Source organism: Bufo bufo, chromosome 4, assembly GCF_905171765.1.
Source record: "Bufo bufo chromosome 4, aBufBuf1.1, whole genome shotgun sequence".
NCBI classification, from domain to species: Eukaryota; Metazoa; Chordata; class Amphibia; order Anura; family Bufonidae; genus Bufo; species Bufo bufo.
Window position 1 is genome coordinate 634,441,193 of NC_053392.1, and position 65,890 is coordinate 634,507,082.

A 65,890-nucleotide genomic window follows, 5' to 3' on the forward strand; every position below is an offset into this window, starting at 1 on the left:
CCTCCCTTCTATATTATATAGATTCTGCACTGTCGCCATTCCAATCAAAAATTCCAATAAAATTTTCTCACAACTACAAAACGAAATTTCAAAATTTATATGGACAAATAAAAAACCCAGAATAAATTCAGAATAACTACCGACCTGTTTCTAACCTCCCCTTCATCTCTAACCTCCTGGAACGTCTCATCTACTCTCACTTAATAAGCTATCTCTCGGCAAACACTCTTCTTGACCCCTTACAATCTGCCTTTTGCCCTCTCCACTCTACAGAAACTGCCCTCACTAAAGTGTCTAACGATCTCCTAACAGCAAAAAGAAATGGTGACTATTCTCTACTGATTCTGCTGGATCTGCAGCGTTTGATACCGTAGACCATAAACTCCTCCTCACCATGCTCCACTCAATTGGCTTAAAGGACACTGCTCTTTCTCGGTTCTCTTCCTATCTCTCTGGCCGCTCCTTTAGTGTATTATTCGCTCTCTCTTCTTCTCCTCTTTCTCTTTATGTTGGCGTTCCTCAGGGCTCAGAACTAGGTCCTCTACTCTTCTCCCTCTATACAAACTGTGACAAACTGCCATTTGCCACTGGGCATTGTAGAAAACTTATGGCTAGCCTCCTGTCCTACGACTATGGCCCCGGGACATATTACCCTTCAAGAACAGTGTAACAGAACTACAGGGAGTGCAGAATTATTAGGCAAGTTGTATTTTTGAAGATTAATTTTATTATTGAACAACAACCATGTTCTCAATGAACCCAAAAAAACTCATTAATATCAAAGCTGAATATTTTTGGAAGTAGTTTTTAGTTTGTTTTTAGTTTGTTTTTAGTTTTAGCTATTTTAGGGGGATATCTGTGTGTGACGATGACTATTACTGTGCATAATTATTAGGCAACTTAACAAAAAACAAATATATACCCATTTCAATTATTTATTTTTACCAGTGAAACCAACATAACATCTCAACATTCACAAATATACATTTCTGACATTCAAAAACAAAACAAAAACAAATCAGTGACCAATATAGCCACCTTTCTTTGCAAGGACACTCAAAAGCCTGCCATCCATGGATTCTGTCAGTGTTTTGATCTGTTCACCATCAACATTGCGTGCAGCAGCAACCACAGCCTCCCAGACACTGTTCAGAGAGGTGTACTGTTTTCCCTCCTTGTAAATCTCACATTTGATGATGGACCACAGGTTCTCAATGGGGTTCAGATCAGGTGAACAAGGAGGCCATGTCATTAGATTTTCTTCTTTTATACCCTTTCTTGCCAGCCACGCTGTGGAGTACTTGGACGCGTGTGATGGAGCATTGTCCTGCATGAAAATCATGTTTTTCTTGAAGGATGCAGACTTCTTCCTGTACCACTGCTTGAAGAAGGTGTCTTCCAGAAACTGGCAGTAGGACTGGGAGTTGAGCTTGACTCCATCCTCGACCCGAAAAGGCCCCACAAGCTCATCTTTGATGATACCAGCCCAAACCAGTACTCCACCTCCACCTTGCTGGCGTCTGAGTCGGACTGGAGCTCTCTGCCCTTTACCAATCCAGCCACGGGCCCATCCATCTGGCCCATCAAGACTCACTCTCATTTCATCAGTCCATAAAACCTTAGAAAAATCAGTCTTGAGATATTTCTTGGCCCAGTCTTGACGTTTCAGCTTGTGTGTCTTGTTCAGTGGTGGTCGTCTTTCAGCCTTTCTTACCTTGGCCATGTCTCTGAGTATTGCACACCTTGTGCTTTTGGGCACTCCAGTGATGTTGCAGCTCTGAAATATGGCCAAACTGGTGGCAAGTGGCATCTTGGCAGCTGCACGCTTGACTTTTCTCAGTTCATGGGCAGTTATTTTGCGCCTTGGTTTTTCCACACGCTTCTTGCGACCCTGTTGACTATTTTGAATGAAACGCTTGATTGTTCGATGATCACGCTTCAGAAGCTTTGCAATTTTAAGAGTGCTGCATCCCTCTGCAAGATATCTCACTATTTTTGACTTTTCTGAGCCTGTCAAGTCCTTCTTTTGACCCATTTTGCCAAAGGAAAGGAAGTTGCCTAATAATTATGCACACCTGATATAGGGTGTTGATGTCATTAGACCACACCCCTTCTCATTACAGAGATGCACATCACCTAATATGCTTAATTGGTAGTAGGCTTTCAAGCCTATACAGCTTGAAGTAAGACAACATGCATAAAGAGGATGATGTGGTCAAAATACTCATTTGCCTAATAATTCTGCACTCCCTGTATGCCGCATGTCTGGACTGTTAATAGGACCGAACGCGGTTGGAATTTGTGACAGACCCATCTGTATGTATTAAAAAATGGCACCCAGATAGCTAATTTTATTGTATTTGTGTACTCTGAGCGGCATTCCCCTAATGATATGCCCTCAGACTTGAGCTATCTGGGAATAGGTTAAATGTCTGTGTTTGCTGTGAGGGTGTGACATTGTGTGTTTGGGTGGGGATTCCTGTCCTGTTGTTCCCACATGTGTATTGGTGATTTCCCTTTGTCCTGAGAGATAATTGAATTGCTCTTCGGGTGTCTCCAGGGCAGAGAGGAGGAAACCATGATGCATTGTGGGGATGTGTTGTGTCTGTGTATCCTGAGTGCTACGTATCTGTCCTGTGTCACAGTCTTCCTTCTGGTCCCCTAGGGGCGTGTACACCAGATGGGGACCTGCATAAATACGGGTGGGTAGCCCTCAATAAAGTGTTCATGTTCTTCTTGATCCCTCAAAACGTAGCCTTGTCTCGTTATTGGAGGGAATTGCTGTATCACGCTGGGGATTGCTATGCTCTGCATATTCCCTGGAGCTTTAATCTCTTTCTTCTTGTCCCTGATACCCTCTCCTGGAGGAGAGATCTTTCCCACACGGTCCTGAATGCTGGAGGTTCATTCAGGGTGGAAGGAAGACGGCGCGGCTCCAGTTAAGCTACGGCGGTTGTGGAGTCTTCGGTGGTTGTGGTGTCCAGTGCGGTGCTTGTGGTCCTCGGCGCAAGCTAGGAAGCGTCCATTAACTGAAGGGGTTCCGTTACATTGGTGGCAAGCGGTGGGATGGCTTACCTAGTGCGAGGAGCAGCATCCTGGGAACACCAAGCAAAACTGGAATATTGGTATAGTCACGTACGGGCCCCACCTAACAGAGGAACTTGTACCGAAAGTGAGGAGAGAACTGGCGGAGTATCTGCAGAAGGAAGCAGAATATCGGGCAGAGATAGCGAAGTATTCCGTCCCTGCGCCCCAGCAAAAGCGTGAGTTACAGGGGGCCGAAGGTGTCGTCCTTCCCCCCAGCGGCAGTGTGTACCCCAGGGGGCCGAAGGTGTCGTCCTTCCCCCTCAGCGGCAGTGTGAACCCCAGGGAGCTGAAGGTGTCGTCCTTCCTCCCCAGCGGTAGTGTGTGTTACAGGGAGCTGAAGGTGCCCTCCTTTCTCCCCAGCGGCAGTGTGTACCCCAGGGGGCCGAAGGTGTCGTCTTTCCCCCCCAGCGGCAGTGTGAACCCCAGGGAGCTGAACGTGTCGTCCTTCCTCCCCAGCGGCAGTGTGTGTTAGAGGGAGCTGAAAGTGCCCTCCTTCCTCCCCAGCGGCAGTGTGTACCCCAGGGGGCCGAAGGTGTCGTCCTCCCCCCCAGCAGCAGTGTGAACCCCAGGGAGCTGAAGGTGTCGTCCTTCCTCCCCAGCGGCAGTCTGTGTTACAGGGTGCTGAAGGTGCCCTCCTGCCTCCCCAGCGGCAGTGTGTACCCCAGGGAGCCGAAGGTGTCGTCCTTCCTCCCCAGCGGCAATGTGTGTTACAGGGAGCTGAAGGTGCCCTCCTTCCTCCCCAGCGGCAGTGTGTACCCCAGGGAGCTGAAGGTGTCGTCCTTCCCCCCCAGCGGCAGTGTGAACCCCAGGGAGCTGAAGGTGTCGTCCTTCCTCCCCAGTGGCAGTGTGAACCCCAGGGAGCTGACGGTGTCGTCCTTCCTCCCCAGCGGCAGTGTGTGTTACAGGGAGCTAAAGGTGCCCTCCTGCCTCCCCAGCGGCAGTGTGTACCCCAGGGAGCTGAAGGTGTCGTCCTTCCCCCCCAGCGGCAGTGTGAACCCCAGGGAGCTGAAGGTGTCGTCCTTCCTCCCCAGCGGCAGTGTGTGTTACAGGGAGCTGAAGGTGCCCTCCTTCCTCCCCAGCGGCAGTGTGAACCCCAGGGAGCTGAAGGTGTCGTCCTTCCTCCCCAGCGGCAGTGTGTACCCCAGGGGGCCGAAGGTGTCGTCCTTCCCCCCCAGCGGCAGTGTGAACCCCAGGGAGCTGACGGTGTCGTCCTTCATCCCCAGCGGCAGTGTGTGTTACAGGGAGCTAAAGGTTCCCTCCTGCCTCCCCAGCGGCAGTGTGTACCCCAGGGAGCTGAAGGTGTCGTCCTTCCCCCCCAGCGGCAGTGTGAACCCCAGGGAGCTGAAGGTGTCGTCCTTCCTCCCCAGCGGCAGTGTGTGTTACAGGGAGCTGAAGGTGCCCTCCTTCCTCCCCAGCGGCAGTGTGTACCCCAGGGGGCCGAAGGTGTTATCCTTCCCCCCCAGCGGCAGTGTGAACCCCAGGGAGCTGAAGGTGTCGTCCTTCCTCCCCAGTGGCAGTGTGTGTTACAGGGAGCTGAAGGTGCCCTCCTTCCTCCCCAGCGGCAGTGTGTACCCCAGGGGGCCGAAGATGTCGTCCTTCCCCCCCAAGGGCAGTGTGAACCCCAGGGAGCTGAAGGTGTCGTCCTTCCTCCCCAGCGGCAGGGTGTGTTACAGGGAGCTGAAGGTGCCCTCCTTCCTCACCAGCGGCAGTGTGTACCCCAGGGGGCCGAAGGTGTCGTCCTTCCCCCCCAGCGGCAGTGTGAACCCCAGGGAGCTGGAGGTGTCGTCGTTCCACCCCAGCGGCAGTGTGTGTTACAGGGAGCTGAAGGTGCCCTCCTTCCCCCCCAGCGGCAGTGTGTACCCCAGGGAGCTGAAGGTGTCGTCCTTCCTCTCCAGCGGCAGTGTGAACCCCAGGGAGCTGAAGGTGTCCTCCTTCCTCCCCAGCGGCAGTGTGTACCCCAGGGAGCTGAAGGTGTCGTCCTTCCTCCCCAGCGGCAGCCTGTGTTTCAGGGAGAGGAGCGAAGCACCCTCTCTCCCCAGCGGCAGCTTACCATAACAAGGGGAGACACCAATCACCCAGACGGCGCAGATGGGACCGTGGTCTCTGCGCCTGACCTACCGGGATGCTGGACAGCCTGTCCAGATCCCCCACTACCCTCACCAGGACAACAGGAGGAGGGGGTAAGTACAAATTCCCCTCCCCAGTTAACTCCTAACGTGGCCTCAGGGTTAACAGAGGTGATGTTAACCCCTACTGACTCCCATGTTCCTCTGGCTACTGAGCCGGACTATGGTCTCAGCACCCCAGCAGAAGAGCTGGCAGCTGGGCAGAGTGCAGTTGGCCTCTGCCCTCCCTCAAGTCCCCACAGCAAAATACCCAGGTGCAGTAACTGTTTCTTGTGGGTGGGTCACCCTTGTACCTGTTTGTTGTGGGTGGCTACTCGGGCATTTGGTTACTGTGGGTTGGTGGATCGACTAACGGAGGCACTGACCGACAGAAGGTCAGGTGCCTGGTTAGTCTTCCCCCCAAAGGGGAGATGTGTGACAAACTGCCATTTGCCACTGGGCATTGTAGAAAACTTATGGCTAGCCTCCTGCCCTACGACTATGGCCCCGGGACATATTACCCTTCAAGAACAGTGTAACAGAACTATGCCGCATGTCTGGACTGTTAATAGGACCGAACGCGGTTGGAATTTGTGACAGACCCATCCGTATGGATTAAAAAATGGCACCCAGATAGCTAATTTTATTGTATTTGTGTACTCTGAGCGGCATTCCCGTAATGATATGCCCTCAGACTTGAGCTATCTGGGAATATGTTAAATGTCTGTGTTTTCTGTGGGGGTGTGACATTGTGTGTTTGGGTGGTGATTCCTGTCCTGTTGTTCCCACATGTGTATTGGTGATTTCCCTTTGTCCTGAGAGATAATTGGATTACTCCTCGGGTGTCTCCAGGGCAGAGAGAAGGAAACCATGATGCAGTGTGGGGATGTGTTGTGTCTGTGTATCCTGAGTGCTACGTATCTGTCCTGTGTCACAGTCTTCCTTTTGGTCCCCTAGGGGCGTGTCCACCAGATGGGGACCTGCATAAATACGGGCGGGTAGCCCTCAATAAAGGGTTCATGTTTTTCTAACCCTTCAAAACGGAGCCTCATCTCGTTCTTGAGAGGGAAAATATGGGATCGTTACGCCGCTCTTCTTTTTACCGCTGAACCCGACTCTACCTCTGGAACGCGTGGATGAGGTTATACCAGCTGCCCTCGTACCCAGCAGCTTGCCAGGAAAAGGACGTCCCCAACGGCTGATACCCTCTCACTATCTGGGTAGCCGTTACACTCCTCTTCTGACACCCCTCCCCCTCCCCTGTAGGATAGCTCCTCCTCTAACACCCCTCCCCCTCCCCTGTAGGATAGCTCCTTCTGTAACACCCTGACCCCTCCCCTGTAGGATAGCCCCTCCTCTAACACCCCTCCCCCTCCCCTGTAGGACAGCTCCTTCTGTAACACCCTGACCCCTCCCCTGTAGGATAGCTCCTCCTCTAACACCCCTCCCCCTCCCCTGTAGGATAGCTCCTCCTCTGACACCCTGACCCCTCCCCTGTAGGATAGCTCCTCCTCTGACACCCTCACCCCTGCCCTGTAGGATAGCTCCTCCTCTAACACCCCTCCCCCTCCCCTGTAGGATAGCTCCTCCTCTAACACCCTGACCCCTCCCCATAGGATAGCTCCTCCTCTAACACCCTGACCCCTCCCTTGTAGGATAGCTCCTCCTCTAACACACTGACCTCTCCCCATTGGATAGCTCCTCCTCTGACACCCTGACCTGTAGGATAGCTCCTCTTCTGACACCCTGACCCCTCCCCTGTAGGATAGCTCCTCCTCTGACACCCTGACCCCTCCCCTGTAGGATAGCTCCTCCTCTGACACCCTCACCCCTCCCCTGTAGGATAGCTCCTCCTCTGACACCCTGACCCCTCCCCTGTAGGATAGCTCCTCCTTTAACACCCTGACCCCTCCACTGTAGGATAGCTCCTCCTCTAACACACTGATCCCTCCCTATAGGATAGCTCCTCCTCTGACACCCTGACCCCTCACCTGTAGGATAGCTCCTCCTCTGACACCCTGACCCCTACCCTGTAGGATAGCTCCTTCTGTAACACCCTGACCCCTCCCCTGTAGGATAGCTCCTCCTCTAACACCCTAACCCCTCCCCTGTAGGATAGCTCCTACTCTAACAAACTGACCCCTCCCCATAGGATAGCTCCTCCTCTAACACCCTGACCCCTCCCCTGTAGGATAGCTCCTCCTCTAACACCCTGACCCCTCCCCTGTAGGATAGCTCCTCCTCTAACACACTGACCCCTCCCCATAGGATAGCTCCTCTTCTAACACCCTGACCCCTCCCCTGTAGGATAGCTCCTCCTCTGACACCCTGAACCCTCCCCTGTAGGATAGCTCCTCCTCTAACACCCATCCCCCTCCCCTGTAGGATAGCTCCTTCTGTAACACCCTGACCCCTCCTCTGTAGAATAGCTCCTCCTCTGACACCCTGACCCCTGCCCTGTAGAATAGCTCCTCCTCTGACACCCTGACCACTCCCCTGTAGGATAGCTCCTCTAACACCCTGACCCCTCCTTTGTCGGATAGCTCCTCCTCTGACACCCTGACCACTCCCCTGTAGGATAGCTCCTCCTCTGACACCCATCCCCTCCCCTGTAGGATAGCTCCTCCTCTGACACCCTGAACCCTCCCCTGTAGGATAGCTCCTCCTCTGACACCCTGAACCCTCCCCTGTAGGATAGCTCCTCCTCTAACACCCCTCCCCCTCCCCTGTAGGATAGCTCCTCCTCTAACACCCTGACCCCTCCCCATAGGATAGCTCCTCCTCTAACACCCTGACCCCTCCCCTGTAGGATAGCTCCTCCTGAACTCTCCCCTGTAGGATAGCTCCTTCTGTAATACCCTGACCCCTCCCCTGTAGGATAGCTCCTTATCTGACACCCTGACCACTCCCCTGTAGGATAGCTCCTCCTCTGACACCCTGACCACTCCCCTGTAGGATAGCTCCTTCTCTGACACCCTGACCACTCCCCTGTAGGATAGCTCCTCCTCTGACACCCTGACCCCTCCCCTGTAGGATAGCTCCTCCTCTGACACCCTCACCCCTGCCCTGTAGGATAGCTCCTCCTCTAACACCCCTCCCCTGTAGGATAGCTCCTCCTCTAACACCCTGACCCCTCCCCATAGGATAGCTCCTCCTCTAACACCCTGACCCCTCCTCTGTAGGATAGCTCCTCCTGACCCCTCCCCTGTAGGATAGCTCCTTCTGTAATACCCTGACCCCTCCCCTGTAGGATAGCTCCTCCTCTGACACCCTGACCCCTCCCCTGTAGGATAGCTCCTCCTCTGACACCCTTCCCCCTCCACTGTAGGATAGCTCCTCCTCTGACACCCTGACCCCTCCCCTGTAGGATAGCTCCTCCTCTGACACCCTGACCACTCCCCTGTAGGATAGTTCCTCCTCTGACACCCTGACCCCTCCCCTGTAGGATAGCTCCTCCTCTGACACCCTGACCCCTCCCCTGTAGGATAGCTCCTCCTTTGACACCCTGACCCCTCCCCTGTAGGATAGCTCCTCCTATAACCCCTGACCACTCCCCTGTAGGATAGCTCCTCCTCTGACACCCTTCCCCCTCCACTGTAGGATAGCTCCTCCTCTGACACCCTGACCCCTCCCCATAGGATAGCTCCTCCTCTAACACCCTGACCCCTCCCCTGTAGGATAGCTCCTCCTCTGACACCCTGACCCCTCCCCATAGGATAGCTCCTCCTCTAACACCCCTCCCCCTCCCCTGTAGGATAGCTCCTCCTCTGACACCCTGACCCCTCCCCTGTAGGATAGTTCCTCCTCTGACACCCTGACCCCTCCCCTGTAGGATAGCTCCTCCTCTGACACCCTGACCCCTCCCCTGTAGGATAGCTCCTCCTTTGACACCCTGACCCCTCCCCTGTAGGATAGCTCCTCCTATAACCCCTGACCACTCCCCTGTAGGATAGCTCCTCCTCTGACACCCTTCCCCCTCCACTGTAGGATAGCTCCTCCTCTGACACCCTGAACCCTCCCCTGTAGGATAGCTCCTCCTCTGACACCCATCCCCCTCCCCTGTAGGATAGCTCCTCCTCTGACACCCATCCCCCTCCCCTGTAGGATAGCTCCTCCTCTGACACCCTGACCACTCCCCTGTAGGATAGCTCCTCCTCTGACACCCTCACCCCTGCCCTGTAGGATAGCTCCTCCTCTAACACCCCTCCCCTGTAGGATAGCTCCTCCTCTAACACCCTGACCCCTCCCCATAGGATAGCTCCTCCTCTAACACCCTGACCCCTCCTCTGTAGGATAGCTCCTCCTGACCCCTCCCCTGTAGGATAGCTCCTCCTCTAACACCCTGACCCCTCCTCTGTAGGATAGCTCCTCTTGACCCCTCCCCTGTAGGATAGCTCCTTCTGTAATACCCTGACCCCTCCCCTGTAGGATAGCTCCTTCTGTAATACCCTGACCCCTCCCCTGTAGGATAGCTCCTCCTCTGACACCCTGACCCCTCCCCTGTAGGATAGCTCCTTCTCTGACACCCTGACCACTCCCCTGTAGGATAGCTCCTCCTCTGACACCCTGACCCCTCCCCTGTAGGATAGCTCCTCCTCTGACACCCTGAACCCTCCCCTGTAGGATAGCTCCTCCTCTGACACCCTGACCCCTCCCCTGTAGGATAGCTCCTCCTCTGACACCCTGACCCCTCCCCTGTAGGATAGCTCCTCCTCTGACACCCTGGCCCCTCCCCTGTAGGATAGCTCCTCCTCTGACACTCTGACTCCTCCCCTGTAGGATAGCTCCTCCTATAACCCCTGACCCCGCCCCTGTAAAATAGCTCCTCCTCTAACCCACTGACTCCTCACCTGCAGAATAGCCCCTCCTCTATCAGCTCTCTGATATGTCTAATCCCACCCCTTTTGTCCGGGACTACTCCCCTTTCTGACCCCTCCCCCTGTATAACTCCTCCCCTGCCACGCTCCTTGTGACACCTGCTAACAGTTCAGCTTCTTTGCCTGGGCAGGATGAGGTGGGCGGGGCTGGATGTCACGTGATCGACTGACCCGGAAGACGAGAGTATGGCGTGGCACTGGGAGCTGAGCGGATGAGACCCGGTGATGTCGGGTGTCCGGGTAAGTCCCCGCCCCCCTAGGGATCTGACTGTGCACGGAGAGACGGAAGTAACGGGATGACAGTACCGGACGCCGCCGCCAGAGGTCAGTGTCCGGCCGCACCTGGCTCCTGCCTGCTGTTCACGGAGATGTCCACAAGAGGGCGCTCCACAAACATCAGCAAGGACAGTCACGTGACCTGTCACAACTCTGAAGTGACCTCATCGCCTGGCCTGTGATAACCCCTGTATGCAGTGATGTCATCGCCTGGCCTGTGATAACCCCTGTATGCAGTGATGTCATCGCCTGGCCTGTGATAACCCCTGTATGCAGTGATGTCATCGCCTGGCCTGTGATAACCCTTGTATGTAGTGATGTCATAGCCTGGCCTGTGATAACCCCTGTATGCAGTGATGTCATAGCCTGGCCTGTGATAACCCCTGTATGCAGTGATGTCCTCGCCTGGCCTGTGATAACCCCTGTATGCAGTGATGTCATCGCCTGGCCTGTGATAACCCCTGTATGCAGTGATGTCATCGCCTGGCCTGTGATGACCCCTGTATGCAGTGATGTCATTGCCTGGCCTGTGATAACCCCTGTATGTAGTGATGTCATCGCCTGGCCTGTGATGACCCCTGTATGCAGTGATGTCATCGCCTGGCCTGTGATAACCCCTGTATGCAGTGATGTCATCGCCTGGCCTGTGATGACCCCTGTATGCAGTGATGTCATTGCCTGGCCTGTGATAACCCCTGTATGTAGTGATGTCATAGCCTGGCCTGTGATAACCCCTGTATGTAGTGATGTCATCGCCTGGCCTGTGATAACCCCTGTATGCAGTGACCTCATCGCCTGGCCTGTGATGACCCCTGTATGCAGTGATGTCATTGCCTGGCCTGTGATAACCCCTGTATGTAGTAATGTCATAGCCTGTCCTGTGATAACCCCTGTATGTAGTGATGTCATCGCCTGGCCTGTGATAACCCCTGTATGTAGTGATGTCATCGCCTGGCCTGTGATAACCCCTGTATGTAGTGATGTCATCGCCTGGCCTGTGATAACCCCTGTATGTAGTGATGTCATCGCCTGGCCTGTGATAACCCCTGTATGTAGTGATGTCATCGCCTGGCCTGTGATGACCCCTGTATGCAGTGATGTCATCGCCTGGCCTGTGATAACTCCTGTATGTAGTGATGTCCTGGCCTGGCCTGTGATAACCCCTGTATGTAGTGATGTCATCGCCTGGCCTGTGATAACCCCTGTATGCAGTGATGTCCTCGCCTGGCCTGTGATGACCCCTGTATGCAGTGATGTCATTGCCTGGCCTGTGATAACCCCTGTATGTAGTGATGTCATAGCCTGGCCTGTGATAACCCCTGTATGTAGTGATGTCATCGCCTGGCCTGTGATAACCCCTGTATGCAGTGACCTCATCGCCTGGCCTGTGATGACCCCTGTATGCAGTGATGTCATTGCCTGGCCTGTGATAACCCCTGTATGTAGTGATGTCATAGCCTGTCCTGTGATAACCCCTGTATGTAGTGATGTCATCGCCTGGCCTGTGATAACCCCTGTATGTAGTGATGTCATCGCCTGGCCTGTGATAACCCCTGTATGTAGTGATGTCATCGCCTGGCCTGTGATAACCCCTGTATGTAGTGATGTCATCGCCTGGCCTGTGATGACCCCTGTATGCAGTGATGTCATCGCCTGGCCTGTGATAACTCCTGTATGTAGTGATGTCCTCGCCTGGCCTGTGATAACCCCTGTATGTAGTGATGTCATCGCCTGGCCTGTGATAACCCCTGTATGCAGTGATGTCATCGCCTGGCCTGTGATAACCCCTGTATGTAGTGATGTCATAGCCTGGCCTGTGATAACCCCTGTATGTAGTGATGTCCTCGTCTGGCCTGTGATGACCCCTGTATGCAGTGATGTCATCGCCTGGCCTGTGATGACCCCTGTATGCAGTGATGTCATCGCCTGGCCTGTGATAACCCCTGTATGTAGTGATGTCATCGCCTGGCTTGTGATAACCCCTGTATGCAGTGATGTCATCGCCTGGCCTGTGATAACCCCTGTATGTAGTGATGTCATCGCCTGGCCTGTGATAACCCCTGTATGCAGTGATGTCATCGCCTGGCCTGTGATAACCCCTGTATGTAGTGATGTCATCGCCTGGCCTGTGATAACCCCTGTATGTAGTGATGTCATCGCCTGGCCTGTGATAACCCCTGTATGCAGTGATGTCATCGCCTGGCCTGTGATAACCCCTGTATGCAGTGATGTCATCGCCTGGCCTGTGATAACCCTTGTATGTAGTGATGTCATCGCCTGGCCTGTGATAACCCCTGTATGTAGTGATGTCATCGCCTGGCCTGTGATAACCCCTGTATGCAGTGATGTCTTTGCCTGGCTTGTGATAACCCCTGTATGCAGTGATGTCATCGCCTGGCCTGTGATAACCCCTGTATGTAGTGATGTCATCGCCTGGCCTGTGATAACCCCTGTATGTATTGATGTCATCGCCTGGGCTGTGATAACCCCTGTATGCAGTGATGTCATCGCCTGGCCTGTGATAACCCCTGTATGCAGTGATGTCTTTGCCTGGCTTGTGATAACCCCTGTATGCAGTGATGTCATCGCCTGGCCTGTGATAACCCCTGTATGTAGTGATGTCATCGCCTGGCCTGTGATAACCCCTGTATGTAGTGATGTCATCGCCTGGCCTGTGATAACCCCTGTATGCAGTGATGTCATCGCCTGGCCTGTGATAACCCCTGTATGCAGTGATGTCTTTGCCTGGCCTGTGATAACCCCTGTATGTAGTGATGTCATCGCCTGGCCTGTGATAACCCCTGTATGCAGTGATGTCATCGCCTGGCCTGTGATAACCCCTGTATGTAGTGATGTCATTGCCTGGCCTGTGATAACCCCTGTATGCAGTGATGTCATCGCCTGGCCTGTGATAACCCCTGTATGTAGTGATGTCATAGCCTGGCCTGTGATAACCCCTGTATGTAGTGATGTCCTCGCCTGGCCTGTGATGACCCCTGTATGCAGTGATGTCATCGCCTGGCCTGTGATGACCCCTGTATGCAGTGATGTCATCGCCTGGCCTGTGATAACCCCTGTATGTAGTGATGTCATCGCCTGGCTTGTGATAACCCCTGTATGCAGTGATGTCATCGCCTGGCCTGTGATAACCCCTGTATGTAGTGATGTCATCGCCTGGCCTGTGATAACCCCTGTATGCAGTGATGTCATCGCCTGGCCTCTGATAACCCTTGTATGTAGTGATGTCATCGCCTGGCCTGTGATAACCCCTGTATGTAGTGATGTCATCGCCTGGCCTGTGATAACCCCTGTATGCAGTGATGTCATCGCCTGGCCTGTGATAACCCCTGTATGCAGTGATGTCATCGCCTGGCCTGTGATAACCCTTGTATGTAGTGATGTCATCGCCTGGCCTGTGATAACCCCTGTATGTAGTGATGTCATCGCCTGGCCTGTGATAACCCCTGTATGCAGTGATGTCTTTGCCTGGCTTGTGATAACCCCTGTATGCAGTGATGTCATCGCCTGGCCTGTGATAACCCCTGTATGTAGTGATGTCATCGCCTGGCCTGTGATAACCCCTGTATGTATTGATGTCATCGCCTGGCCTGTGATAACCCCTGTATGCAGTGATGTCATCGCCTGGCCTGTGATAACCCCTGTATGCAGTGATGTCTTTGCCTGGCTTGTGATAACCCCTGTATGCAGTGATGTCATCGCCTGGCCTGTGATAACCCCTGTATGTAGTGATGTCATCGCCTGGCCTGTGATAACCCCTGTATGCAGTGATGTCTTTGCCTGGCCTGTGATAACCCCTGTATGTAGTGATGTCATCGCCTGGCCTGTGATAACCCCTGTATGTAGTGATGTCATCGCCTGGCCTGTGATAACCCCTGTATGCAGTGATGTCATCGCCTGGCTTGTGATAACCCCTGTATGCAGTGATGTCATCCTCCTTTTCTCCTGTTCCACTTCCTAGTGTCGCCATGTCGGTGGGGGAGCGGAGGAACGGCAATCTGCTGGTCCAGCTGGGTCCGAAGCTGCAGGCCCAGCCCGAGGAGCTCCTGCGCCAGCGATGGAGTGCGGACGGTCATGTGGAGTATCTGATCCGCTGGGCGGTGCAGAACATGGAGGAGACAGGAGCCGGCAGCGGTGGAACCACCTCACAAGCGGAGAACAAGTCCTCCAACATCCTCATGTGGATGTCAGCTGAGGAAGTCTACAGCAACTGTCCCACCCTGCTGGGGAAGCGGAAGCCTGAGGGGCCCGGGGTCCCACAGGAGAAGACTTCCGGGGCCCCAGATGAAGGCGCTCTGCAGGAAATGACCGAGGACGTTCGGATGCTGGTACAGAGAGCGGCCCGTCAGATGTCGCCCAGCTGTGGTCCCGACTCGTCTATCCTCAACACCATCCACGTGCTGAGCGCTTACGCCAGTATCGGCTCGCTGGCCGGCGTCTTCAAGGAGACGGGAGCGCTGGACCTGCTGATGAAGATGCTCTGCAACCCAGAGAAGCAGATCCGCAAAAACGCCGGCAAGATGCTGCGCGCGCTGGCGTCTCATGATGCAGGTGGGGGCGGCTGCGCAGTGCATGGTGGCACATCCGTGGGGCTCGGGCACGCCATGACGGGCAGTTGTGTGTGTTTTGCAGGAAGTCGCGCCCACGTCTTGTTGTCCCTCAGTCAGCAGGACGGCATTGAGCAACACATGGATTTCGAGTCGCGCTTTACACTGCTGCAGCTCTTTGCCGAGACCACCAGCTCGGAGGAACATTGCATCTCTTTTGATGGCATCCACCTACCACAGGTAAGTTATGGGTAGTCCTTACCATGTGATACTATGGGTCTGGAAGTGAGGAGCCCACAGCTGCCTCTACGAATGAGAGGAGGCTGCAGATGTCCTCTACGGGGGAGGAGTGGAGGCTGTAGATGTCCTCCACGGGGGAGGAGTGGAGGCTGTAGATGTCCTCCGGGAGGTGGAGAGAGGAGGCTGTAGATGTCCTCCACGGGGGAGGAGCGGAGGCTGCAGATGTCGTCCTCCGGGAGGTGAGGAGCGGAGGCTGCAGATGTCCTCCGGGAGGTGAGGAGCAGAGGCCGCAGGTGTCCTCCGGGAGGTGAGCAGCGGAGGCCGCAGGTGTCCTCCGGGAGGTGAGCAGCGGAGGCCGCAGGTGTCCTCCGGGAGGTGAGGAGTGGAGGCTGCAGATGTCCTCCACGGGGGAGGAGTGGAGGCTGTAGATGTCCTCCGGGAGGTGAGGAGCGGAGGCTGCAGGTGTCCTCTGGGAGGTGAGGAGCGGAAACTGCAGGTGTCCTCCGGGAGGTGAGGAGCGGAGGCTGCAGGTGTCCTCCGGGAGGTGAGGAGCGGAGGCTGCAGGTGTCCTCCAGGAGGTGAGGAGCGGAGGCGGTAGATGTCCTTCCGCGGGTGAGGAGTGGAGGCTGTAGATGTCCTCCACGGGGGAGGAGTGGAGGCTGTAGATGTCCTCCACGGGGGAGGAGTGGAGGCTGTAGATGTCCTCCACGGGGGAGGAGTGGAGGCTGTAGATGTCCTCCACGGGGGAGGAGCGGAGGCTGTAGATGTCCTCCACAGGGGAGGAGCGGAGGCTGCAGGTGTCCTCCGGGAGGTGAGGAGCGGAGGCTGCAGGTGTCCTCCAGGAGGTGAGGAGCGGAGGCGGTAGATGTCCTTCCGCGGGTGAGGAGTGGAGGCTGTAGATGTCCTCCACGGGGGAGGAGTGGAGGCTGTAGATGTCCTCCACGGGGGAGGAGTGGAGGCTGTAGATGTCCTCCACGGGGGAGGAGTGGAGGCTGTAGATGTCCTCCACGGGGGAGGAGCGGAGGCTGTAGATGTCCTCCACAGGGGAGGAGCGGAGGCTGTAGATGTCCTCCGGGAGGTGAGGAGCGGAGGCTGTAGATGTCCTCCACGGGGGAGGAGCGGAGGCTGTAGATGTCCTCCACGGGGGAGGAGCGGAGGCTGTAGATGTCCTCCACGGGGGAGGAACGGAGGCTGTAGATGTCCTCCACGGGGGAGGAGCGGAGGCTGTAGATGTCCTCCACGGGGGAGGAGCAGAGGCTGTAGATGTCCTCCACGGGGGAGGAGCGGAGGCTGTAGATGTCCTCCACGGGGGAGGAGCGGAGGCTGTAGATGTCCTCCACGGGGGAGGAGCGGAGGCTGTAGATGTCCTCCACGGGGGAGGAGCGGAGGCTGTAGATGTCCTCCACGGGGGAGGAGCGGAGGCTGTAGATGTCCTCCACGGGGGAGGAGCGGAGGCTGTAGATGTCCTCCACGGGGGAGGAGCGGAGGCTGTAGATGTCCTCCACGGGGGAGGAGCGGAGGCTGTAGATGTCCTCCACGGGGGAGGAGCGGAGGCTGTAGATGTCCTCCACGGGGGAGGAGCGGAGGCTGTAGATGTCCTCCACGGGGGAGGAGCGGAGGCTGTAGATGTCCTCCACGGGGGAGGAGCGGAGGCTGTAGATGTCCTCCACGGGGGAGGAGCGGAGGCTGCAGATGTCCTCCGGAAGGTGAGGAGCGGAGGCTGCAGATGTCCCCCGGGAGGTGAGGAGCGGAGGCTGCAGATGTCCTTTGGGAGGTGGAAAGAGGAGGCCGCAGTCCCCTGGGAGGTGAGGAGCGGAGGCTGCAGGTGTCCTCCGGGAGGTGAGGAGAGGAGGCTGCAGATGTCCTCCGGGAGGTGAGGAGCAGAGGCTGCAGATGTCCTCCACGGGGGAGGAGCGGAGGCTGTAGATGTCCTCCACGGGGGAGGAGCGGAGGCTGTAGATGTCCTCCACGGGGGAGGAGCGGAGGCTGTAGATGTCCTCCACGGGGGAGGAGCGGAGGCTGCAGATGTCCTCCGGAGGGTGAGGAGCGGAGGCTGCAGATGTCCTCCGGGAGGTGAGGAGCGGAGGCTGCAGATGTCCTCCACGGGGGAGGATCGGAGGCTGCAGATGTCCTCCGGGAGGTGAGGAGCGGAGGCTGCAGATGTCCTCCGGGAGGTGAGGAGCGGAGGCTGCAGATGTCCTCCGGGAGGTGAGGAGCGGAGGCTGCAGATGTCCTCCGGGAGGTGAGGAGCGGAGGCTGCAGATGTCCCCCGGGAGGTGAGGAGCGGAGGCTGCAGATGTCCTCCGGGAGGTGGAAAGAGGAGGCCGCAGTCCCCTGGGAGGTGAGGAGCGGAGGCTGCAGGTGTCCTCTGGGAGGTGAGGAGCGGAGGCTGCAGGTGTCCTCTGGGAGGTGAGTAGCGGAGGTTGCAGATGTCCCCCGGGAGGTGAGGAGCGGAGGCCGCAGACGTCCTCCGGGAGGTGAGGAGCGGAGGCCGCAGACGTCCTCCGGGAGGTGAGGAGCGGAGGCCGCAGGTGTCCTCCGGGAGGTGAGGAGCGGAGGCCGCAGACGTCCTCCGGGAGGTGAGGAGCGGAGGCCGCAGATGTCCTCCGGGAGGTGAGGACCCCGGTTTTCCGGTAGAGATCTAGTAGAAGCCCCCCAATGTTCCTCTGGTCTTCTCTTTGTCAGATTCCGGGGAAGCAGCTGTTCTCGCTGGTGAAGCGTTACCTGTGTGTGACATCACTGCTGGACCAACTGAGCAGCGACCGGCCGGACCAGAACCAGGGCACCCGCCTCCAGCGCCAGTTTGACTTCTGCATGGCCATGGGCAGCCTCATCTGTGAGCTGGTGCGGGTCATGGGCTGGAGGATGGACAGGCAGCAGTTCTGGGCGCGGCGTCCTCCGAGGTGCAGCGCATGCGCGGATGTCTCCAGCACAGGTTGTCGCCCAGCTTTCCCAGGAAGGAGCGGTGAATAACTCCTATCTGCTGGGACCCGGGGACCTCATAGTGATTTTTTTCCCCCTGCAGAGACCCAGGAGTTATGGGTGGTGGACCCTGCGCTGGGAGGTGAGAGCCTCTCGCAGGGTGACTGGTGGGAACTTCTCTTCCTAATCCGACAACTGGACCATGAGAACCAAGAGAAAATGCTGGAGGTTGTCAGACAGAATGTGGAGACGCAGGTGAGCTGTGACAGGCAGAGCTACCTGAGGACCTCCTGCCATCCCCTCATTCTTCTCCCTCTGCTGCAGGATCCTCTCGCTCTCCTCCAGGTGTCGGTGCCTCCCAGTGCAGCGCAGGAGGTGGTGCGGCGCCTCAGTCAGCACTGTCGGGGCCAACACCTGTGTGACCTGCAGAACTTACACCTCTACATCTGCTCCTGTTCAACCCCAGCACCTCAGAAGTCCTGGCCCGGTCCTGAAGATGTGGAGATAAGGTCCCAGAGACCACCAGAGGCAGGAGATGGAAAGTCCGACCTCCAGATCCTGAACATCCTGCTCCTGCTGGAAGGACTACAACTCTCAGCCACTGAGGAGGACCCGGCGGGTGAGAGTCCACAAAATGTTACCGGTACATCGATTAGTAGAATGGAGGCCTCTCCCAAACTGATCCAACCACGAGGGGCAGAGGTCCAATGTCAGTGTATGAAGGAGCAGAGCTCCACGCCTCGTAGTGTATGATGGAGCAGAGCTCCATGCCTCGTAGTGTATGAAGGAGCAGAGCTCCACACCTCATAGTGTATGAAGGAGCAGAGCTCCACGCCTCGTAGTGTATGAAGGAGCAGAGCTCCACGCCTCGTAGTGTATGAAGGAGCAGAGCTCCACGCCTCAGTGTATGAAGGAGCAGAGCTCCACGCCTCGTAGTGTATGATGGAGCAGAGCTCCATGCCTCGTAGTGTATGAAGGAGCAGAGCTCCACGCCTCGTAGTGTATGATGGTGCAGAGCTCCACGCCTCGTAGTGTATGAAGGAGCAGAGCTCCACGCCTCGTAGTGTATGATGGTGCAGAGCTCCACGCCTCGTAGTGTATGAAGGAGCAGAGCTCCACGCCTCGTAGTGTATGAAGGAGCAGAGCTCCACGCCTCGTAGTGTATGATGGAGCAGAGCTCCATGCCTCGTAGTGTATGATGGAGCAGAGCTCCACGCCTCGTAGTGTATGATGGAGCAGAGCTCCATGCCTCGTAGTGTATGAAGGAGCAGAGCTCCACGCCTCGTAGTGTATGATGGAGCAGAGCTCCACGCCTCGTAGTGTATGAAGGAGCAGAGCTCCACGCCTCGTAGTGTATGAAGGAGCAGAGCTCCACGCCTCGTAGTGTATGAAGGAGCAGAGCTCCACGCCTCGTAGTGTATGATGGTGCAGAGCTCCACGCGTCGTAGTGTATGAAGGAGCAGAGCTCCACGCCTCATAGTGTATGATGGCGCAGAGCTCCACGCCTCGTAGTGTATGATGGCGCAGAGCTCCACGCCTCGTAGTGTATGATGGCGCAGAGCTCCACGCTTCGTAGTGTATGATGGCGCAGAGCTCCACGCCTCGTAGTGTATGATGGAGCAGAACTCCACGCCTCGTAATGTTGGTGTATGATGGTGCAGAGCTCCACGCCTCGTAGTGTATGATGGAACAGAGCTCCACGCCTCGTAGTGTATGATGGAGCAGAGCTCCACGCGTCGTAGTGTATGAAGGAGCAGAGCTCCACGCCTCATAGTGTATGATGGCGCAGAGCTCCACGCCTCGTAGTGTATGATGGCGCAGAGCTCCACGCCTCGTAGTGTATGATGGCGCAGAGCTCCACGCCTCGTAGTGTATGATGGCGCAGAGCTCCACGCTTCGTAGTGTATGATGGCGCAGAGCTCCACGCCTCGTAGTGTATGATGGAGCAGAGCTCCACGCCTCGTAATGTTGGTGTATGATGGTGCAGAGCTCCACGCCTCATAGTGTATGATGGAACAGAGCTCCACGCCTCGTAGTGTATGATGGAGCAGAGCTCCACGCCTCGTAGTGTATGATGGAGCAGAGCAGAGCTCCACGCCTCGTAGTGTATGAAGGAGCAGAGCTCCACGCCTCGTAGTGTATGAAGGAGCAGAGCTCCACGCCTCGTAGTGTATGATGGCGTAGAGCTCCACACCTCGTAGTGTTGGTGTATGATGGCACTGCACCTTACGTAGTGTATGATGGCGCAGAGCTCCACGCCTCGTAGTGTATGATGGCGCAGAGCTCCACGCCTCGTAGTGTTAGTGTATGATGGCGCAGAGATCCACGCCTCGTAGTGTTGGTGTATGATGGTGCAGAGCTCCACGCCTCGTAGTGTATGATGGCGCAGAGCTCCACGCCTCATTGTGTTGGTGTATGATGGCGTAGAGCTCCACGCTTGGTAATGTTGGTGTATGATGGCGTAGAGCTCCACACCTCGTAGTGTTGGTGTATGATGGCACTGCACCTTGCGTAGTGTATGATGGCGTAGAGCTCCACGCCTCGTAGTGTCGGTGTATGATGGCGCAGAGCTCCACGCCTCGTAGTGTCGGTGTATGAAGGAGCAGAGCTCCTCGCCTCATTGTGTTGGTGTATGATGGCGCAGAGCTCCACGCCTCGTAGTGTTGGTGTATGATGGTGCAGATCTCCACGTCTCGTAGTGTTGGTGTATGATGGCGTAGAGCTCCACGCCTCATAGTGTTGGTGTATGATGGCGCAGAGCTCCACACCTCGTAGTGTTGGTGTATTATGGTGCAGAGCTCCACGCCTCGTAGTGTTGGTGTATGATGGCGTAGAGCTCCACGCCTCGTATGGTTGGTGTATGATGGTGCAGAGCTCCACGCCTCGTAGTGTATGATGGTGTAGAGCTCCACACCTCGTAGTGTTGGTGTATTATGGTGCAGAGCTCCACGCCTCGTAGTGTTGGTGTATGATGGCGTAGAGCTCCACGCCTCGTATGGTTGGTGTATGATGGTGCAGAGCTCCACGCCTCGTAGTGTATGATGGTGTAGAGCTCCACGCCTCGTAGTGTTGGTGTATGATGGTGCAGAGCTCCACGCCTCGTAATGTTGGTGTATGATGGCGTAGAGCTCCACGCCTCGTAGTGTTGGTGTATGATGGTGCAGAGCTCCACGCCTCGTAGTGTTGGTGTATGATGGTGCAGAGCTCCACGCCTCGTAGTGTATGATGGTGTAGAGCTCCACGCCTCGTAGTGTTGGTGTATGATGGTGCAGAGCTCCACGCCTCGTAATGTTGGTGTATGATGGCGTAGATCTCCACGCCTCGTAGTGTTGGTGTATGATGGTGCAGAGCTCCACGCCTCGTAGTGTATGATGGCGCACAGCTCCACGCCTCATTGTGTTGGTGTATGATGGTGCAGAGCTCCACGCCTCGTAATGTTGGTGTATGATGGCGTAGAGCTCCACGCCTCGTAGTGTTGGTGTATGATGGCGTAGAGCTCCACGCCTCATGGTGTATGATGGCACTGCACCTTGCGTAGTGTATGAGCTTGCTTCCCCAGTTTTATTCCGGGGGTATAAGGGGCGGCAGCCATTCTGAGCCTCCCCGTTGCAGCGTCATGTGACTGACCTTTGATATAACGTGGGGCCTTGTCCTGTTTAGGAGCCAGCAGTGAGGAGAAGATGGAGGTGAGGAGGTCTCTGGAGAGCTGCCGGTCACTGGTGCTGAACCTCCAACGGGGGAGGCGTGGTGACGGGGAGAGCAGGAGCTCCTTCGGAGAGTCCACGCTACGGTATGGACACGGTGGTCAGGTGATGTCCTCGTTACTGGGGGCGTGGTTACACAGTGATTATCAGCCAATGAAAGCCTCAGAAGTATCTATAGGATGATGAGGATTATTTTACTTGCCTTCAGTGAGAAGATGGTGAAGATGTTGGTTGAGCTGTTGATGTCTCAGATGAAGGAGAAGCTTGTGGTGGTGACGAGTCTGCAGCTCACCTACCTGCTCATGTCCAAGTATGACTGGCGGGTGCTGTTTGCCACGGAGGGAGGGGTGCGGGCGGTGCTGGGCTGTATGCAGGAGCACCAGTCCTCGCTTGCCATCCAGCACATTGGTCTGGCGGTGAGTACCTGCCCTTCCTGCCTCCCTGGCGGTGTGCGGCCTCCACCCTGTAATCTGCGCTCCTTCCTTGGCAGGTCCTGAAGGTGCTGACCGGGGTGGGAAGCTGTGACCTGCGAGGAAGCTCCCGCCGCTACAACCTGAATCCGGGGGACGCTCAGGTGATGAAGGAAATCTTCTCCAGCATCGGATCGGCTGCCAGCGGGAGCTCCACCAGCCTCCTGAGGGCCATCCCCGAGGCCATCAGCAAGCTGCAGAGCACAGAGGGGTAAGGCTCCAGAGCAGCGGCGCCATCCGCCCTGCAGCCGCCGCTCTCACATCACCGCCTTCTACCTTTCAGGTGCTTGACCTCCGTGTACAACGGGCTGCTGGTCATCCGGATGCTGACCGACAACCATGAAGCTCTGTCTGAGCAGCTGTCCGGGGGCGAGCTGTCCGACATCCTCCACAGCGTCACCGGAGACAGCAACTCCACCTTCAGCAGCCTGGATGTCTCCATGCAGAAACGGCTCCAGGACCTGATAAAGAGCAGTCAGGAGAAGAGCGGCACCGAGGCCAAAGGTACCTCCACCATGACGTCCCTGCCGCACCCTGCTCTTCTGTGCTTCCTTCTGCTCTTCTGTGCCTCCTTCTGCTCATCACCCCTCCTGTGCTTCCTTCTGCTCATCACCCCTCCTGTGCTTCCTCCTGCTCATCACCCCTCCTGTGCCTCCTTCTGCTCATCACCCCTCCTGTGCCTCCTTCTGCTCATCACCCCTCCTGTGCTTCCTTCTGCTCATCACCCCTCCTGTGCTTCCTCCTGCTCATCACCCCTCCTGTGCCTCCTTCTGCTCATCACCCCTCCTGTGCCTCCTTCTGCTCATCACCCCTCCTGTGCCTCCTTCTGCTCATCACCCCTCCTGTGCCTCCTTCTGCTCATCACCCCTCCTGTGCTTCCTTCTGCTCATCACCCCCTCCTGTGCTTCCTTCTGCTCATCACCCCCTCCCGTGCTTCCTCCTGCTCATCACCCCTCCTGTGCCTCCTCCTGCTCATCACCCCTCCTGTGCTTCCTTCTGCTCATCACCCCTCCTGTGCTTCCTTCTGCTCATCACCCCCTCCCGTGCTTCCTCCTGCTCATCACCCCTCCTGTGCCTCCTCCTGCTCATCACCCCTCCTGTGCCTCCTTCTGCTCATCACCCCTCCTGTGCTTCCTTCTACTCATCACCCCTCCTGTGCCTCCTTCTGCTCATCACCCCTCCTGTGCCTCCTCCTGCTCATCACCCCTCCTGTGCTTCCTTCTGCTCATCACCCCTCCTGTGCTTCCTTCTGCTCATCACCCCTCCTGTGCTTCCTTCTGCTCATCACCCCTCCTGTGCTTCCTTCTGCTCATCACCCCTCCTGTGCCTCCTCCTGCTCATCACCCCTCCTGTGCTTCCTCCTGCTCATCACCCCTCCTGTGCTTCCTTCTGCTCATCACCCCTCCTGTGCTTCCTTCTGCTCATCACCCCTCCTGTGCTTCCTTCTGCTCATCACCCCTCCTGTGCCTCCTTCTGCTCATCACCCCTCCTGTGCCTCCTCCTGCTCATCACCCCTCCTGTGCTTCCTTCTGCTCATCACCCCTCCTGTGCCTCCTCCTGCTCATCACCCCTCCTGTGCTTCCTTCTGCAGATCACCCCCTCCTGTGCTTCCTTCTGCTCATCACCCCTCCTGTGCCTCCTCCTGCTCATCACCAATCCTGTGCTTCCTTCTACTCATCACCCCTCCTGTGCCTCCTTCTGCTCATCACCCCTCCTGTGCCTCCTCCTGCTCATCTCCCCTCCTGTGCTTCCTTCTGCTCATCACCCCTCCTGTGCCTCCTCCTGCTCATCACCCCTCCTGTGCCTCCTCCTGCTCATCACCCCTCCTGTGCTTCCTTCTGCTCATCACCCCTCCTGTGCTTCCTTCTGCTCATCACCCCTCCTGTGCTTCCTCCTGCTCATCACCCCTCCTGTGCCTCCTTCTGCTCATCACCCCTCCTGTGCTTCCTTCTGCTCATCACCCCCTCCCGTGCTTCCTCCTGCTCATCACCCCCTCCCGTGCTTCCTCCTGCTCATCACCCCCTCCCGTTCTTCCTCCTGCTCATCACCCCTCCTGTGCTTCCTTCTGCTCATCACCCCTCCTGTGCTTCCTTCTGCTCATCACCCCCTCCCGTGCTTCCTCCTGCTCATCACCCCTCCTGTGCCTCCTTCTGCTCATCACCCCTCCTGTGCCTCCTTCTGCTCATCACCCCTCCTGTGCCTCCTTCTGCTCATCACCCCTCCTGTGCCTCCTTCTGCTCATCACCCCTCCTGTGCCTCCTTCTGCTCATCACCACTCCTGTGCCTCCTTCTGCTCATCACCCCTCCTGTGCTTCCTTCTACTCATCACCCCTCCTGTGCCTCCTTCTGCTCATCACCCCTCCTGTGCTTCCTTCTGCTCATCACCCCCTCCTGTGCTTCCCCTCCTGTGCTTCCTGCTCATCACCCCCTCCTGTGCTTCCTCCTGCTCATCACCCCTCCTGTGCCTCCTCCTGCTCATCCCCCCTTTTCTCTGCTTCCTTCTACTCATCACCCCTCCTGTGCCTCCTTCTACTCATCACCCCTCCTGTGCCTCCTTCTGCTCATCACCCCTCCTGTGCCTCCTCCTGCTCATCAGCACCCCTCCAGTGCCTCCTCCTGCTCATCACCCCTCCTGTGCCTCCTCCTGCTCATCACCCCTTCTCTGCTTCCTCCTGCTCATCATCCCTCCTGTGCCTCCTCTGGCTCATCATCCCCGACTGTGCCTCCTCTGGCTCATCATCCCCGACTGTGCTTCCTTCTGCTCATCACCCCCTCCTGTGCCTCCTCCTGCTCATCACCCCTCCTGTGCTTCCTTCTGCTCATCACCCCTCCTGTGCCTCCTCCTGCTCATCACCCCTCCTGTGCCTCCTCCTGCTCATCACCCCTCCTGTGCCTCCTCCTGCTCATCACCCCTCCTGTGCCTCCTCCTGCTCATCACCCCTCCTGTGCCTCCTCCTGCTCATCACCCCTCCTGTGCTTCCTTCTGCTCATCACCCCCTCCTGTGCTTCCTTCTGCTCATCACCCCTCCTGTGCCTCCTCCTGCTCATCACCCCTCCTGTGCTTCCTTCTGCTCATCACCTCTCCTGTGCCTCCTGCTCATCACCCCTCCTGTGCTTCCTTCTGCTCATCACCCCTCCTGTGCCTCCTTCTGCTCATCACCCCTCCTGTGCCTCCTTCTGCTCATCACCCCTCCTGTGCCTCCTCCTGCTCATCACCCCTCCTGTGCTTTCTTCTGCTCATCACCCCTCCTGTGCCTCCTCTGGCTCATCACCCCTCCTGTGCCTCCTCTGGCTCATCATCCCCTCCTGTGCTTCCTCCTGCTCATCACCCCTCCTGTGCCTCCTCTGGCTCATCATTCCCTCCTGTGCCTCCTCTGGCTCATCTCCCCCTCCTGTGCCTCCTCCTGCTCATCTGTAGTGCTGAGCGGCAGGGGCTATGTTTGAATTTGCAATATTCCACGAATATTTTGGTGAATATTCGTCATATATTCGTGAATTCGAGATTATTTTCTTGATTGCGAGAAATCGGCAGTATAATATGCGTGTAATGCGTGCACAATACCGGCGTGGGTCACTGTTCTTTATTTTCCAAGCTGCCAGAAGTTTCCTGAGACTGGAGACAATGGTCGGCACGGCAGAACGTTACAATAGGTTTTGTGGGGTTTCGCTGGTCGATAGGATAAGCGGGCGCAGGTCTCAAAACGTCAGTGTTTATTCACACTTGAGGCGATTGCACAGAACAGCAGTAACTCCGCAGTCTTGGTGTTAATTCACACACAATGGAAAGTTCATATAACACAAGTCACCTTGCTGGCAGTTCTGCCTCCAGTAGTCCAGGCTTTAGGGGGTCTGTTCCCCCTGCACATGGGTCTCTGCCCTCCAGCACGGCACAAAGCCTCAGATCCCAAAAACAGAGACATCTCTGCTGAGCCCAGCTGCCTATTTAAGGACAGCCAGGTGCTGCCAAAACCCGGACCGGCACTTAGGCTAGGTCTACATGACAGGGCACAACTACACTGCAACATTTGTTGCACAACAATTTTTATAATGATAGTCTATGGTGTCGCACTGCGACATGTGAAATTCTGTGACTGCGACGCAACAGTCGCAGGAAAATCCATCTTGCAGCATGTCGCAGTGCGACACCATAGACTACCATTATAAAAAATGTTGCACGACAAATGTCGTTGTGTAGACCTAGCCTTAAACTCCGGTCCGGTATTTGACCTCACCTGGCTGGAAACCAGCCCAGCTGCAGATGCTGTCCGCATCCTTTGCGGCCCCATTGAAGTGAATGGGTCCGCATCCGAACCGCCAAAACTGCGCCTTGGATGCGGATCAAAACAACGGCCGTGTGCATGTAGCCTTATATATATATATCAGCTAACTAACCCTAACTAACTGTCTGTAATATATATATATATATCAGCTAACTAACCCTAACTATCTGTATTATATATATATATATATCAGCTAACTAACCCTAACTATCTGTATTATATATATATATATATATCTCAGCTAACTAACCCTAACTAACTATCTGTATTATATATATATATCAGCTGACTAACCCTAACTATCTGTATTATATATATATATATCTCAGCTAACTAACCCTAACTAACTATCTGTATTATATATATATATCAGCTAACTAACCCTAACTATCTGTATTATATATATATATATCAGCTAACTAACCCTAACTATCTGTATTATATATATATATATATATCAGCTAACTAACCCTAACTAACTATCTGTATTATATATATATATCAGCTAACTAACCCTAACTATCTGTATTATATATATATATATCAGCTAACTAACCCTAACGATCTGTAATATATATATATATATCAGCTAACTAACCCTAACTATCTGTATTATATATATATATATCAGCTAACTAACCCTAACTGACTGTCTAATGTAATGACACAGGGAAGCCCAGAGCTCCGCAATGTCACCGCTCTCTCTCAGATCTGCAGCATACTGCATACAAGGGCTGCTGGGAGGTTCTTATATAGTAAGGGGGAGGGGCAGCTTTCCTATTGGTTGCTAGGGATGTTGCTAAGCTCTGACAATACATTGCAGCCTTCTCATTGGCCCACAAGCAGGAAGGGAGGTTACTGATGAAAATAATATCTAGAATGTTTGCGATTATTAATATATATCACTATAGTCTACATCTTCACGAATTTTCGAAGTGCCGATATTCGCTATTCGAGTATTCGCGCCCAACACTATTCATCACCCCTCCTGGGCCTTCTCGCTCTGCTTCTCTCTCCCTCCTGGGCCTCCTCGCTCTGCTCCTCTCTCCCTCCTGGGCCTCCTCGCTCTGCTCCTCTCTCCCTCCTGGGCCTCCTCGCTCTGCTCCTCTCTCCCTCCTGGGCCTCCTCCGGCTCATCACCCCCTCCTGTGCCTCCTCGCTCTGCTCCTCTCTCCCTCCTGTGCCTCCTCGCTCTGCTCCTCTCTCCCTCCTGTGCCTCCTCGCTCTGCTCCTCTCTCCCTCCTGGGCCTCCTCGCTCTGCTCCTCTCTCCCTCCTGGGCCTCCTCGCTCTGCTCCTCTCTCCCTCCTGGGCCTTCTCGCTCTGCTCCTCTCTCCCTCCTGTTCCTCCTCGCTCTGCTCCTCTCTCCCTCCTGGGCCTCCTCGCTCTGCTCCTCTCTCCCTCCTGGGCCTCCTCCGGCTCATCACCCCCTCCTGTGCCTCCTCGCTCTGCTCCTCTCTCCCTCCTGTGCCTCCTCGCTCTGCTCCTCTCTCCCTCCTGTGCCTCCTCGCTCTGCTCCTCTCTCCCTCCTGTGCCTCCTCGCTCTGCTCCTCTCTCCCTCCTGTGCCTCCTCGCTCTGCTCCTCTCTCCCTCCTGGGCCTCCTCGCTCTGCTCCTCTCTCCCTCCTGGGCCTCCTCGCTCTGCTCCTCTCTCCCTCCTGGGCCTTCTCGCTCTGCTCCTCTCTCCCTCCTGTTCCTCCTCGCTCTGCTCCTCTCTCCCTCCTGGGCCTCCTCGCTCTGCTCCTCTCTCCCTCCTGGGCCTCCTCGCTCTGCTCCTCTCTCCCTCCTGGGCCTCCTCGCTCTGCTCCTCTCTCCCTCCTGGGCCTCCTCCGGCTCATCACCCCTCTCCCTCCTGTGCCTCCTCGCTCTGCTCCTCTCTCCCTCCTGTGCCTCCTCGCTCTGCTCCTCTCTCCCTCCTGGGCCTCCTCGCTCTGCTCCTCTCTCCCTCCTGGGCCTCCTCGCTCTGCTTCTCTCTCCCTCCTGGGCCACCTCGCTCTGCTCCTCTCTCCCTCCTGGGCCTCCTCGCTCTGCTCCTCTCTCCCTCCTGGGCCTCCTCGCTCTGCTCCTCTCTCCCTCCTGGGCCTCCTCCGGCTCATCACCCCCTCCTGTGCCTCCTCGCTCTGCTCCTCTCTCCCTCCTGTGCCTCCTCGCTCTGCTCCTCTCTCTCTCCTGTGCCTCCTCGCTCTGCTCCTCTCTCCCTCCTGTGCCTCCTCGCTCTGCTCCTCTCTCCCTCCTGGGCCTCCTCGCTCTGCTCCTCTCTCCCTCCTGGGCCTTCTCGCTCTGCTCCTCTCTCCCTCCTGGGCCTCCTCGCTCTGCTCCTCTCTCCCTCCTGGGCCTCCTCGCTCTGCTCCTCTCTCCCTCCTGTGCCTCCTCGCTCTGCTCCTCTCTCCCTCCTGTGCCTCCTCGCTCTGCTCCTCTCTCCCTCCTGTGCCTCCTCGCTCTGCTCCTCTCTCCCTCCTGTGCCTCCTCGCTCTGCTCCTCTCTCCCTCCTGTGCCTCCTCGCTCTGCTCCTCTCTCCCTCCTGTGCCTCCTCGCTCTGCTCCTCTCTCCCTCCTGTGCCTCCTCGCTCTGCTCCTCTCTCCCTCCTGGGCCTCCTCGCTCTGCTCCTCTCTCCCTCCTGGGCCTCCTCGCTCTGCTCCTCTCTCCCTCCTGTGCCTCCTCGCTCTGCTCCTCTCTCCCTCCTGTGCCTCCTCGCTCTGCTCCTCTCTCCCTCCTGTGCCTCCTCGCTCTGCTCCTCTCTCCCTCCTGTGCCTCCTCGCTCTGCTCCTCTCTCCCTCCTGGGCCTCCTCGCTCTGCTCCTCTCTCCCTCCTGGGCCTCCTCGCTCTGCTCCTCTCTCCCTCCTGTGCCTCCTCGCTCTGCTCCTCTCTCCCTCCTGTGCCTCCTCGCTCTGCTCCTCTCTCCCTCCTGTGCCTCCTCGCTCTGCTCCTCTCTCCCTCCTGTGCCTCCTCGCTCTGCTCCTCTCTCCCTCCTGTGCCTCCTCGCTCTGCTCCTCTCTCCCTCCTGTGCCTCCTCGCTCTGCTCCTCTCTCCCTCCTGTGCCTCCTCGCTCTGCTCCTCTCTCCCTCCTGGGCCTCCTCGCTCTGCTCCTCTCTCCCTCCTGGGCCTTCTCGCTCTGCTCCTCTCTCCCTCCTGGGCCTTCTCGCTCTGCTCCTCTCTCCCTCCTGGGCCTCCTCGCTCTGCTCCTCTCTCCCTCCTGGGCCTCCTCGCTCTGCTCCTCTCTCCCTCCTGGGCCTCCTCGCTCTGCTCCTCTCTCCCTCCTGGGCCTCCTCGCTCTGCTCCTCTCTCCCTCCTGGGCCTCCTCCGGCTTGTGCCTCCTCTCTCCCTCCTGGGCCTCCTCGCTCTGCTCCTCTCTCCCTCCTGGGCGTCCTCGCTCTGCTCCTCTCTCCCTCCTGGGCGTCCTCGCTCTGCTCCTCTCTCCCTCCTGGGCCTCCTCGCTCTGCTCCTCTCTCCCTCCTGGGCCTCCTCGCTCTGCTCCTCTCTCCCTCCTGGGCCTCCTCGCTCTGCTCCTCTCTCCCTCCTGGGCCTCCTCGCTCTGCTCCTCTCTCCCTCCTGTGCCTCCCTCTGGATGAGGCTCTGTTATGTTGGTGACTCTCTGATGCCTCTTTCAGAGGTGGCCCCGGCTCTGCAGGACATGGACGTGGCGTCGTTGCTCAGCGGTCTGCAGGACGTGCGGCTGTGCCGGGAGCTGCTGCCGTCTCTGGAGCGCTGTGTCTGTGGTGACACCTCTGCGCTGCCGTGTGATGTCTCCCAGCTCCTCACAGACCCCGACTTCTTCCTGCAGCTTCTCTCCAGCCTGGAGCAGCTCCGCAGCGAGAAGCATCTCCAGCTCTGTGTCTACAGGTGCGGGCCCCGAGGTTGGAGGGGAGCCAGGGGCCCGAGCCAGGGTCCTCAGCTCTGGATGTGACTGGAGAATGAGACAGCGTTCTAGTGGATGCAGCTCTGGATGTGAGTGGAGAATGAGACAGCGTTCTAGTGGATGCAGCTCTGGATGTGAGTGGAGAATGAGACAGCGTTCTAGTGGATGCAGCTCTGGATGTGAGTGGAGAATGAGACAGCGTTCTAGTGGATGCAGCTCTGGATGGGAGTGGAGAATGAGACAGCGTTCTAGTGGATGCAGCTCTGGATGTGAGTGGAGAATGAGACAGCGTTCTAGTGGATGCAGCTCTGGATGTGAGTGGAGAATGAGACAGCGTTCTAGTGGATGCAGCTCTGGATGTGAGTGGAGAATGAGACAGCGTTCTAGTGGATGCAGCTCTGGATGTGAGTGGAGAATGAAACAGCGTTATAGTGGATGCAGCTCTGGATGTGAGTGGAGAATGAGACAGCATTCTAGTGGATGCAGCTCTGGATGTGAGTGGAGAATGAGACAGCGTTCTAGTGGATGCAGCTCTGGATGTGAGTGGAGAATGAGACAGCGTTCTAGTGGATGCAGCTCTGGATGTGAGTGGAGAATGAAACAGCGTTATAGTGGATGCAGCTCTGGATGTGAGTGGAGAATGAGACAGCGTTCTAGTGGATGCAGCTCTGGATGTGAGTGGAGAATGAGACAGCGTTCTAGTGGATGCAGCTCTGGATGTGAGTGGAGAATGAGACAGCGTTCTAGTGGATGCAGCTCTGGATGTGAGTGGAGAATGAGACAGCGTTCTAATGGATGCAGCTCTGGATGTGAGTGGAGAATGAGACAGCGTTCTAGTGGATGCAGCTCTGGATGTGAGTGGAGAATGAGACAGCGTTCTAGTGGATGCAGCTCTGGATGTGAGTGGAGAATGAGACAGCGTTCTAGTGGATGCAGCTCTGGATGTGAGTGGAGAATGAGACAGCGTTATAGTGGATGCAGCTCTGGATGTGAGTGGAGAATGAGACAGCGTTACAGTGGATGGAGCTCTGGACGTTACTGGAGAATGAGACAGCGTTCTAGTGGATGCAGCTCTGGATGTGAGTGGAGAATGAGACAGCGTTACAGTGGATGGAGCTCTGGATGTGAGAGGAGAATGAGACAGCGTTCTAGTGGATGCAGCTCTGGATGTGAGTGGAGAATGAGACAGCGTTCTAGTGGATGCAGCTCTGGATGTGAGTGGAGAATGAGACAGCGTTATAGTGGATGCAGCTCTGGATGTGAGTGGAGAATGAGACAGCGTTCTAGTGGTGCAGCTCTGGATGTGAGTGGAGAATGAGACAGCGTTCTAGTGGATGCAGCTCTGGATGTGACTGGAGAATGAGACAGCGTTGTAGTGGATGCAGCTCTGGATGTGAGACGAGAATGAGACAGCGTTGTAGTGGATGCAGCTCTGGATGTGACTGGAGAATGATAGAAGAGCAGTGACGCTTGTGCAGGGATGATGAGAGTTGTGGTAGTGATGCCTCTGGCTCTTCTTCAGGATCCTGAATAAATGCCTGTCCTACTACCAGGAGGACGCCCTCCCCTGGCATCGCAGCATTGAGCCCTGCCTGACCTCCCTCGTCAGCACCACCAGCGACCATGAGGTGAGTGGAGGGGGTCGGGATGGGGGGTGATTTCTGACTCTCCAGTCACCGTCCTCTGTCTGCAGGTCGTCCAGGAGGTCGTCAGCTTCCTGCACCGCCTGGCGTCCATTAATAAAGACTGTGCCGTGGTCATGTGCCGGCTCGGGGCAAAGGAGATGCTGAGTAAAGTGTTGGAGAAGCAGAGCGCCACCGTCCTGCAGGCGGCTGAACTGCGAGACCTCCTGAGTGACTGCGAGAAGTACACCAGCCTCTACCAGAAGATGGCCACCAGCATCCTGGCAGGGTGCATCCAGGTAAGTGCCCCCACTGCCTCCACTTCTGTACTCCAGTCACATCCAGAGCTGCACTCCACATTGTATAGTGTGGGGGTCCTGGCCTCGGTGAGCTAGCTCCGAACCCTCCTCTTACCTAGAATCATCTACCGCCGCACCCCTGCGTATTCCCCTGAACGGGCTGCGCTAAACCACAAGAAACCGAATGTGATTATAGCCTTTGTGCTGGGAGACAACAGATCACGAGAGGCCACGCCCTCAGAATCCCCCCGCCACAGAATCCCCCCCGAGAAGTCTCCGCGGAGGAGGAGCGGCACTGAGCGGACGTAATCATCCGAGGTTCAGGGGACTGCGGAGGCACCGCCGGATCTCACAGAGTGCGCCAAATACAGAGCGCTCCTCGCCAGCAGCCTGTGCGCAAGATCTGCCCGAGCGCTTCCAAAATGTGATGTCCTCCCGGATCTGACCGCGGTCACCGTACAGGCCACTCCTGGAATGAATCCTACCCGTAATATTGTCGGAAGACGTGACCGCTTTATTATATAGCAGTGGAGCCGAGCGTCCGGAGAGTCTTCAGATGTGACTGGAGTAGAGGAGCTGATGCAGCTCTGGAGGTGACTGGAGTGCTGGTATCTGCCTGTTATAATGCTGAGATGTTTGTCTTCTCTGTCAGATGGTTCTGGGGCAGATTGAGGAGCATCGGCGCTGCCAGCAGCAGATCAGCATCCCCTTCTTTGATGTCTTCTTGAGAAACCTCTGTCAGGGTGAGTGTGGGGGCGTGTCCCTTCCCTCTCTGTGGAGCGCTCTTTGTCGGGGACCACCTCTCTGTGGAGCGCTCTTTGTCGGGGACCACCCCTCTGTGGAGCGCTCTTTGTCGGGGACCACCCCTCTGTGGAGCGCTCTTTGGCTCGGCCCACCCCTCTGTGGAGCGCTCGTTGGCTGGGCCCACTCCTCTGTGGAGCGCTCGTTGGCTGGGCCCACCCCTCTGTGGAGCGCTCGTTGGCTGGGCCCACTCCTCTGTGAAGCGCTCGTTGGCTGGGCCCACCCCTCTGTGGAGCGCTCGTTGGCTGGGCCCACTCCTCTGTGGAGCGCTCGTTGGCTGGGCCCACTCCTCTGTGGAGCGCTCGTTGGCTGGGCCCACTCCTCTGTGAAGCGCTCTTTGGCGGGGACCACCCCTCTACTGCACAGTACGGGTAGCAGATGGGCCCATCCTCTGCGTCCCCCCTTCACCGTCCCCATAGACAGACATGAACAGGGCCAAACACCGAGACCTCTCCTCAGTATATGGTGGCCCTCGGGGTGCACTCCTTATATCGGTGATGAGGGCGGGGCCCTCCCGCTTCTAATGGGGGCGATCCTCATGTCTCCGCAGGCTCCAGCGTGGAAGTGAAAGAAGACAAATGCTGGGAGAAGATGGAAGTTTCCTCCAACCCGCATCGCGCCAACAAACTGACTGACGGGAACGCCAAGACCTACTGGGAATCGAGCGGCAGCACCGGATCCCATTATATCAACATCTTCATGCACCTGGGCGTGGTGATCCGGTGAGGAATCTAGCGCATGGCGAGGAGGCGGAGCCCGGCAGATCTGGTGTATAATAAGTTTGTGCCCCCTGCAGGCAGCTGGTGCTGATGGTGGCCAGTGAGGACTCCAGTTACATGCCGGCCCGAGTGCTCGTAATGGGCGGAGAGAGCGCGTCCAGTGTCAGCACCGAGCTCAACGCGGTCAGTCCTGACGTCAGCAGACAAGATGGCGGCTCCTACACTGCGGCGGGGGTTATATAATGTACACTGCGGGGGGGGTATATAATGTACACTGCGGGGGGGGGTATATAATGTACACTGCGGGGGGGGTTATATAATGTACACTGCGGGGGGGGGTTATATAATGTACACTGCGGGGGGGGGTTATATAATGTACACTGCCGGGGGGGTATATAATGTACACTGCGGGGGGGGTTATATAATGTACACTGCGGGGGGGGGGGGGGTTATATAATGTACAGTGCGGGGGGGGACAGGGTTATATAATGTACAGTGCGGGGGGGGGTTATATAATGTACAGTGTGGGGGGGACAGGGTTATATAATGTACAGTGCGGGGGGGGTTATATAATGTACAGTGTGGGGGGGACAGGGTTATATAATGTACAGTGCGGGGGGGGACAGGGTTATATAATGTACAGTGCGGGGGGGGGGTTATATAATGTACAGTGCGGGGGGGACAGGGTTATATAATGTACAGTGCGGGGGGGGACAGGGTTATATAATGTGCGGGGGGGGGGACAGGGTTATATAATGTACAGTGCGGGGGGGGACAGGGTTATATAATGTACAGTGCGGGGGGGGGTTATATAATGTACAGTGCGGGGGGGACAGGGTTATATAATGTACACTGCGGGGGGACAGGGTTATATAATGTACAGTGCGGGGGGGACAGGGTTATATAATGTACACTGCGGGGGGGACGGGTTATATAATGTACACTGCGGGGGGGGGTTATATAATGTACACTGCGGGGGGGGGTTATATAATGTACACTGCGGGGGGGGGTTATATAATGTACACTGCGGGGGGGGGTTATATAATGTACACTGCGGGGGGGTTATATAACGTACACTGCGGGGGGGGTTATATAACGTACACTGCGGGGGGGGTTATATAACGTACACTGCGGGGGGGGGGTTATATAACGTACACTGCGGGGGGGTTATATAACGTACACTGCGGGGGGGTTATATAACGTACACTGCGGGGGGGGTTATATAATGTACACTGCGGGGGGGGTTATATAACGTACACTGCGGGGGGGGTTATATAACGTACACTGCGGGGGGGGGTTATATAATGTACACTGCGGGGGGGGGTTATATAATGTACACTGCGGGGGGGGGGGGTTATATAACGTACACTGCGGGGGGGGTTATATAACGTACACTGCGGGGGGGTTATATAACGTACACTGCGGGGGGGGGTTATATAACGTACACTGCGGGGGGGGTTATATAATGTACACTGCGGGGGGGGGTTATATAATGTACACTGCGGGGGGGGGGTTATATAATGTACACTGCGGGGGGGGGGGTTATATAACGTACACTGGGGGGGGGGGTGTATAATGTACACTGCGGGGGGGGTGTATAATGTACACTGCGGGGGGGTTATATAATGTACACTGCGGGGGGGGTTATATAACGTACACTGCGGGGGGGTTATATAACGTACACTGCGGGGGGGGTTATATAATGTACACTGCGGGGGGGTTATATAACGTACACTGCGGGGGGGACAGGGTTATATAACGTACACTGCGGGGGGGACAGGGTTATATAATGTACACTGCGGGGGGGTTATATAATGTACACTGCGGGGGGGGTTATATAACGTACACTGCGGGGGGGACAGGGTTATATAATGTACACTGCGGGGGGGGTTATATAACGTACACTGCGGGGGGGGGTTATATAACGTACACTGCGGGGGGGGTTATATAACGTACACTGCGGGGGGGTTATATAATGTACAGTGTGGGGGGGGCAGGGTTATATAACGTACACTGCGGGGGGGGTTATATAATGTACAGTGTGGGGGAGGCAGGGTTATATAATGTACACTGCGGGGGGGACAGGGTTATATAACGTACACTGCGGGGGGGACAGGGTTATATAATGTACACTGCGGGGGGGGTTATATAACGTACACTGCGGGGGGGGTTATATAACGTACACTGCGGGGGGGGTTATATAACGTACACTGCGGGGGGGTTATATAACGTACACTGCGGGGGGGGTTATATAACGTACACTGCGGGGGGGGTTATATAACGTACACTGCGGGGGGGGGTTATATAACGTACACTGCGGGGGGGTTATATAATGCGGGGGGTACTGTCGGCAGAGTCCATATTGCCTTATTTTGGGGGTCACTCGTCCTCAGGTGAACATCTCTGGCTCCGCCTCCCGCGTCGTGCTCCTGGAGAACGCCACCCGTTTCTGGCCGGTGGTTCAGGTGAAGATTAAGCGGTGTCAGCAGGTAATGCGCTGGTGTCAGGTGAGCGCGCTGCCCTGTCAGCCGGCCGCGGTCATGCAGCGTTGTGTCCCCGCAGGGCGGTATTGACACGCGGGTGCGCGGTCTGGAGGTCCTGGGGCCGAAGCCGACCTTGTGGCCGGTGTTTAAGGAGCAGCTGTGCCGGAGGACCTTCCTCTTCTACACCAGCCGGGCGCACAGCTGGGGGCAGGAGATCCGCCAGAAGAAGGAGCGCTTACTGCAGCTGTTCAGCAGGTAGCGGTGCGAGGGGCCACGCTCACCTCTGGGGGCCCGCTTCTCCTCCCCACTCTCTGATTGGCCGTCTTGTTGCAGGTTGAACCGCGCCTTGTCACACGAGCAGGAGTTTGCGGATCGGTTCCTGGCGGACGATGAGGCTGCTCTGGCCCTGGGCCGCACCTGTTGGGAGGCGCTGATATCCCCCCTGGTGAGGAGCATCACCACCTCAGGTACAGGACCTTCCGGGCCCCCCGGGTGCTGCCCCCCCGCTGGTCAGGACCCTCCCCTCTCATCCTGCTTTCTTTCAGACCCCGGCGGAGTGAGCCCCTTCAGCTGGCTTCTTACCCGCTACCTGGAGAACATTCAGGGGGCTCGACGACCCAAGACCCCAACTTCAGTCTTCAACTCCCGGGTCCGCAGGCTGACCCACCTCCTGGTGCATGTGGACACCAATCCCCAGGACACCGCCGCACTGAAGGCCCCCAGTAAGACCAGTGAGTATCCCTGCGAGGTGGGTCTCTGTATGGGGTGGGGGTGGGGTTTCTGAGGTGGGGGGTGGGGTCTCTGAGGTGGGGCAGGCTGTCTATATGGGGTGGGGTCGGGGTCTCTGGGGTGGGGGTGGGGTTTATGAGGTGGGGGGTGGGGTCTCTGAGGTGGGGCGGGCTGTCTGGGGTTGAGGCGGGGTCTCTGAGGTGGGGCGGGGTCTCTGAGGTGGGGCTGGCTGTCTATATGGGATGGGGGCGGGGTCTCTGAGGTGGGGCGGTCTGTCTGGGGTGGGGGCGGGGTCTCTGAGGTGGGGCAGACTGTCTGGGATTGAGGCGGGGTCTCTGAGGTGGGGCGGGGTGTCTGTATGGGGTGGGGTCTCTGAGGTGGGGCGGGCTGTATGGCGTGGGGGCGGGGTCTCTGAGGTGGGGCGGTCTGTCTGGGGTGGGGGCGGGGTCTCTGAGGTGGGGCAGACTGTCTGGGATTGAGGCGGGGTCTCTGAGGTGGGGCGGGGTGTCTGTATGGGGGGGGTCTCTGAGGTGGGGCGGTCTGTCTGGGGTGGGGGCGGGGTCTCTGGGGTGGGGTCTCTGAGGTGGGGGCGGGGTCTCTGAGGTGGGGCGGTCTGTCTGGGGTTGAGGCGGGGTCTCTGAGGTGGGTCGGAGTCTCTGAGGTGGGTCGGTCTGTCTGAGGTGGGGCGGGGTCTCTGAGGTGGGGCGGTCTGTCTGGGGTTGAGGCGGGGTCTCTGAGGTGGGGGCGGGGTCTCTGAGGTGGGGCGCGGTCTCTGAGGTGGGGTGGGGTCTCTGAGGTGGGGCGGTCTGTCTGGGGTGGGGGCGGGGTCTCTGAGGTGGGGCGGTCTGTCTGGGGTTGAGGCGGGGTCTCTGAGGAGGGGCGGACTATCTGGGGTGGGGGCGGGTTCTCTGAGGTGGGGCGGGGTGTCTGTATGGGGTGGGGTCTCTGAGGTTGGGCGGTCTGTCTTGGGTTGAGGCGGGGTCTCTGGGGTGGGGGCGGGTTCTCTGAGGTGGGGCGGGGTGTCTGTATGGGGTGGGGTCTCTGAGGTGGGGCGGTCTGTCTGGGGTTGAGGCGGGGTCTCTGAGGTTGGGCGGTCTGTCTGGGGTTGAGGCGGGGTCTCTGAGGTGGGGCGGGGTGTCTGTATGGGGTGGGGTCTCTGAGGTGGGGCGGTCTGTCTGAGTTTGGGCGGTCTGTCTGGGGTTGAGGCGGGGTCTCTGAGTTTGGGCGGTCTGTCTGGGGTTGAGGCGGGGTCTCTGAGTTTGGGCGGTCTGTCTGGGGTTGAGGCGGGGTGTCTGGGGTGGGGTCTCTGAGGTGGGGCGGGGTGTCTGTATGGGGTGGGGTCTCTGAGGTGGGGCGGGGTGTCTGTATGGGGTGGAGTCTCTGAGGTGGGGCGGGGTGTCTGTATGGGGTGGGGTCTCTGGGGTTGAGGCGGGGTCTCTGAGGTGGGACGGGGTCTCTGAGGTGGGGCGGGGTGTCTGTATGGGGTGGGGTCTCTGAGGTGGGGCGGGGTGTCTGTATGGGGTGGGGTGTCTGTATGGGGTGGGGTCTCTGAGGTTGGGCGGTCTGTCTGGGGTTGAGGCGGGGTCTCTGAGGTTGGGCGGTCTGTCTGGGGTTGAGGCGGGGTCTCTGGGGTGGGGGCGGGGTCTCTGAGGTGGGGCGGGGTGTCTGTATGGGGTGGGGTCTCTGAGGTGGGGCGGTCTGTCTGGGGTTGAGGCGGGGTCTCTGGGGTGGGGGCGCGGTCTCTGAGGTGGGGCGGGGTGTCTGTATGGGGTGGGGTCTCTGAGGTGGGGCGGTCTGTCTGGGGTTGAGGCGGGGTCTCTGGGGTTGAGGTGGGGTCTCTGAGGTGGGGGCGGGGTCTCTGAGGTGGGGCGGGGTGTCTGTATGGGGTGGGGTCTCTGAGGTGGGGCGGTCTGTCTGGGGTTGAGGCGGGGTCTCTGGGGTTGAGGTGGGGTCTCTGAGGTGGGGGCGGACTCTCTGAGGTGGGGGCGCGGTCTCTGAGGTGGGGGCGCGGTCTCTGAGGTGGGGCGGGGTGTCTGTATGGGGTGGGGTCTCTGAGGTGGGGCGGTCTGTCTGGGGTTGAGGCGGGGTCTCTGAGGTTGGGCGGTCTGTCTGGGGTTGAGGCGGGGTCTCTGGGGTGGGGGCGGGGTCTCTGAGGTGGGGCGGGGTGTCTGTATGGGGTGGGGTCTCTGGCCTGACACTTGCTTCTCTCCTCAGATGGGAAGAGCCGGGACCCCCCCACTTCCCCCGTGAGACCCTTTGGTTCTGAGTGGAGCAGTATGGCAGGGATCGCTCAGTGCTGGCAGGGAGTGGTCCGGAACCAGGTGCAGCGCTTCCTGGAGATGTCCTGGAATGATGTGGATCTGGTCTCCCGCTTCTGCTCCATGTACCGGGCCCTCAGATGCGCCATGGATGAGATGTTTGGACGACAGACGCGGTTCTTACTGTCTCTGCGCCAGGGCTTCTGTGAGGGACTGTTACAGCTGTCATTCCTGACCGCGCTGCACGTGAGTCTGTCCCCGTGTCTGTCCCTCCTCGGATCTCCGCTCCCTGGGGCGGCTCCAGCAGTGTCTGTGGTGTGGCCCCTCTAGTGTCGGCGGCGTGGCCCCGTCTTCCTGTCTGGGGATGTTGTATCTGTGTTGTATGTTGCAGGTGACGGAGCAGTTCGCTCGCTATATAGATCGGCTGATAACTGCGATTCGTGCGGACTCCTCGGATCTCCGGTCCCTGGAGCAGCTCCAGCAGTTCCTGGACTTTGTCCTTTTCTTGTCTGATCTGGAATTGGCCAATTCTTTTGAGCATTTTTACAGGTCAGAAAATTCTTTTGTTTCCCACAATGCTGCTGTTTCCTGTGATGCTCTGTGCTGCTGTGTTCAGGCCCTGGGTTCCCATTCTGCTTTGTGTTGCAGGCATTATCTGGCGGACCGGCTCCTGTCCCTTGGACCTTGCTGGTTGGAGAACTCAGTGGTCGATCACATTGGCATTTGTTTCCCAAACCGTTTCCCCCAACAAATGCTGAAGAACCTGGAGGAGGCGAAAGATCTGCAAAGAGAGGAGCATCTGTACCGGCTGCAGGAGCGTGATAGAGCGGTCTTATCTGAGGAGGAGGACGACAATGAGGAGGAGATGGTGAGGACATGGGGAGGAGGAGGACAATGAAGAGAAGATGATGAGGAGGAGAAGAGGGAGGAGGTGATGATGAGGACATGGGGAGAAGGAGGACAATGAGGAGAAGGTGATGAGGACATGGGGAGAAGCAGGACAATGAGATGGAGATGGTGAGAAGAAGAGGGAGAAGGTAATGATGAGGACATGGGGAGAAGAAGGACAATGAGATGGTGAGAAGGAGGAGGAGGACAATGAGATGGTGATGGTGAGTAGGAGGGGAGGAGGTGATGATGAGGACATGGGGAGGAGGTAGTGAGGAGAAGGAGAACAATGATATAGAGATGGTGAGGAGAAGGAGGTGATGATGAGGACAATAAGATAGAGATGGTGAGGAGGAGGAGGACAATTAGATGGAGATGGTGAGGAGGAGGAGGTGATGAGGAGAACATGGGGATAGGAGGTGATCAGAAGGATATGGATGGTAGGAGGTGATGAGGAGGACATGGGGAGGAGGAGATAGCAAGGAGAAGGAGAACAATGAGTTGGAGATAGTGAGGATAAGGGGGAAGAGTAGGAGGTGATGAGGAGGAGAATATAGGGGGTAGGAGGTAGTGAGGAGGAGGACAATGAGATGGTGAAGGGAAGGGGGAGGAGGAGGTGATTAGTAGAACATGGGGGTAGGAGGTGATGAGGAGGATGTGGAAGGTAGGAGATGATGATGTGGACATGGGGAGGATGAGGTAGTAAGGAGAGGAGAGGGACAGTGAGGAGAAGGAGGCCATAATGAGGAGGATGTGGGGGGCGGAGGTAGTGAGAAGAAGGACATGAGCAGAAGGCAGAAGGTGATGAGGATGCCCTGGGGGGGGGGGGGGGGATGATGAGGAGGACATAGGGAGGAAAAGATGGTGACAGGAAGGGGATGAGAAATACGAAGTAAGAAGATGGGGGAAGACATTGGGAGGATAAGGTGGTGAGGAGGAGGAGGACAGTGAGGAGGAGATGGGTAGAAATGAGGGGGAGATGGTGAGGAGAAGAGGAAGGAAGATGACAATGAGGAGGTGACGAGGAGATGGGGAGGATGTGGCGAGAAGAGGGAGAAGATGGTGAGGAGGAGATGGTGGTGTGCTTGGCGAATAGGAGGAGGACATGGTGAGGAGGAGATTTTGAGAAATGGGAAGACTTGCGAGGAGGAGATGGTGGAACGTGTGCAGCGAGCCGCAGTGAGGAGGGTAGGAATGATGGTTGTGGTCCTGAGAGGGGTAGTAGTACTCGCAGTTTCTGGTGGCTGTCCCCACTTTAGTGCTTCCTAGGACAGTGCAGTGACTGGAGTGCACACCCTTTCTTCCCTCGGGGCACACCCTGGTATTGGGGCTTCTGCCTGGTGATAGTTGGGGTGCCCCTGATGGTGAGCAGTTGTCAGGGTGCAGGGGCCGGCAGATGGATGGTGGAGACCATAACCAGGCCTATTGGTGGTAATGAATAAAATCTTTCTTTGCTGAACCGATGTTGGGAGTAGTAGTACATATAGCAGCAAAAGGGACGTTCCAAAGTATATCACAGTGTAGTGTTTCTCCCATTAGCGATGAATAGGCAGCAACAATGATGGAGGTAGTAGTGCTCCCTGACTCACCCTCTCTAAAGATACTTAATAGTCTCTCCTAATAACCACAGGCATGCAATTATGTTCTTATTAACCCTTTCTGTATTTTTTTGGGCGGAGGTGTGCAGATCGTAGACACAGATGACTAGTCAGTCTCAGGGTTTGATGGGCCCTGGATTCAATCATCCTTCTACAGCAGCAGAGTCTCTTATGCCGTAAACGGGCGATTCCTTACTGACGTCATCTTGCACCTTCTATAAAGTCTGGTCTCTTTCCTTCAGGGGTTCTCTGGTAGCAGAGTTGTAGCAGCTGTAATCTCGGAGACAGAGGTTCTCTGGACTTGGGCCTGGTCTCCAGGAACTGTGACGCACATCTTTTCTGTAGCTCTGCTCTGACTAAGCTCTCTAACCTGGGGACAGACTTAGTCCATCACCCTGGTAATCTAACTAGTCTGCCAGTATAAACTATCTGTTGCCCATACATTGCTGCTAGGATCACACAGTGCAGAAGTGAGCGCTTCAACCACAGAGCACAACAATAAATTAACCTTTTTGTCAATAATGAACCCTTTGCAGTAGTCTTATGGGGTACTGCACATGGTGAGGAAGAGATGGTCAGGGAGTAGAGGTGGTGGAGGCTGTGGTGAAGAGCAGGAGAAGGCGAAGAAGATGGTGAGGTCTGTGATGCAGTTTGGTGTCCTCTCCTCCAGAGCTGTGCTCTATGATCAGAGGCTTCATGTATTATGGTGGCTTCTTCCCCCTCACTGTATCCTCTGTGTCTCCAGGTGATGGAGGAGATCTCAGTGCTGCAGTGTAATGTCCTCTCCTCCAGAGCTGTGCTCTGTGATCAGAGGCTTCATGTATTATGGAGGCTTCTTCCTCCTCACTGTATCCTCTGTGTCTCCAGGTGATGGAGGAGAGCTCAGTGCTGCAGTTTGGTGTCCTCTCCTCCAGAGCTGTGCTCTGTGATCAGAGGCTTCATGTATTATGGTGGCTTCTTCCTCCTCACTGTATCCTCTGTGTCTCCAGGTGATGGAGGAGATCTCTGTGCTGCAGTTTGGTGTCCTCTCCTCCAGAGCTGTACTCTATGATCAGAGGCTTCATGTATTATGGAGGCTTCTTCCTCCTCACTGTATCCTCTGTGTCTCCAGGTGATGGAGGAGATCTCTGTGCTGCAGTTTGATCATAGAGTACAGCTCTGGAGGAGAGGACACCAAACTGCAGCACAGAGATCTCCTCCATCACCTGGAGACACAGAGGATACAGTGAGGGGGAAGAAGCCTCCATAATACATGAAGCCTCTGATCATAGAGTACAGCTCTGGAGGAGAGGACACCAGAGGCTTCATGTATTATGGAGGCTTCTTCCTCCTCACTGTATCCTCTGTGTCTCCAGGTGATGGAGGAGATCTCAGTGCTGCAGTGTGGTTTCCTCTCCTCCAGAGCTGTGCTCTGTGATCAGAGGCTTCATGTATTATGGTGGCTTCTTCCCCCTCACTGTATCCTCTGTGTCTCCAGGTGATGGAGGAGATCTCTGTGCTGCAGTTTGGTGTCCTCTCCTCCAGAGCTGTGCTCTGTGATCAGAGGCTTCATGTATTATGGTGGCTTCCTCCTCCTCACTGTATCCTCTGTGTCTCCAGGTGATGGAGGAGATCTCTGTGCTGCAGTTTGGTGTCCTCTCCTCCAGAGCTGTGCTCTGTGATCAGAGGCTTCATGTATTATGGTGGCTTCTTCCTCCTCACTGTATCCTCTGTGTCTCCAGGTGATGGAGGAGATCTCTGTGCTGCAGTTTGGTGTCCTCTCCTCCAGAGCTGTGCTCTGTGATCAGAGGCTTCATGTATTATGGTGGCTTCCTCCTCCTCACTGTATCCTCTGTGTCTCCAGGTGATGGAGGAGATCTCTGTGCTCCAGGACGAGGGTGTGGAGGATGCTGAGGTTCAGATCTCGGTGCTTTCTCCTCGATGCTGGTCTGTATCCCCTGTCTGCTACCTGGACGATCCATCCAAGTACCTCCCAGAGGCCCTCGGCATCCCTCTGCAGCACTTCAGCGACTTCTATACAAAGAGTAAGGGCCCCCGATATGTCTCCAGCTCAGAGGTGTCGTCGGTGTGTGTGCTGAACATCTTGTGTGCTCTCCTCAGGTCAGGTCGCTCTGGGCTCGGACCTCACTCAGTCTCGCCGGCTGCAGTGGACTTGGTTGGGGAGCGCTGAGGTACAATATGGAGACCTGACGCTCCGAGTCTCCACCCTCCAGATGTTCATCCTACTGCTCTTCAACCAGCACAAGGTGAGATGTTGGTCCCATTAGGGTCATGTGAAATCATATGTCCATATCATCGGATCCTCCTAGTCACCTGGATCCCTGGTCTGTATGACATTTTTATATGAAGTGAGGGTGTTGCTGGTATGTCCTGTGTTGTCTCATCTGTGGTTAGGACCTCTCCATGGAGGACATAGAGCAGCAGACAGGGACATCTGGATCTCTCCTCAAGACTGCAGTAGATTTCCTGACCTGCGATACTGGAATCCTCTCCCATCATAAGAACGCAGGTGAGAATCAGATTTGTGAGGTGATGCCAGTGAATGGATTACTATTGTCTCAGACATTTGCATTGGTTTGCATTCAGTGACCGATAACATGTTAGTAATTAGCACGAGTCCCGTGTGGTGACGCCCCTTTACAATGTTATCTGGTCCCGGTTTCAGGGCGTCTCTACGTGAATGAGGCCCTGTATGACTTGGGCTCTCGGATGGCTCTGGATTTCTCCACCAGATGGAATGACAACAGGATTTCAGAGGAAATGATCTGCATTCTACAAGAGAGAAGAGCTTCCCTGTTACGTGTGTTGGAGCAGGTCATGAAGGAAGAGCGTGAGATCCATGTGGACCGTCTGATCTACAGGGTAGGTGAAGTGTAGGACAGCGCAGACCGTCCGGAACTGATCGTGTTATGGACTGCTGACTGCATGAGAAAGCAGGGCCACTGCTGCAACTAGAGCCATCACAGAAACGAGGGCCACACACAGAGAGCCCCCCCAAGTGACGAGGGCCACACACAGAGAGCCCCCCCAAGTGACGAGGGCCACACACAGAGAGCCCCTCAAGAGACGAGGGCTACAGATACAGACTGAGATCCACCAAGAGATGAGGGCCACACACTGTGGGCTCCCCAAGAGACGAGAGCCACACACTGAGGGGCCCCCCAAGAGAGGAGGGCCTCAGAGAGTCCCCCAAGAGATGAGGGCCACACACCGAGGACCCCCCAAGAGATGAGGGCCACACACCGAGGACCCGCCCCAAGAGACTAGGGCCACACACAGAGAGCTCCTCAAGAGGCGAGGGCTACAGACTGAGATGCCCCAAGAGATGAGGGCCACACACTGAGGGCCCCCCAAGAGACGAGAGCCACAAAGCGAGAGCGCCCCAAGAGATGAGGGCCTCAGAGAGTCCCCCAAGAGACGATGGCTACAGAATGAGATGCCCCAGGAGATGAGGGCCATACACTGAGGGCCCCCAAAGAGACGAGGGCCACCCCAAGAGATGAGGGCCACACACCAAGGGCCCCCTAGAGATGAGGGCTACACCAGAGGGCCTCCTAAGAGACGAGCCCCCCCCCCCCCCCCCAAGAGACTAGAGCTACACACCGAGAAGCCCCCAAGAGGCGAGGGCTACAGAATGAGATGCCCCAGGAGATGAGGGCCATACACTGAGGGCCCCCAAAGAGATGAGGGCTACACACCGAGGGCCCCCTAGAGATGAGGGCTACACCAGAGGGCCTCCTAAGAGACTAGCCCCCCCCCCCCCCAAGAGACAAGAGCTACACACCGAGAAGCCCCCAAGAGACGAGGGCTACAGACCGAGGGTCACCACACGCTTGTCTGTATTTCAGGTTATTGATGTGTTCCAGAGAGAAATGTCCTCTGTGCTGCCCACTCGCTGTGGCATCCCTGATGTGCTCTCTTGTATAATGCGCCAGCTGGATCGTGGTGTTATTCATAGGAAACCAAGCAATCCATTACTTCTGTGCTATAAGGTGGAGGCTCCATCCCCTGTGATACTTTGCCCTTTGCCTTCCAATTCAGAAACCATTACCCCAATCCCACCCCAAGTATCAGAATTCTGCAGAGTGCGAAGAATCAGCAGCAACATCGGGCCGGTCCCAGAGCAGCGTCCAACATTCAGCACATTCAAGTCTATGGCCTAACGGGACGGAGATCAGACGCTTCAGCTCGTTCCAGGCTGCGTCCCGTTCTTTTGCATGTTCTGGACCCTTCCCGCCTATCTGACATCTGTTCCTGATCGGTGAATGGGTACATGGAAGGATGACCTCTAACTTTAGTCCATGCTCTTCTGGTTTCCCCCTTCATTTGATGCTGGTTCTGGTTGCAGATGGTGGTGGCTTTAAGGTTATGGTTGAAGCAGTTAAGCCCAGATGAGTCGAGTGCATTATGTAGAGGAAGAAGTTGATGACTGCTCTGATCCTAGGAACTGAAGCTAGGGTCAGATCTAGAGCCTCCACCACACGCAGTACGAGGCCATCTTATCTGGAGATCTTCACTCGCTCATTACTCTAACCGGATTCTCAGCTTTACTAAAGGAACAGGTAAAAATTTTAAGGACAGGCCTTCAAAACTGTACCGAACAGGATGAGGCGGGGACAGGATGATCTGTATGATGTGATGTGTGAACGGTAACTGGTGACTCTGGTACGGGTCGTGCATCCTCTGTGCCTTCTGCAACATTGTCGATTCAGACACAACATATGGGTCAGTATTGTGGGGATTCGCTCTGGAAGGCAGGGTGAGCGGACGCCGTACAGAGGCAAGAACAAGGTTGTAAAGCAAAGTTCAGTGTTTATTCACACATAGGAAAAAAAAAAAAAAAACAAGCCAAAAGTAACAGTGTTCAGTTTTGGTGCCTGTTCACACCACACAAAGTCCACAGTGCACAAAGCCTTCACCTGGTCAGCAGTTTTCCGCCCGCAGCCCGCAGCAGGCTTTAGAGGCCTGTTTCCCCAGCATGCGGCTCTCACAAATAGATGGCCTCAGTGTCTCAGGGCACAGACTCCACAGCTTCTCTGTCATGGAGGATAATCCACACCCGCTCAACGTGCTGGCTGGGTTTTTATATCCCAGCCAAAACCCGGTCTGGAACCGTGTGGAACAGCCACACACCCTGCTCTTTGGCTGCTCCCAATAAGAACCGGCCCGGATCGGCTTTACAGCCATGCTAACAGCTGAAGTGTCGGACTGCAACTGAAAAACAGACACTTCAGGGAAAAACCTGGTTCTTACCTCACTGAGGCCAGGAACCTCGGTGACACGTACCTTCCGTCAACGACGGACCCTTGTTCCTTCTTACAGTATGTTCCGGCTCTACTGACAGAAATGCGAGGAGATACGTGTAGGATACAGACCCACAAGTTGCCATGTCCAGACATATAGGTCAGTGAGGCGCTGCAGCCATGTGGACCTGGCCTCATTGTTAGATGCTGTTCCCTTTGTTTTTATGGGGAGTTCCTTTTTGTCTGATCTGTTTCCAAGGATCACCTTGGTTTTGTTGGAGACGGTGGAGAAAACCTCCATCCATATCTGAATAAAGAATTCCCCTCACAAGGGATGGAATCGTTTCTATGGGGCATTGTCGATGGCGGATACTCATATTGGGACCAGGGTTTGGGGGCGTCTACTTTTTACCTGGGTTACTGTTTTATTGTTGGGAGTTCAGTGGTTGAGGCAGAGAGGTCACCAGACGATGGCTTCCGTGTCTGGGACACTGGGCCGCAGGCTCTGCTCTCGATAGTTTGGAGACTTGTGTGCGGACAACAACCGGCGTTACACGGGGAGATAACACAGCAGATACCAGCAGGACGTGGACAACAGCCGGCATTACACGGGGAGGTCACACAGCAGATACCAGCAGGACGTGGACAACAGCCGGCATTACACGGGGAGGTCACACAGCAGACCCCAGCAGGACGTGGACAACACCCGGCATTACACAGGGAGGTCACACAGCAGGACGTGGACAACACCCGGCATTACACAGGGAAATCACACAGCAGACCCCAGCAGGACGTGGACAACACACGGCATTACACAGGGAGGTCACACAGCAGATCCCAGCAGGACAGGGACAACAGCCGGCATTACACAAGGAGGTCACACAGCAGATCCCAGCAGGACGTGGACAACAGCCGGCATTACACGGGGAGGTCACACAGCAGACCCCAGCAGGACGTGGACAACAGCCGGCATTACACGGGGAGGTCACACAGCAGATCCCAGCAGGACGCGGACAACACCCGGCATTACACAGGGAAATCACACAGCAGACCCCAGCAGGACGCGGACAACACCCGACATTACACAAGGAGGTCACACAGCAGATACCAGCAGGACGCGGATAATACCCGGCATTACACAGGGAGGTCACACAGCAGACCCCAGCAGGACGCGGACAACACCCGGCATTACACGGGGAGATCACACAGCAGATCCCAGCAGGACGTGGAGAACACCCGACATTACACAAGGAGGTCACACAGCAGGACGCGGACAACACCCGGCATTACACGGGGAGATCACACAGCAGATCCCAGCAGGACGTGGAGAACACCCGACATTACACAAGGAGGTCACACAGCAGGACGCGGACAACACCCGGCATTACACAGGGAGGTCACACAGCAGATCCCAGCAGGACGCGGACGACAGCCGGCGTTACACAGGGAGGTCACACAGCAGGACGCGGACAACACCCGGCATTACACGGGGAGATCACACAGCAGATCCCAGCAGGACAGGGACAACACCCGGCATTACACAGGGAGGTCACACAGCAGGACGTGGACAACACCCGGCATTACACAGGGAGGTCACACAGCAGACCCCAGCAGGACGCGGATAATACCCGGTGTTACACGGGGAGGTCACACAGCAGATCCCAGCAGGACGCGGACAACACCCGGCATTACACAGGGAGGTCACACAGCAGACCCCAGCAGGATGCGGACAATACCCGGCATTACACAGGGAGGTCACACAGCAGACCCCAGCAGGACGTGGACAACACCCGGCGTTACACGGTGAGGTCACACAGCAGACCCCAGCAGGATGTGGACAATACCCGGCATTACACAGGGAGGTCACACAGCAGATCCCAGCATGACGCGGACAACACCCAGCTTCACACAGCAGATCCCAGCAGGACGTGGACAACACCCGGCATTACGCGGTGAGGTCACACAGCAGGACGCGGACAACACCCGGCATTACACAGGGAGGTCACACAGCAAATCCCAGCAGGACACGGACAACACCCGGCGTTACACGGGGAGGTCACACAGCAGGACGCGGACAACACCCGGCATTACACAGGGAGGTCACACAGCAGATCCCAGCAGGATGTGGACAACACCCGGCATTACACAGGGAGGTCACACAGCAGGACGCGGACAACACCCGGCATTACACAGGGAGGTCACACAGCAGATCCCAGTAGGACACGGACAACATCCGGAGTTACAGGAGGTCACACAGCAGATCTCAGAAGGATGAGGACAACACCCGGCGTTACACAGGGAGATCACACAGCAGACCCCACCAGCACGAGGACAACACCCGGCGTTACACGGGGAGGTCACACAGCAGATCCCAGCAGGACACGGACAATATCCAGCGTTACACGGGGAGGTCACACAGCAGATCCCAGCAGGAAGCAGACAATACCCAGCATTACATGAGGTCACACAGCAGATCCCAGTAGGACACGGACAACATCCGGAGTTACAGGAGGTCACACAGCAGATCTCAGAAGGATGAGGACAACACCCGGCGTTACACAGGGAGATCACACAGCAGACCCCAGCACGAGGACAACACCCGGCGTTACACGGGGAGGTCACACAGCAGATCCCAGCAGGACACGGACAAGATCCAGCGTTACACGAGGAGGTCACACAGCAGATCCCAGCAGGACAGGGACAAGATCCAGCGTTAGACGGGGAGGTCACACAGGTGCACAATACTGCTAACCAGCCACTTACACACTAACCATGGTTGGGGTGGATACTTCTCTTCTATTAGCTTAGGAAGGAGCCATGACCCCGAGACTCTACTATGGAGTAGATGACATGATGATCAGTCATTCCCTGGCTGTGAACCAAACAACAAGACCACACGAGGCATCGCTATTACTTTATTGCATTTTTTTCTGCTCAGTTCGTAGGATAATGAGTCATTTGGGTATCTCGGCCGAGGCACCAAGGTAAGAGAACCCCCCCAGAATGTGGTTAAATCACCTATGATTTTTAGCACCTCGTTTGGGGCACGGTGAAGAACCTCACTGTATTTGTTAATGTGTCTTGTGACGTGGGCATCGTGGGTGAGGCACCAGGGTAAGAGGAACCTCCCAGAAAGTGGTACATTGTTGCAGCCGAGGTGCCCAAATGACATGGCTCACCATGAAAAGAGGAACCTCCCAAAATGTGGTTTGAACCATGACCAGTTATGTCCAAGAACGGGGTATTATGAGCCGTGTGTTTTAGGTGCCTCGGCTGAGGGTACATATGTGGCAATGAGGCATGATATGTGGAGACCATATGAGGGACCTCACAACGTGTGTCACTCACCGAACTTAGCAGTAGTGTTGAGCGCGAATATTCGAATCGCGAAAGGCGCCACTTCAAGAATTCACGAATATTTAGACTATAGTGCTATATATTCGTATTCACAAATATGCTAATTGCAAATTTATTGCGAATATCGGCACTTAGCAACAAATAGGAAAGTTGCCTACCCCTAGTGTTGATCGTGAATATATTACATTGCCGATTTTCGCAATCAAGTAAATAATAAATGGAGATCACAAATTTGCAAATTTATGGCAAATATTCAGACAAAAATTTGCGAAATTTCGCAAATTTGAATATTGCCTATGCCACTCATCACTACTTAGCAGGACCTGAGCACTGAAGCTTCACCTCTGCTGTGTTCTGGCTCTGCTTGGCCTGAGCTTCCTGCATCCAGTCATTAATGATAATAACACCAGCTCTGTGGCCTCAGTAACTGCATTAACCTCCAGTGCTGCACTTCCTTGGCCTGATTATCCTGGCATGTCAGGATACAGCTTTCCTGAGCTTCACTACCGCTCTCCCCTGAGTACTGAACTCTGCACAGGCGCCTGACCGCCGCCAGCCTCTCCCCTGTGTACTGAACTCTGCACACGTCTGACCGCCGCCAGCCTCTCCCCTGAGTACTGAACTCTGCACACACCTGACCGCCACTAGCCTCTCTCATGTGTACTGAACTCTGCACAGGCGCCTGACCGCCGCCAGCCTCTCTCCTGAGTACTGAACTCTGCACAGGCGCCTGACCGCCGCCAGCCTCTCTCCTGTGTACTGAACTCTGCACACGTCTGACCGCCGCCAGACTCTCTCCTGTGTACTGAACTCTGCACAGGCGCCTGACCGCCGCCAGCCTCTCTCCTGAGTACTGAACTCTGCACACACCTGACCGCCACTAGCCTCTCTCCTGTGTACTGAACTCTGCACAGGCGCCTGACCGCCGCCAGCCTCTCCCCTGTGTACTGAACTCTGCACACGTCTGACCGCCGCCAGCCTCTCCCCTGAGTACTGAACTCTGCACACACCTGACCGCCACTAGCCTCTCTCATGTGTACTGAACTCTGCACAGGCACCTGACCGCCGCCAGCCTCTCTCCTGAGTACTGAACTCTGCACAGGCGCCTGACCGCCGCCAGCCTCTCTCCTGTGTACTGAACTCTGCACACGTCTGACCGCCGCCAGACTCTCTCCTGTGTACTGAACTCTGCACAGGCGCCTGACCGCCGCCAGCCTCTCCCCTGAGTACTGAACTCTGCACAGGCGCCTGACCGCCGCCAGCCTCTCTCCTGTGTACTGAACTCTGCACACGTCTGACCGCCGCCAGCCTCTCTCCTGTGTACTGAACTCTGCACACGTCTGACCGCCGCCAGACTCTCTCCTGTGTACTGAACTCTGCACAGGCGCCTGACCGCCGCCAGCCTCTCCCCTGAGTACTGAACTCTGCACAGGCGCCTGACCGCCGCCAGCCTCTCTCCTGTGTACTGAACTCTGCACACGTCTGACCGCCGCCAGCCTCTCTCCTGAGTACTGAACTCTGCACACGTCTGACCGCTACCTCTCTCCCGAGTACTGAACTCTGCACACGTCTGACCGCCGCCAGCCTCTCTCCTGTGTACTGAACTCAGCACACGTCTGACCGCCGCTAGCCTCTCTCCTGTGTACTGAACTCTGCACACGTCTGACCGCTACCTCTCTCCCGAGTACTGAACTCTGCACACGTCTGACCGCCGCCAGCCTCTCTCCTGTGTACTGAACTCGGCACACGTCTGACCGCCGCTAGCCTCTCTCCTGTGTACTGAACTCTGCACACGTCTGACCGCTACCTCTCTCCTGTGTACTGAACTCTGCACACGTCTGACCGCCGCCAGCCTCTCTCCTGTGTACTGAACTCTGCACACGTCTGACTGCCGCCAGCCTCTCTCCTGTGTACTGGACTCTGCACACATCTGACCTCGGCAGGGGAACCTCCTAGTATAAGGAATGATTTACAAGATTTGGGCACCTCCCCATGTAAGAGATGAGTCATGTGATTTGGGCACCTTGGCCAGGACACTACATAATGGTCCATTCACACATTTGCATAAATGGGTTCGCATCCGTTCCGTGTCTTATGCTTGTCCGCAGCGGAACGCACATGGCCGGTGTCCGTGTTTTGCAGATCTGCAATTTGCAGACCTCAAAACAAATGCAGACGTGTGAAGGGACCCTTAAGAGGAACCTCCCAGTATAAGGGATGAGTCATGTGATTTAGACACCTCGGCCGGGCCCCATGATAAGAGGAACCTCCCAGTATAAGGGATGAGTCATGTGATTCAGGCACCTCGGCCGGGCCCCATGATAAGAGGAACCTCCTAGTATAAGGCCTCATGCACACGACCATTTTTCGGGTCCGCATCCGAGCCTCAGTTTTTGCGGCTCGGATTAGGACCCATTCACTTCAATGGGGCCGCAAAAGATGCGGACAGCACTCCGTTCCGAGGCCCCGCAAAAAATATAGCATGTCCTATTCTTGTCCATTTTGCGGACAAAAATAGGCATTTCTACAATGGGCCGCCCGTTCCGTAAATTGCGGAAGGCACATAGGCGGCTTCCGTTTTTTGCGGATCCGCGGTTTGTGGACTGCAAAAAACGGCACGGTCGTGTACATGTAGCCTAAGGGATGAGTCATGTGATAAGAGGAACCTCCTAGTATAAGGGATGTGATTTGGGCACCTCGGCTGGGCCCCATGATAAGAGGAACCTCCCAGTTTAAGGGACGAGTCATGTGATTTGGGCACCTCGGCCGGGCCCCATGATAAGAGGAACCTCCCAGTTTAAGGGACGAGTCATGTGAGTTGGGCACCTCGGCCGGGCCCCATGGTAATAGTGCAGACAATGTGTGGACTCCACGTTGAGGTCAGGGTTGGTGTCGGGGTGAAGAACCTTCTGCCTGATTTACTAACTCCGGAAGAGCAGAGGTGATGGTGCTACATGGACCACACAGTGACATCAGATCTTCCCGTGACTGAAGACGCCCACAGGAAACTGCTTCACATGCGTCGGCCACTGCGCTGCCAGCTGGAAAAACTTCACGTCGTTCCAGTCCACGCCATCTATGGTAACTGCAGAAAATAACAGTAGAGGTCAGAGAAGCCATGGAGGGGTTCACTTCATGCCTGAGGACAGCGGAGTAAGGGCTCATGTACACAGCCGTTGCCATTTTGGCGGGCTGCGAATTGCAGATCCGCAAAGCACTGATACCGGCCACAAGTGTTGTGCATTTTGTGGAGCAGAACGTCCTATCCCTGTCCATAAAAAAAACAAGAATAGGATAATTTTTTTCTATTTTTTGAGGGGCCGCGGAACGGACAAATGGATGCAGAGAGCAAACGGGAGTGAATGGGTCCACATGTGACCCGCAAAATATCAGATGCGGTCCAAAAATATGTTCATGTGCATGAGCCCTAAGAATGGGAGTACAGAGACAGAGGTACAGAATGGCGGTACACTACAGGGGCTACAGAATGGCGGTACACTACGGGGGCTACAGAATGGCGGTACACTACGGGGGCTACAGAATGGCGGTACACTACAGGGGCTACAGAATGGCGGTACACTACAGGGGCTACAGAATGGCGGTACACTACAGGGGCTACAGAATGGCGGTACACCACAGGGGCTACAGAATGGCGGTACACCACAGGGGCTACAGAATGGCGGTACACCACAGGGGCTACAGAATGGCGGTACACCACAGGGGCTACAGAATGGCGGTACACCACAGGGGCTACAGAATGGCGGTACACCACAGGGGCTACAGAATGGCGGTACACCACAGGGGCTACAGAATGGCGGTACACCACAGGGGCTACAGAATGGCGGTACACCACAGGGGCTACAGAATGGCGGTACACCACAGGGGCTACAGAATGGCGGTACACCACAGGGGCTACAGAATGGCGGTACACCACAGGGGCTACAGAATGACGGTACACCACAGGGGCTACAGAATGGCGGTACACCACAGGGGCTACAGAATGGCGGTACACCACAGGGGCTACAGAATGGCGGTACACCACAGGGGCTACAGAATGGCGGTACACCACAGGGGCTACAGAATGGCGGTACACCACAGGGGCTACAGAATGGCGGCACACCACAGGGGCTACAGAATGGCGGCACACCACAGGGGCAACAGAATGGAGACTGCAGGGTCACGCCCCAGACTATGGACATCAGTCTGACATCTCTGTCGGGACAAGGATTCCTAGCACTGGAGTAAGCCTAAACCCCAACTACTCCACCCATGATCCATACCTGCAAAGAGGACCTTATCTACTGAGGAGTAAACAGATTGTCCCAACTCCCCACCTGGCCAGGGACCAAGAGGAAACATGACCACCCTTCTACCTCTAGAAGTTCTTCTCCATTCCTGAGTAACTTCTAGATCTCTTGATCGACCTCTGAACATCCAGAAAAGGAGAAACTAAGTCCTCACATGGACATAAGTCTTCAGCCCCTTTACTCAGGGTTGAAGACTTATGTCCCGAGGAAAGGGGCCGAAGACTTATGTCCCGAGGAAAGGGGCCGAAGACTTATGTCCCGAGGAAAGGGGCCGAAGACTTATGTCCCGAGGAAAGGGGCCGAAGACTTATGTCCCGAGGAAAGGGGCCGAAGACTTATGTCCCGAGGAAAGGGGACGAAGACTTATGTCCCGAGGAAAGGGGACGAAGACTTATGTCCCGAGGAAAGGGGACGAAGACTTATGTCGAGGTGAAAGGGGCTGAACACACAGCAATCACCTCTCAGCATGGTGTTCTGGTTCTTGGCGGTACATATCAGGCGGCTGATCCCCTCGATCACTTGACTACGCGATTCTGCTTCCTTCTCCTTCGGCTTCTTACTCAGGAACATGACTAGGAGAAAGCAGACAGTGAGCGTCAGTCGGAAGGATCTCTGCTTTCATCTCTGATGCACTATTGGTCAGGAGCTCAGTGGCCCCGTGGACCCTCTGTGATAAATCCAGCCCTCACCCTTTTTGTTCTTCTCCTGAGTCACGATGGTCATGGCCATACACAGGGGTAAGTTGCTCTCGCCGGGTGGAGGCAGGCGGCTGACTTGCAGTGAGCGGAAGTTACTCCTCATTGTGTTCTTAGTGGCAGTGTCCCTTCTGTCTCCATCTTTCCGGCGTTCGGGCCCCTGCCACTGCCAGTAATCCACCTGCAGACCCATCACTTCCACCCCAGTGGATAAAGTCCTAAAGATGGAAGTGCTGAGACCATGAGCAAAGATGAGGGGAACAACTGCCTCAAGTGTTCTATTCCAGGACGTAGTTCTTACCCGGCAGTAGACAGGCCACTGCTGACCGAAGGAGACGGTGGTGGGGTGGATGTGGCCTCCTTCACAGTAGAAGAGCCTGTCCCTGGGGATGAGGATGAGCTGAGGAGGGCTGGACTGCAAACCGATGCCTCATCAGAGTCCACTGTGCAGTAGAAGAGCAGAGGAAAGGGTCTAAAACAGGATGTGGGGGAGGGGAGAGGCACAATGCTGCTCTATACTATACCCTGCTCCACACTGCTCTATACTATACCCTGCTCCACACTGCTTCTCCGTACTGCTCTATTCTATACCCCGCTCCACACTGCTCTATACTATACCCTGCTCCACACTGCTGCTCCGTACTGCTCTATACTATAGCCTGCTCCACACTGCTGCTCCACACTGCTCTATACTATACCCTGCTCCACACTGCTGCTCCACACTGCTCTATACTATACCCTGCTCCACACTGCTGCTCTGTACTGCTCTATACTGAACCCTGCTCCACACTGCAGCTTCGTACTGCTCTATACTATACCCTGCTCCACACTGCTCTATACTATACCCTGCTCCACACTGCTGCTCTGTACTGCTCTATACTGAACCCTGCTCCACACTGCAGCTTCGTACTGCTCTATACTATACCCTGCTCCACACTGCTTCTCCGTACTGCTCTATTCTATACCCCGCTCCACACTGCTCTATACTATACCCTGCTCCACACTGCTGCTCCGTACTGCTCTATACTATAGCCTGCTCCACACTGCTGCTCCACACTGCTCTATACTATACCCTGCTCCACACTGCTGCTCCGTACTGCTCTATACTGAACCCTGCTCCACACTGCTGCTCCATACTGCTTTATACTATACCCCGCTCCACACTGCTGCTCTGTAATGCTCTATACTGAACCCTGCTCCACACTGCTGCTCCATACTGCTCTATACTGAACACTGCTCCACACTGCAGCTCCGTACTGCTCTATACTATACCCTGCTCCACACTGCTGCTCTGTACTGCTCTATACTGAACCCTGCTCCACACTGCAGCTTCGTACTGCACTATACTGAACCCTGCTCCACACTGCAGCTTCGTACTGCTCTATACTATACCCTGCTCCACACTGCTGCTCTGTACTGTTCTATACTGAACCCTGCTCCACACTGCTGCTCTGTACTGCTCTATACTATACCCTGCTCCACACTGCTGCTCCGCACTGCTCTATACTGAACCCTGCTCCACATTGCTGCTCTGTACTGCAGCTCTGTACTGTTCTATACTATACCCTGCTCTACACTGCAGCTCTGTACTGCTCTATACTATACCCTGCTCCACACTGCTGCTCTATACTGAACCCTGCTCCACACTGCTGCTCTGTACTGCTCTATACTATACCCTGCTCCCCACTGCAGCTCTGTACTGCTCTATACTATACCCTGCTCCACACTGCAGCTTCGTACTGCTCTATACTATACCCTGCTCCACACTGCTGCTCCGTACTGCTCTATACTATACCCTGCTCCACACTGCTGCTCTGTACTGCTCTATACTATACCCTGCTCCACACTGCAGCTCTGTACTGCTCTATACTATACCCTGCTCCACACTGCTGCTCTGTACTGCTCTATACTATACCCTGCTCCACACTGCAGCTCTGTACTGCTCTATACTATACCCTGCTCCACACTGCTGCTCCATACTGAACCCTGCAGCTCTGTACTGCTCTATACTGAACCCTGCTCCACACTGCAGCTTCGTACTGCTCTATACTATACCCTGCTCCACACTGCAGCTCTGTACTGCTCTATACTGAACCCTGCTCCACATTGCTGCTCTGTACTGCTCTATACTGAACCCCTCTCCACACTGCTGCTCCGTACTGCTCTATACTATACCCTGCTCCACACTGCAGCTCCGTACTGCTCTATACTGAACCCTGCTCCACACTGCTGCTCTGTACTGCTCTATACTATACCCTGCTCCACACTGCAGCTCTGTACTGCTCTATACTATACCCTGCTCTACACTGCAGCTTCGTACTGCTCTATACTATACCCTGCTCCACACTGCTGCTCTGTACTGCTCTATACTATACCCTGCTCCACACTGCAGCTCTGTACTGCTCTATACTGAACCCTGCTCCACATTGCTGCTCTGTACTGCTCTATACTGAACCCCTCTCCACACTGCTGCTCCGTACTGCTCTATACTATACCCTGCTCCACACTGCAGCTCCGTACTGCTCTATACTGAACCCTGCTCCACACTGCAGCTCCGTACTGTTCTATACTATACCCTGCTCCACACTGCTGCTCTGTACTGCTCTATACTATACCCTGCTCCACACTGCAGCTCTGTACTGCTCTATACTGAATCCTGCTCCACACTGCTGCTCCGTACTGCTCTATACTATACCCTGCTCTACACTGCAGCTTCGTACTGCTCTATACTATACCCTGCTCCACACTGCTGCTCTGTACTGCTCTATACTATACCCTGCTCCACACTGCAGCTCCGTACTGCTCTATACTGAATCCTGCTCCACACTGCTGCTCCGTACTGCTCTATACTATACCCTGCTCCACACTGCTGCTCCATACTGTTCTATACTATACCCTGCTCCACACTGCTGCTCTATACTATACCCTGCTCCACACTGCTGCTCTGTACTGCTCTATACTGAACCCTGCTCCACACTGCAGCTCCATACTGCTCTATACTATACCCTGCTCCACACTGCAGCTCTGTACTGCTCTATACTATACCCTGCTCCACACTGCAGCTCTGTACTGCTCTATACTGAACCCTGCTCCACATTGCTGCTCTGTACTGCTCTATACTGAACACCTCTCCACACTGCTGCTCCGTACTGCTCTATACTATACCCTGCTCCACACTGCAGCTCCGTACTGCTCTATACTGAACCCTGCTCCACACTGCAGCTCCGTACTGTTCTATACTATACCCTGCTCCACACTGCTGCTCTGTACTGCTCTATACTATACCCTGCTCCACACTGCAGCTCTGTACTGCTCTATACTGAATCCTGCTCCACACTGCTGCTCCGTACTGCTCTATACTATACCCTGCTCTACACTGCAGCTTCGTACTGCTCTATACTATACCCTGCTCCACACTGCTGCTCTGTACTGCTCTATACTATACCCTGCTCCACACTGCAGCTCCGTACTGCTCTATACTGAATCCTGCTCCACACTGCTGCTCCGTACTGCTCTATACTATACCCTGCTCCACACTGCTGCTCCATACTGTTCTATACTATACCCTGCTCCACACTGCTGCTCTATACTATACCCTGCTCCACACTGCAGCTCCATACTGCTCTATACTATACCCTGCTCCACACTGCAGCTCTGTACTGCTCTATACTATACCCTGCTCCACACTGCTGCTCCATACTGAACCCTGCAGCTCTGTACTGCTCTATACTGAACCCTGATCCAGACTGCAGCTCTGTACTGCTCTATACTATACCCTGCTCCACACTGCAGCTCTGTACTGCTCTATACTATACCCTGCTCCACACTGCAGCTCTGTACTGCTCTATACTATACCCTGCTCCACACTGCTGCTCCATACTGAACCCTGCAGCTCTGTACTGCTCTATACTGAACCCTGATCCACACTGCTGCTCTGTACTGCTCTATACTGAACCCTGCTCCACATTGCTGCTCTGTACTGCTCTATACTGAACCCCTCTCCACACTGCTGCTCCGTACTGCTCTATACTATACCCTGCTCCACACTGCTGCTCCGTACTGCTCTATACTATACCCTGCTCCACACTGCTGCTCCGTACTGCTCTATACTATACCCTGCTCCACACTGCTGCTCCGTACTGCTCTATACTATACCCTGCTCCACACTGCTGCTCTATACTATACCCTGCTCCACACTGCTGCTCTATACTATACCCTGCTCCACACTGCTGCTCCGTACTGTTCTATACTATACCCTGCTGCTCTGTACTGCTCTATACTGAACCCTGCTCCACATTGCTGCTCTGTACTGCTCTATACTGAACCCCTCTCCACACTGCTGCTCCGTACTGCTCTATACTATACCCTGCTCCTCACTGCTGCTCCGTACTGCTCTATACTATACCCTGCTCCACACTGCTGCTCCGTACTGTTCTATACTATACCCTGCTCCACACTGCTGCTCCGTACTGCTCTATACTATACCCTGCTCCACACTGCTGCTCCGTACTGCTCTATACTGAACCCTGCTTCACACTGCTGCTCCGTACTGCTCTATACTATACCCTGCTCCACACTGCTGCTCCGCACTGCTCTATACTGAACCCTGCTCCACATTGCTGCTCTGTACTGCAGCTCTGTACTGTTCTATACTATACCCTGCTCTACACTGCAGCTCTGTACTGCTCTATACTATACCCTGCTCCACACTGCTGCTCTATACTGAACCCTGCTCCACACTGCTGCTCTGTACTGCTCTATACTATACCCTGCTCCCCACTGCAGCTCTGTACTGCTCTATACTATACCCTGCTCCACACTGCAGCTTCGTACTGCTCTATACTATACCCTGCTCCACACTGCTGCTCCGTACTGCTCTATACTATACCCTGCTCCACACTGCTGCTCTGTACTGCTCTATACTATACCCTGCTCCACACTGCAGCTCTGTACTGCTCTATACTATACCCTGCTCCACACTGCAGCTCTGTACTGCTCTATACTATACCCTGCTCCACACTGCTGCTCCATACTGAACCCTGCAGCTCTGTACTGCTCTATACTGAACCCTGCTCCACACTGCAGCTCTGTACTGCTCTATACTATACCCTGCTCCACACTGCAGCTCTGTACTGCTCTATACTGAACCCTGCTCCACATTGCTGCTCTGTACTGCTCTATACTGAACCCCTCTCCACACTGCTGCTCCGTACTGCTCTATACTATACCCTGCTCCACACTGCAGCTCCGTACTGCTCTATACTATACCCTGCTCCACACTGCTGCTCTGTACTGCTCTATACTATACCCTGCTCCACACTGCTGCTCTGTACTGCTCTATACTATACCCTGCTCCACACTGCAGCTTCGTACTGCTCTATACTATACCCTGCTCCACACTGCTGCTCTGTACTGCTCTATACTATACCCTGCTCCACACTGCTGCTCCATACTGTTCTATACTATACCCTGCTCCACACTGCTGCTCTATACTATACCCTGCTCCACACTGCTGCTCTGTACTGCTCTATACTGAACCCTGCTCCACACTGCAGCTCCATACTGCTCTATACTATACCCTGCTCCACACTGCAGCTCTGTACTGCTCTATACTATACCCTGCTCCACACTGCTGCTCCATACTGAACCCTGCAGCTCTGTACTGCTCTATACTGAACCCTGATCCACACTGCAGCTCTGTACTGCTCTATACTATACCCTGCTCCACACTGCAGCTCTGTACTGCTCTATACTATACCCTGCTCCACACTGCAGCTCTGTACTGCTCTATACTATACCCTGCTCCACACTGCTGCTCCATACTGAACCCTGCAGCTCTGTACTGCTCTATACTGAACCCTGCTCCACATTGCTGCTCTGTACTGCTCTATACTGAACCCCTCTCCACACTGCTGCTCCGTACTGCTCTATACTATACCCTGCTCCACACTGCTGCTCCGTACTGCTCTATACTATACCCTGCTCCACACTGCTGCTCCGTACTGCTCTATACTATACCCTGCTCCACACTGCTGCTCCGTACTGCTCTATACTATACCCTGCTCCACACTGCAGCTCTGTACTGCTCTATACTGAACCCTGCTCCACACTGCTGCTCCGTACTGCTCTATACTATACCCTGCTCCACACTGCTGCTCTATACTATACCCTGCTCCACACTGCTGCTCTATACTATACCCTGCTCCACACTGCTGCTCCGTACTGTTCTATACTATACCCTGCTCCACACTGCTGCTCTGTACTGCTCTATACTGAACCCTGCTCCACACTGCTGCTCCACACTGCTCTATACTATAGCCTGCTCCACACTGCTGCTCCACACTGCTCTATACTATACCCTGCTCCACACTGCTGCTCCGTACTGTTCTATACTATACCCTGCTCCACACTGCTGCTCTGTACTGCTCTATACTATACCCTGCTCCACACTGCTGCTCCGTACTGTTCTATACTATACCCTGCTCCACACTGCTGCTCCGTACTGCTCTATACTATACCCTGCTCCACACTGCTGCTCCGTACTGCTCTATACTATACCCTGCTCCACACTGCTGCTCCGTACTGCTCTATACTGAACCCTGCTCCACACTGCTGCTCCGTACTGCTCTATACTATACCCTGCTCCACACTGCTGCTCCGTACTGCTCTATACTATACCCTGCTCTACACTGCAGCTCTGTACTGCTCTATAATATAACCTTCTCCACAGAGGACTCTGGGTCAAGAAAAATTAAAGTGGAGGAAGTGTTGCTGTTTTGGGGCGAGTAGGTGGGTAAGGGCAGTATACAAATTAGTGGGACAGAGAACACACGGTCTAAATGTCCTTTTTAGCTGAATTTGGCAAAACTGATTTGGCTGGTGCCACAAAAAGGAAAGTCTATTAAACCTTACTTAGATCCCAATCCCTAATGGACTTGGATGACCAAATTCTAACTAAAGCTGATCTAGTCTGTTAGAGGGGCTAATGGAATAATAATGCTATATGGGGAAGACCTGATAACAATGGTCCGATAAGAACTAATAATGAACCAACCCTTAATAATCCAACCAATATAACTGGTCTGGCGTCACAACTGTTACTGGACTTTGGTGATTTCTATGACACTAACCATTTAGAACTGATGGTCCTACAAATGGCAGAACCTTTAATCATCCATAATGGTATTTCATGGAGCTAAAGGATGAATTGCTGATTGATAGTGGACACATGGAAATGGATGTAGATATGGATGCTGTTTAATGACTGGTAGCCTTTGGGGGCTGTATGTAAAATGTTCCCCTCTACAACAGCTACATTAGGATTGCCAGGGGGAGAGGGGAAGTAGAGCGGAAGGGGGTAGATAGCGACGGGGTGAAGGGTTGGCGAGACAGGGAACAGGACCAAGGGGCAACTGGAGCTCAACACTTCAGTTTCCCCAAAACAAAAAAAAGTTGAGATCCAAAGAGATCCAAGCAATTGCTCCTGACCAATATGCGTGGCCAGATCAGCCCCCAAGAAAGGGAGAGGGGATGCGACTAGGTCAGGAGGGCGAATCTTTTTTGGAGGAGAACCCTGGCCTGGCGTTGCATGGGGAGGGAGGCAATAAACAATTAAAGGAGATAAAGGAAAATGCCTCTAAAAAAGAGGAGCAGGCTCCTAGCCTGCAGGATATATTCCAAGAAGTAACGAAATGGAATATGGCGACACGGGACCTCTCTCTCCAGGCTGGAAATATTAGGGAGTCGGTCTACAAACACAAAGACAGGTTGAGGAAAGAACATCGGAAGTGGAGGACCTACTACGTGTAATGGTCAAAGAAAAAGAAGGTTTAAACGAAGAAAACAGGGAATTGAAAAACAAATTAGTACATCTAGAAAATAGGTCTAGGAGGGTCAACCTGAGGGGTCTGGGACTTCCAGAGGGGCAAGACCCCCGCGCCTTTATGCAAACGTGGTTGAGGGAGCAATTGGGTCAGGACATCTCGGACTATAAAAACTTTGTGGAACAGGCATATAGATTAGTAAAGATCCCTCCGCCAGGCACTAGACCGAGAGCAATTATCCTTAGCCTATTATCAGTTAGGGATGAGGAGGAGATTCTACGTAGGTCGCGGAAGAGAGGGCGGTTAGAATACTCAGGCACAGCAGTAATGGTACTCTCTGACTAGGCAAAGGAAACGGTAAATGAAAGAAGTCGGTTTACTGACGTGAAAAAAATGCTGCGTTTAAATAATGTGAAATACTCGATGATGTTTCTGGCTAAGCTGAGGATCGAATGGGAAAACTAAACGTGGTTTTTGGATACAGCAGAAGCGGTTAGAGAATGGGCTGGAGAAAAGATAAAGAGCTGATCCGTATTTGGGCTGAGGGGGGGGCGATGCTAAGGGAGGGCTGAGGGGGGGCGATGCTAAGGGGGGGCTGAGGGGGGGCGATGCTAAGGGAGGGCGATGCTAAGGGAGGGCTGAGGGGGGCGATGCTAAGGGGGGGCTGAGGGGGGCGATGCTAAGTCAGAGAACCAGGGCTGAGGCTATCCTGGCTCATTCAGAAGGGATGGGAGGGGGGGTTAGGTGTCCCCTTTGTGTGGGCCGTTTGTTTTTGTGTCATAACAATTATTATTATTATATTTTTCTCTCTCTTCTTCTCTTCTCTCCCATTCCGTGCTCCTCTCTCCCTCCTGTCCTTTGGGGCCCGAATAATATCCAGATAATGGCTAGATCTAAGAAAAGATTACATGAGAAGTGGAACATTAGGGGCTTGAGCACGGGCATAAAGAGAGTTGCGGTATTTGACGCAATACACAGGTTTCTTCCTGCTATAGTTTGCTGGCGGACGGGACGATGGCGGGGGGGACGATGGCGGGGGTCTCCAGGCCGTGGATGCAGCACTCCTTCCATTCATATTAATACATCGGGATAGAGACATAAAAATAGTGAAAGTAGTTGTAGGTAGCGAGGGCGCCAGGTCTTGCTTGATTGTATACTGGAAGGAAGAGCTTGGATAATGGCCAGTGTGTCTATACCGCCACCCTAAAATCAGCGTCCCACTGAAGGCGGGGGATAAGTCACTTTCAGTGGTGGGGACTTTAACAATGTCATGGATGTGAGGTTAGACAGATGTAGAATAGGGAACACTCAAGGAGATGGGATGGATTGACATTTGGAGGGCTACGTACCCAAAACTAAGAAAAGCCCCACAGGAGCTGATCACAAATTGATTTAGTTTTTACAAATAATAAAGGTTCACTAGATATTGATGGGGTTAAATATGGCCAAGGCGGAATTTCAGATCACAATCCAATTAATATAAATATAAGAACAATAAGAGAAGAGGGATGAATATAAATCTAGGGTGGATACATCTGATGGGCGCACACAGATAATAGAGGCTATTTTATATAAACGGAGGTTCAGCGCCAGTGAATATGGAACGGAGGCTGCAAAGGCCTTCATCCGAGGGACTATCACTAAATATACAGGAAAGGAAGAAGAGAGAAAATAAATACTCTGGAAAAAGATGAAAAAAAGTATATTGAGAATCCCACAGAGCAAAGTTCTCCTGCGTGGACAGAGAAAGCTTCGGAATTAAAAGATGGACTATTCTTGCCGGCAGAACATCAAATAGAAACCTGTGTAAGGCGACTTTCACATCTGCGTCAGGTGCGGCTCCGTCTGGTGTCTGTACAGACGGATCCGCACCGATAATGCAGACACTGGTGTCCGTTCAGTACGGATCCGTCTGCATAACTTAGTCAAAGAAAAGTCTAAGTCAAACGGATCCGTCCTGACTTTACATTGAAAGTCAATGGGGGACGGATCCGTTTACAATTGCACCATATTGTGTCAGTGAAAGGTCCTTGCATTGTAAGTTAGGACGGGTCCGTTTGGCTCCGCACGGCCAGGCGGACACCCGAACGCTGCAAGCCGTCTCCGGAGCGGAATGGAGGCTGAACGGAGGCGAACGGACGCATTCTGAGCGGATCCTTCTCCATTCAGGATGCACTGGGGCTGAACGGATCCGTTTGGGGCCGCTTGTGAGAGGAGCCTGAGGGACAATTATATTTATGCACATACTGGGAAAAAGGTTAGCGTCCTTGGTAGCGGCTCAAACAAAAGAAATAATAATGACATCCATTGCTTAGTGGATGAATCGGGACATAAAATTACTGAACAAACGGCTGAAATAGATCGGATTAAAGAATATTGTGCAGATAAATATATAGAGCAGGAAAGTAAATAGAAGCTCGGAACATTTTCTGGATGAAATGACTATTTCTAGGCTAACAATCGATCAGTGCAAGTCCCTGAAGCTCCTTTAACTCCTTCAGAAGTGAATGATACATTATCCGGGATAAGAAAGAACAAGGCCCCAGGAATGGAGGGTATTCCGTTTTATACCCAATCTAAAGAAATATTAATACCGGAAATGCTCATGATGTGGGAGCCCTCGAAGCAGATGGGAAACGGCCAGAGACCCTGCCAGAAGCTTCAATCACACTTATTCTAAAACCCGGAAA

At 55.1% G+C, this 65,890-nt stretch overlaps 3 protein-coding genes across 18 annotated transcripts in view; 1 reads left to right on the plus strand and 2 right to left on the minus strand.

Annotated features, from left to right (window-relative positions):
• The first annotated feature begins 5,259 nt into the window (after positions 1 to 5,259).
• LOC120999860 (cullin-9-like) lies at positions 5,260 to 46,603 on the plus strand. Of its 5 annotated transcripts, XM_040430895.1 has the most exons (29): positions 10,228 to 10,393; positions 14,325 to 15,150; positions 17,836 to 18,085; positions 18,176 to 18,327; positions 18,397 to 18,715; positions 21,733 to 21,862; positions 21,985 to 22,192; positions 22,267 to 22,457; positions 22,530 to 22,750; positions 30,131 to 30,362; positions 31,901 to 32,006; positions 32,072 to 32,299; positions 32,952 to 33,042; positions 33,651 to 33,822; positions 33,897 to 34,002; positions 36,213 to 36,308; positions 36,382 to 36,557; positions 36,636 to 36,769; positions 36,848 to 37,033; positions 39,246 to 39,535; positions 39,681 to 39,838; positions 39,938 to 40,130; positions 40,753 to 40,767; positions 41,245 to 41,253; positions 43,619 to 43,799; positions 43,876 to 44,021; positions 44,170 to 44,284; positions 44,441 to 44,637; positions 45,624 to 46,603. In XM_040430895.1, exons 2-29 carry the CDS (start codon positions 14,332 to 14,334, stop codon positions 45,936 to 45,938), a joined length of 5,436 nt encoding a protein of 1,811 aa, XP_040286829.1. In that variant the 5' UTR covers positions 10,228 to 10,393; positions 14,325 to 14,331; the 3' UTR covers positions 45,939 to 46,603. The 5 variants fall into 5 exon arrangements, with proteins under 5 accessions (XP_040286828.1, XP_040286829.1, XP_040286826.1 ...); XM_040430894.1 differs by lacking the exons at positions 10,228 to 10,393; positions 40,753 to 40,767; positions 41,245 to 41,253 and adding exons at positions 5,260 to 5,267; positions 5,585 to 5,587 and having other exon boundaries at positions 39,938 to 40,157; XM_040430892.1 differs by lacking the exons at positions 40,753 to 40,767; positions 41,245 to 41,253 and having other exon boundaries at positions 39,938 to 40,157.
• Positions 46,604 to 50,618: 4,015 nt separating this feature from the next.
• Positions 50,619 to 52,310, minus strand: LOC120999862. Of its 10 annotated transcripts, none has more exons than XM_040430902.1 (5): positions 52,049 to 52,310; positions 51,812 to 51,872; positions 51,434 to 51,715; positions 51,246 to 51,385; positions 50,619 to 51,199 (listed from the first exon to the last, which is right to left on the minus strand). In XM_040430902.1, exons 1-5 carry the CDS (start codon positions 52,303 to 52,305, stop codon positions 50,767 to 50,769), a joined length of 1,173 nt encoding a protein of 390 aa, XP_040286836.1. In that variant the 5' UTR covers positions 52,306 to 52,310; the 3' UTR covers positions 50,619 to 50,766. The 10 variants fall into 10 exon arrangements, with proteins under 10 accessions (XP_040286836.1, XP_040286835.1, XP_040286841.1 ...); XM_040430901.1 differs by having other exon boundaries at positions 51,434 to 51,527; positions 51,624 to 51,872; XM_040430907.1 differs by having other exon boundaries at positions 51,246 to 51,339; positions 51,434 to 51,872; positions 52,183 to 52,310.
• LOC120999861 (phosphofurin acidic cluster sorting protein 1-like) overlaps positions 52,028 to 65,890 on the minus strand; it is a 170,774-nt gene continuing 156,911 nt past the window's right edge. Inside the window, exons 21-27 of one of the 3 annotated variants that reach the window (XR_005778662.1) lie at positions 55,679 to 55,820; positions 55,372 to 55,595; positions 55,141 to 55,254; positions 53,100 to 53,460; positions 52,565 to 52,707; positions 52,311 to 52,411; positions 52,028 to 52,094 (exon numbers count right to left, since the gene is read on the minus strand). Coding sequence is in view for 1 of the 3 variants with exons in the window: in XM_040430898.1 (XP_040286832.1) it covers positions 53,348 to 53,460; positions 55,141 to 55,254; positions 55,372 to 55,595; positions 55,679 to 55,820 (593 nt within the window). In the remaining 2 variants the exon portion in view is untranslated. Of the gene's footprint in view, positions 52,095 to 52,310; positions 52,412 to 52,564; positions 52,708 to 53,051; positions 53,461 to 55,140; positions 55,255 to 55,371; positions 55,596 to 55,678; positions 55,821 to 65,890 lie in introns of those variants that run through there. The other 2 variants (XR_005778663.1, XM_040430898.1) reach the window with 2 other exon arrangements.

Bases quoted from the DNA above. Each gene is read 5' to 3' on its own strand.
- LOC120999860 (XM_040430894.1), top strand. From the start codon at position 14,332: ATGTCGGTGGGGGAGCGGAGGAACGGCAATCTGCTGGTCCAGCTGGGT. The intron at 33,823-33,896 runs GTGAGGAATCTA...TGCCCCCTGCAG, and splicing joins CACCTGGGCGTGGTGATCCG to GCAGCTGGTGCTGATGGTGG. The intron at 44,285-44,440 runs GTGAGAATCAGA...TCCCGGTTTCAG, and splicing joins CTCCCATCATAAGAACGCAG to GGCGTCTCTACGTGAATGAG.
- LOC120999862 (XM_040430899.1), bottom strand. From the start codon at position 52,305: ATGTGTGCAGAGTCCAGTACACAGGAGAGAGGCTGGCGGCAGTCAGAC. The intron at 51,873-52,048 runs GTAGCGGTCAGA...CTCAGGAGAGAG, and splicing joins GTTCAGTACTCGGGAGAGAG to GCTGGCGGCGGTCAGACGTG. The intron at 51,200-51,245 runs GTGTGTGCAGAG...GGCGGCGGTCAG, and splicing joins GAGAGGCTAGTGGCGGTCAG to GCGCCTGTGCAGAGTTCAGT.